Source organism: Clytia hemisphaerica, unplaced genomic scaffold (genome assembly GCF_902728285.1).
Source record: "Clytia hemisphaerica strain Z4C2 unplaced genomic scaffold, Clytia hemisphaerica genome assembly, whole genome shotgun sequence".
Taxonomy (NCBI): domain Eukaryota; kingdom Metazoa; phylum Cnidaria; class Hydrozoa; order Leptothecata; family Clytiidae; genus Clytia; species Clytia hemisphaerica.
In genome coordinates this window covers 920,713-992,801 of record NW_027104274.1, presented here as the reverse complement: position 1 = coordinate 992,801, position 72,089 = coordinate 920,713, and the positions used below count along the sequence as shown (strand labels likewise).

General features: G+C 36.0%; 5 protein-coding genes across 5 annotated transcripts; 1 reads left to right on the top strand and 4 right to left on the bottom strand.

Moving 5' to 3' along the window:
* Nucleotides 1-14,656: 14,656 nt before the first annotated feature.
* Nucleotides 14,657-17,227, top strand: LOC136816805 (uncharacterized). The gene is made up of 3 exons (XM_067073131.1): nt 14,657-14,852; nt 15,465-15,700; nt 16,928-17,227. Exons 1-3 carry the CDS (start codon nt 14,681-14,683, stop codon nt 17,225-17,227), a joined length of 708 nt encoding a protein of 235 aa, XP_066929232.1. The 5' UTR covers nt 14,657-14,680.
* Nucleotides 17,228-38,283: 21,056 nt separating this feature from the next.
* Nucleotides 38,284-40,263, bottom strand: LOC136816815 (dynein light chain Tctex-type 5-like). The gene is made up of 2 exons (XM_067073139.1): nt 40,097-40,263; nt 38,284-38,793 (listed from the first exon to the last, which is right to left on the bottom strand). The coding sequence occupies exons 1-2, from the start codon at nt 40,203-40,205 to the stop codon at nt 38,429-38,431; spliced, it is 474 nt and encodes a 157-aa protein (XP_066929240.1). The 5' UTR covers nt 40,206-40,263; the 3' UTR covers nt 38,284-38,428.
* A 274-nt stretch (nt 40,264-40,537) lies between these two features.
* Nucleotides 40,538-56,006, bottom strand: LOC136816776 (abasic site processing protein HMCES-like). Its single transcript, XM_067073098.1, has 8 exons — nt 55,843-56,006; nt 43,793-43,927; nt 43,152-43,376; nt 42,572-42,761; nt 42,248-42,325; nt 41,947-42,012; nt 41,516-41,622; nt 40,538-40,935 (listed from the first exon to the last, which is right to left on the bottom strand). Exons 1-8 carry the CDS (start codon nt 55,860-55,862, stop codon nt 40,818-40,820), a joined length of 939 nt encoding a protein of 312 aa, XP_066929199.1. The 5' UTR covers nt 55,863-56,006; the 3' UTR covers nt 40,538-40,817.
* A 2,011-nt stretch (nt 56,007-58,017) lies between these two features.
* LOC136816803 (uncharacterized) lies at nt 58,018-61,501 on the bottom strand. Its single transcript, XM_067073130.1, has 4 exons — nt 61,403-61,501; nt 60,726-60,807; nt 58,351-58,502; nt 58,018-58,147 (listed from the first exon to the last, which is right to left on the bottom strand). The coding sequence occupies exons 1-4, from the start codon at nt 61,462-61,464 to the stop codon at nt 58,018-58,020; spliced, it is 426 nt and encodes a 141-aa protein (XP_066929231.1). The 5' UTR covers nt 61,465-61,501.
* Nucleotides 61,502-62,077: 576 nt separating this feature from the next.
* LOC136816777 (CDAN1-interacting nuclease 1-like) lies at nt 62,078-71,772 on the bottom strand. Its single transcript, XM_067073099.1, has 2 exons — nt 71,717-71,772; nt 62,078-63,031 (listed from the first exon to the last, which is right to left on the bottom strand). Exon 2 carries the CDS (start codon nt 62,999-63,001, stop codon nt 62,126-62,128), a length of 876 nt encoding a protein of 291 aa, XP_066929200.1. The 5' UTR covers nt 63,002-63,031; nt 71,717-71,772; the 3' UTR covers nt 62,078-62,125.
* Nucleotides 71,773-72,089: the final 317 nt, after the last annotated feature.

Below are 72,089 nucleotides of genomic sequence, written 5' to 3'. Positions count from 1 at the left end.
GTACGAAGTAAACAACTGGTACTCTATTATAAAAAGGAATTTTCTTTCTGTAAACAATCCCCCTTTATTGTTGGAATATTGCAAATCGAGCTGACAATATATTGCAGACACCTTTTCAATATATTGTCGATATTCAGCAATATATCATCAATATATTGCCTGACAATATATTGTGTAGTGTATGTAGCCCTTAAGGGTAGATGAAATAAGAAAAATTTCGTCTTTTTACCCCAAGAAAGATCGAAATTTGGTCAAAATTGGTCAAATTTGTCCCGGTAAGGGTCGTAAAATTCACAAAATTTTCCTTTGTTTTCTCCTTTTTAGTCCCGGTAAGGGTCCGAGGGTCGAAAGTCGGGCGGCACCCCCCCCGTCAGCTCGCAACCCTAGTACCCCGGGGCACAGTGAATTATAAAGGCTAAAGTTATTTAAGTTAGGAAAAAGCCGCGTAAATTCCGTCATTATTGAAGCAAACGTTCAGAATTCCCAAAATAGTACTTGATTGATGCCTCTCTGCTTGACGCTCAGCAATTAAGAGAAGGGTCAAGGGTAAGTGGAGCAAACCAGGGAGAAAGAGTGGCGCCCTCCCCTATCTTCGGTTGACAGCTATCGAAAGAAAAGCCTTCGGGTTGCCTCCAACTGCGGTCGCAGACTTACTTACTAAGAGCGCCTTCGCCTTACTAAAAGCGATCTGACCTTCTTCTCTTAAATGGTGTCTGCGGTCCTAATTAGAGCAGGAGGGGTCCGAAAATGTTTCGAAAATTCATAAACGGATGAGAATGTTTATTCGGTAACTTGGAGAACCCAGTTTTTGGTCCTATCACAATGGTCTAATTTTGAGAGAACGCTATGTAGTCACTGTGATGGGAATTACTAAATACAGATAAATTTTCTCCCATTAGTTTCTTTGTAATTTTTGAAAATAAATTAACAACTTTCGAAGCAGAGATTTTCTTGATAAAAAAATTGTAAATCATAAAAGCTGAACCCAACCCTGTTTTAGGTAGAAGTTTATGCAACTTTCAACAGTAGCTATGGGAGCTTCGAAAACCACTTAGTTCTGGAATTCTGGCCCTTCACAGACTTCACAGATAGGAAGTTTGAAGTTTTCTGACGAGATTAAGATTAAAGATCGGGACCTTGGAGCTGAGAGAGCTAAACATTTCTGTAATAAAACTGCATGACCCTGTTATAAAGCTTACACCAACGTATAGTGTTGAAAAGAAATAGTTGCATAGGGCACTCTTTGGCATCCATAATTGGAATTTCCTTCTGACACACGATAGACCACTGAAAGTTGGGAAAACCTTTAAAAACTTGTATCTTTGTCTGATGACCTTGCAGCCTTCTCGGAAATCGTCAGGTCAAACCCTTATTTAAGAATTGAAGTGCTGAGGGCATTTAACTTCTTCATAACCATGAGAAACTGAAATTTAAGGATTTTTTCAAAGCCACGGTACGTCCATTTTAAATGCAATTTTTACCGCTTTGTCTAAGGCAAAAAAGGTCATATTTTGGTTTGTCTTTTAAGCGTGCCACTTTCTAAATTCAAGTCCTTGGTTAAAATTGAATCCAGCAGCTGAAAGAAGCATTTTATAAAATGGTCCCCCATTTAGCTGGACGGTACTGAAAGAGTTAATTCAGGCTAAAGATGATTTTTCACCGATTGGAGCTGCATCCCGATCATTCTTTAGCGTAGACTATCTGTTACTCGCCATTTGGACATCAATAAAGTTGGTCACGATATGATTCACAGTATCTAAAGGTATGTCAATATTCATGATATACTTCATTGCAAAGTCTTACATAATACGTCACTTCCAACCAATCAGCTGCGGTCAGTGGAAGGCATTGCAATGGTACATATCAAGAATTGAGAAAATTATAAGAAGACCAATGATGAAGCTTTTTTCTCCGTAAGATGAAAATCTGTGGAAGTTTGAAGCAGTTCTTTGGAAGTTTTAAATCAAAATGGATTGATTGTTAATAACGCTTTTGCTGGCTAATATTCTTAGTTCTGCAGAATGACCCCAGATATTTTATGTTTCTTCCAATGAATCACAATATTTGAATGAATGAAAAAGGATCTGGAAACACAAAAATCAAATAAGTAGAGATATTCCAGTCTAATTAGATTTAGATTTTACTGGTTAATTTTTCTTCGCCCAGTTATCGCCTGTATTCCTATCATCGAATTTCTGCCATTCGGACTATGATGTCACTACCCCTCTCCAGTGTAGAAACAGGACTCCGGAATTAAATAAACCATAATTTAGTTATCAAAGCCAGTCTCTTTTTTCAACCCATGGTTGCCTAAACTTCGTGTCTATCTTGAAACAACCCTTTACCGTTCGTATACGTTTTTTTATAAGAACATTCAAAATTTTTGAAAACTTCGGAAGGTCTAAACCTTTTGAGTTTTAAACCTAAAACTAAAATGCACTTAACATGTTCTTTTTATCCCCATTCTGTGGGTACTTTTGTCCATTTTCTTAGGAAACTGGGTATTTAGGAGTCCGCAAAACCTTACAATGTTCTTTTGAACATGATTTCAACTTATTTTGGCTATGGAAGCCTTATGTTCTCATGTAATTTGTTCTTATCATAAAGGTGTACCCGATTATCCCAGAAGAAAACAGCAGGGACATCCCTGAATAGTTAGTATGACCTTAGTCCAGGATTTGAAATATTCTACAGAATCGGTAAAACTGACTTGTTCCGTTTTGCTATTCAAAATGAAATCCAACTTCGCTTAATCTGAGATCAGATTGTGGTCGTTTTCTGCCCACCACGCTGAAGCTCTAAAGGAATGGGACAAGCTGGAGTTTTTACGAGCTCTTATTTGATTTGGTTGTTCGTTAAGATGTAATAAAAGAATCTTATTACTTTTTCTAAAGAACGCGTCATCTCTATCACTTTAAATGACGAATTAGTGAAGTATCTTGTAAAACTCCAAGGCATCTCAAAGGAATCAGTGAAAACAAGACAATCTGACGAATAAGCTATCTCGAATTTGTGAAGACCGCGCTCGCCCAATAGGACTGGGGATGACGGCAAAATTGCGTGATTGAGTTTAAAAATAGGGCACCGTATCAAAAATTTAGTTTCTGACTTGCCGGCGCACAACAAGATTTTTGTTGTAGAGTTTTCCGCTGGAGGACTATTTCCTCAGATGGTTAATTTTCAAGCATCATCAGAGGTTTTCCGTGCTCGTAAAAAATTATGACCAGCTGTTATCAGGTTAACTTCGCTTGAGCGCTAACCGGTTGATGGTTTTTAGATATTTAGGTCTTATGTTTTCAATCAAAAATTGATTTGGATTGCTTGTACTCCACCTGACATTATGTACGTTAGATGGACTCTTGAATTTTTTGGCAGCTTTCTAAGAGCGTTTTACATTTCACTGTCTGTCAATACCCAGAAAGTAGCAAAACCTCATGTTCAACCAACGTTCTGAAACTGTAGCTTGCTCCATATATCTGAAATCAAACAGTGGATTGATAATTACTGTACTTTTTAAAATTGAAAGCACAACCAGAGATCATCACGATGGCAGACCACAAAACTTGAAATTTTTGCTATCTTTTTCAAAGTTTTCATGGAATTTCATAGCACTTTTAGTAGATAGTACCTACAGCATTTATAGATAGTCGTCTGTCAACTTTGGTATTTATACAAACCATGTCAGCTATTAGTTCGAGAGCTGCCGGCCTTTTTATTAGGTCATAAGCCTCAGAATTTTAACCATCCTCGACGTGTTCGCCGTATCGAAAAATGTCAAAATAGTTTTGTCAAATCGAACACTAGCGGTATCTTTGATCTCCACGAGCCCAAAAAAGAGGTCGAAAAAGGGCTTAAATTTAGGTCATGAGCCTCATGGCTAAAATCTTACAGGTGATTATTACAACCCTTAAGGACAATGAAAAATGAAAATCTAACCAAAAAATCAGGTTTCTTGACCTGGGCAGATGCCGAAAAAGAGGTCAAAAAAGGGCCTAAATTTAGGTCATGAGCCTCATGGCGGGATTATTAATTAATTGACGGGAAATTTATGTCATTATTTGATGACGTCATCAGTTGCTCAAAATGGCCAAAATGAGGACTCATTTTAAGTTTTTCTTACTTTCACTTATTTTATATTTTCCATTCTCCTGAAATCTTTGAAATTATAAAGAACAGCTTGTTTGCATCGTTAGATACGGATACTTTACGGAACAGATCATAAATTATAAGTTTCAGAATTTCACGGGTTAGGATCTATGATCGTTAGAGCTTCTTATCATTTAGGTATCTGTAAATCTTAGTCGTACAATGAAACGTTTTATTATGATGTGCACAGTAATTTACCTACAAGTTACCGAAAGCTCAGCTAAAAATTAGACTTCAAAAATTGAAATATCAGAAGCCATTCCCTTAGGTCGCTTTTTTGTGATTCTCATAGCGCACACAATGCACTTCTTCTTTTTGCAAACAGAAACAACCAGAAAAATCTATTGCAGCAATTTTTGCACAAGGGTCCTTAAAACTCCATTGTTGGGCAGTTTTTTGCATAATTTTGCAAAAAATCAGATAAAACCAATGAGCCAATCCCGAGAAAAGCTTGTAACAGAAGAACGGACGAACGAACGGACGGATATGGGTTAATTTATAGGATCTTTAGGTAGGTTCAAAAATGGTGCTAGAAATGAACAAGTAAGAAGATGTTGATAACATCAACATTTATTGAGGCCTTCCCAGTTGGCACACAACGTTGTTTCAACGTTTATATCACGTTCACAACGTCCATATAACGTTAGATGAACATTGAAACAACGTTCGTTGTGTGCCAGCTGGGTTTAGGCTACCACAAAGTTGCAATATACTGCTCGGACATATCACACAATTCCACGTCCATTTAAATTTGAAAGAGAAAGTTAACTTTCTTGTAGTGTGACGTTTAGAAGTAGAATGTAGCTGAAATATTTGACGTCAAATAAAAAAATCATGCATATGAAAAGTTTTCATAATTCTAAACAACTTCAGTTTTGAAAAAAACCTCTCAGCGTATGCAGAAGTAATTCTCATCCTGAATTTACTTGTCAAAACTGTCAGTTATCGTAATAAAGTTAGTGAAAAGTGAAAAGTGAAAAATAAGCAACCAAAATGGTTACTTTTGTCGATCGAAATGGCGTGGAACTAACCGTCACTCCATCAAAGTTTGAACAATTAAAGAAGTGTGGCTTGCTTCCAGCCAATGCAGGTGGTCAACCATCAAAAGTTAAGTCAAACTTAGCAAAAAACAGCCATCATAAAAAGGTTAGCGAAAAGTTGGCGCCCAAAATGGTTACTTTTGTCGATCGAAATGGCATGGAATTAACCGTCACTCCATCAAAGTTTGAACAATTAAAGAAGTGTGGATTGCTTCCAGCCAACGCAGGCGGTCAACCATCAAAAGTTAAGTCAAACTTAGCAAAAAACAGCCATCATAAAAAAGTTATCGAAAAGTTGGCACCCAAAATGGTTACTTTTGTCGATCGAAACGGCGTGGAATTAACTGTCACTCCATCAAAGTTTGAACAACTAAAGAAGTGTGGATTGCTTCCAGCCAACGCAGGTCAACCATCAAAAGTTAAGTCAAACTTAGCAAAATACAGCCATCATAAAAAAGCTAGCGAAAAGTTGGCGCCCAAAATGGTTACTTTTGTCGATCCAAATGGCGTGGAATTAACCGTCACTCCATCAAAGTTTGAACAATTAAAGAAGTGTGGATTGCTTCCAGCCGACGCAGACCAATCATCGAAAGTTGAGTCAAACTTAGCAAAAGACAGCCATCATAAAAAAGTTATCGAAAAGTTGGCACCCAAAATGGTTACTTTTGTCGATCGAAATGGCGTTGAATTAACACTCACTCCATCAAAGTTACAGACTTTCTATCTCATCGCACCCAATGTGTTGTTGTTCGTGGGAAATCCTCCAAAAACTCAAACGTCATTTCAGGTGTCCCCCAAGGAACTGTCCTCGGGCCGCTGCTATTCTTAATCTATATAAATGACATGCCACTTGAAGTAAAATCGAAAATTGCGCTGTTTGCCGATGATGCATATCTTTACCGCTCAATACACACACAGGAAGACTGCGAAAAGCTTCAAAAAGACCTAGACGAATTGGTAAAATGGGAAAACAAATGGTCCATGGAGTTTCACCCAGACAAATGCTTTAACCTCAGAGTCACCAACAAACGAAAAATTCATGATAAAACCTATGAAATCCATGGTCAACAGCTCAAAACTGTTAACAAAGCTAAATATCTCGGTGTCGTAATCTCGAATAATCTCTCTTGGAAGAAATCACAATCGATCTTGCCACTTCCAAAGCAAATAACACCCGAATATTCTTTCAGAGGAACCTATCAATGGCAGACAAAGAAACACGTCTGAAGTGTTATAAAACCTTTATCAGACCAACGGTGGAATATGCAAACACTGTATGGGATCCAACTGATAACCAATCCCTTACCCAGAAAATCGAAATGACCCAGAGAAAATCTATCCGCTGGATCTGTAGGGAATGGAGTTCAGAAGTCAGCCCAAACGATCTAAGAAAATCACTTAAACTTGAAAACACTAGAACAAGAGAATCCAAATCGAAATTGAAAAATGCTATTTGATATTTTGTCAGGAAACAAATTCGTTGACAGCAGCCGCATCCACCCAGCTAGACAACGTTGTACAAATGTGAAATATCAGCCCATTCAGGGCAGGATTAAATGCTATTCAAACTCATTCTTTCCATCTACCATCAAAATATGGAACAAATTACCAATTAGAACTGCAAATTTGAAAACTGAAAAAGAATTCAAAAATTCTATTGATCATAGCTTAATATTCTAGTGTACACTTAAATCTGCGCCCGTTTTTCCACTGAGTCTATGCTCATACTTATGTTTTTTGCTACATTATCCTCTAGCGACCAGCTTGACTCTTGTTCACCTCGATTCTAGTATGTGCTCTCCTTCAGCTTAAACACCTTTCTCACGTGACCCTGCAAATAGTGCGTCCCCTATTAGTGTACTATTTTTAACACACTTTTTATTACTGTAATATTTTTGAACTTTTTAAATTTTTTTTCTGAATTTTAATCTAATAAATCTAATTTAAAATTGTATAAATTACTTATTTATTCTATATTTTTATATCTTTATCTTAGCTATTAAACCTTTTCATTTTTGTATTTTTACGTAGAATTTGCGAGATTAGGCATTTTTTGTCTTATGCAAATATAAAACTAGAACTAGAACTAGAACTGAACAATTAAAGAAGTGTGGATTGCTTCCAGCCAACGCTGGTCAACCATCAAAAGTTAAGTCAAACTTGGAAAAAAACAGCCATCATAAAAAAGTTAGCGAAAAGTTGGCGCCCAGAATGTTCAAAGAAAACAAGAGCGAAGATGAAAAAAGCCTTGGCATATCAAAAGAACGTTTAGCCTTTGCACAACAACTCATTAAGGAAGCCCAAGAGGCTCCGTTGCCCGAAGATGACGGTCAATGGTGAAATCTTCTCCGCATCAAAAACATAAATAAAAAACAACCAAAACTTACAAACTCCTGAAATTATTTTGCATTCAATTTAAATATAAATCTGTATAATCCAATTACATTGTGTATCATTTCAATTTCCACTCAATCTCTTTCAGCTCTCAGAAACGCCTATAACGCCTTTAAACCTATCGTCCCTCACATGACTAAAGGTCCAATCTCAAAATAAGTGTCTTGGAATATTGGAAATCTTGCAATTCTGATCTGCCTTTGAGATTGGCCTTTTTGTCATATGAAAATATTGACTATTCCTCTACATGAAAAAAGGACAATCTCAAAGATGACCACCACAGTAAAACTCTAAATTTTGTAAGGTATTAATTTTGAGATTGAACCTTTAGTCATGTGAGGGACGCTATGCCCTCTGAGTTCTAAGTGCTTGATTTTTAAACACATATCTTTGTGAAAGGAGCAAATGCGATATTGATATAAGATATAAAATTCTTCAGTTCGAACACTCACTAATGACTTCCACAGAATAAATACACGTTTTAATAAGAACATCCAAAATTTTTGAAGCCTCCAGATATTCTTAACGCTTTGATTTTTAATCCAAAAAGTGTTCCAACTAACTGTCAGTCTCTCCTGTGATTTGACGTCAAATCTTGTCTTGATCGTACTGACATGGGTATGTTTTTGAAAGTAAAGTGGCTGTATTTCATTTTAGTTTATTTTGCCTTTTGAAAATAAGCTAATTCTCTACCCCTCATTTCCCCTTGCAGTTTTGCCTATAGCGTCACTATTTTGGTCATAAAAGGTTTTCCCGGGCCTAATCCGCGTCCTCCCTCTCAAAAATATCTTGTAATATACTGTTCTTTGGAATAGACTAAAAACGGCTAGGTCGTAAAAAAGATGTCACAGGACCCCAGGCTTGGCCCCCCCCGACCATTTTGTCAGTTTTTTTGTCCATTTTCCTGGTAAGAAAATAGGTGTTTATTTAGGTCCCGCAAAGCCCTTAAAATGTTCTTAACTTGTTCTTAATATTTTTGGCCATCGAAGCCTTATGTTCTTATATAGTTTGTTCTAATATAAAAAGCAAAACGTGTATGGTCCTGCCAAAGAAATTGAAAAACCCGGCTTATGCTGTTTTTCGACAACAGTGAATCCTATTCTAGGGTCTTTAAATGTCGATACGTAAAGCTACTAAAACTATTATCTTATCGGGGGAAAAATCTTGAAAAAATAAAAACCCACAGGGATTCTGCCAAGGATCAAGTCAAAAAAATTCAACCAATGAAATCGGACCATTTTTTAAGTCTCCAGCCTGTCATGAGAATCATAATAAAACTTTAGAGGAAATATTATCTATTATGAATATTATGGAGTGATTTTCCTGTGGACGGTAATAGGGAATTTCCCCACAAACCGAAACTTTAGAGAACCCTGCCCTCTGTATGTATGTATGTATGAGTGTTTTATATTTCCTTGTCTGTCAATACCCAGATTGTAGCAACAATATTCAACTAACGTTCTTAACATCTATACAGTGTAACGTAAGAATGAATGTTAGAACAACGTTTTGTGTCGACTTTGGTACTTACCCGATCCATGTCAGCTCATATTTCCTTGTCTGTCATAACTTAACCTGATAACAGCTGGTCATAATTTTCTTACACGCACGGTAAACCTCTGAAAGCCCTTGAAAAAATTAACCATCTGAGGAAAATAGTCCTCCGACGGAAAATTCTACAACAAAAATCCTGTTGTGGGCCAGAAAGTCAAAAACTAAATCTTTCTGATACGGCGCCCTATTTCTAAACACAATCACGCAACTTTGTTGTTATCCCAGTCCTATTAACCCTTTAAGTGCCGATGTCGTATATATACGACATGGGCTATATAGGAGGGCGAAGCCCTCCTGTAATGCCCAGTTTGAGTTAGAAATCGTTATTTTTGGTCGAACTCGTAGGAATTAGATTGTCCTTTATGGTCAAGCAAAAAAAAATTCAAAAGTGAGTCTTTCCAGCGAAATTTTAAGCAAAAAAGTCAAAAAAATGCAAAAAATTGACAAAAATTCACTTTTTTGAGATTCTGACCGTTTTTTGACTATTTTTGGTCAACGAGTGATCCAAGAACCTCCAAATTTGGCCCTGTTTTACTTTATTCTGTCTTCTAGTGAATTGATTTGAAATTTTACCACTGGGCACCTTTTCATCAGTTCAGTCAGGTCCGCGCAGCGGGCCTGACTGCTTTAATTCCCTAACCTACACCCCCCCCCCTTGGCCGCCGCCCACCACGCCCTTCCTAAATCGGGCGGCGCCGAAGGCGCCCAAAAGAAAGAAGAGACTCTAAGCTATCCAACGAGCTATATACGAGCTTCTAATTCCTTCTAGATCAGGAGATATAAGCCCTTAAAGTTTGAACTAGCGATTTTTTAAAAAAAACTTAGAAAAAAGGACCCTGGCACTCAAAGGGTTAAACGAGCGTGGTCCTCACAAATTCAAGATAGCATATTCGTCAGGTTGTTTTGTTTTTTAGAGCTTTAGCGTAGTGAGCAGAAAACAATCACAATCTGATCTCAGGTTATCAAATTCCAGATCGAAACAAAACGTCATAATAATTTCACCGACGTCCTTAACATCCATATAACGTTAAAATGAATGTTAGAACAACGTTGTGTGTCGACTTGATATTTTCCCATTTTTGTGTTTACCTTTTAATAAAAAATCACTTATCCTTTCATATCTATTCTTACCACAATAAAATAAATAGATTCATTATTATGACGTATTATCAGCACTACACAAAAACGTGGGTTAAGCATCTTTTGTCAAGCACATACTTCATGGAAAAAGATATCAATGACATTGGCAAGAAACATATAAAATGTAAGTTTCAGTTTTCCCAGTAACAATTCCTTTACGTCTTTACCAGCTAATCAAAAAATATTTTGTCTTATGATTTTTTTTCTTTGACAAATGTGAATTGGATTGATTTAGGAGTGTGTTTTTAAGTATTGATTGTTTTCGTCGAAAGTATTTGGTATGATTTGGAAATTTGTTTTAAATCCTGAAAACACCCCCTTCGCACAGACCCGGTAGAATTTTATCACCTAGCAGGGGTAAAAATTGCAGACCAAAAATCGATGGAGATTGATATGTTTTTTATGGCTGGGGATTTGAATTCCGCTGTTTTTCTAGCCAGAAAGTTCAGTGAGGATGGAAAAAATAGCCCAATAAATATTTTGCTTATCTGATTATTTTCAGCGGGGACAAAAATTTGAGTATAATTGTCCACTGGGGACGATATTTTGACCAATTTTTCCAGTGGGAAGGGCTCCCAGTGGTCTGTGAGAAGGGGTGTCAGAAAACCTGTTTTTAAAACTATTGATGAATGACCTCCGGTGGTTTGGGACAAGCTGGAGTTTTTATAAGCTCTTATTTGATTTGGTTGGTCGTTAAGATGTAATAAAAGAATCTTTTTACTTTTTCTAAAGAACGCGTCATCTCTATCACTTTAAGTGACCAATTAGTGAAGTATCTTGTAAAAACTCCAGCTCATCCCAGTGGTTTACATGATAATGTGATCTACGAGTTCAAAATGATACTTGATTTACGAAATGTTTTTTTTGGTTTTGATGGTGTGATGAGAGAATATTTTCGACCAATAGTGTGATTAAAATTTCTTTTTAGTGTGATAGCGTGATCGAGGAGGGCTGCACTGGGGGAGGGGTAAGCTCGATAGAAGCAATAGCATATTTCTGAGTGGTTTCAGCATATATAAAGATACTTGGTTATACGGTATTTATAGGCTACTTCACCCCCTTCTCACAGCCCTATTGGGACCCCTTGTCACTGGAAAATCTGCCCAAAATATCACCTCCGGTGGAAAATTATCCTCAATTTTTTGTCCCCATTGAAACTAATCAAATACACCAATCCTTACTGCAAAATATTATCCTATTTTCCTCATCCCCACTAAATTTTCTGACTTCAAAACAAAAGAATTGAAACCCCAGCTATAAAAATTATTGGAATATCAATCCTCATCGAGTTTCAGTCCGATGTTTTTATCCCCACTGGCTGAAAAAATCCTACCGGGTCTGTTAGAAAAGGGTGTGTTGCTTTTTCCTGTGTATATGGACATTAATTTGGCTTCTAACTATCTGGAACGAGTTTATCTAAATTATTTTGGATTAAAAGTGGTTTTAAATGATTTACAAATTACTGTGCATTCTCATTATAAAACAGTTCGAATCTAAATGAGAAGTTTCCAGGGGTACCTAAGACGATAAATTCGGGTGGAGTAAGTAGTGGCGGAGGTGTTTACAGTGTTCCAAACTCTACCGCCACTTTTTCCGTAAACCACCCTGACGCCCTTATATGACGCCGATCATTGAGTTTAGAGCATTGAGTTTCAAGCCCGAAGGGCTAGAGGTCAATCTCTAACCTTTCTCAGGCAAGAAAAATTGAAGCCTTAAAATATGCGCCGTATTTTTGATGACAGATTGAATCTAGCAATTCCTTTGTTTTCGAGTGATATATTTTTCGAAATTAAGCGGTAAATTTTAGTTTCAATCTGTCATTTGTGTAAAAACCAGGCGGGTCGCTTAAGGCCGCGCAACTTTGGTAGGATTTGTTGGCTTCAAATCCTACCAAAGAGATTGACCTCTAGTCCTTCGGGCTTGAAACTCAATGGTTTAGAGCCCGAAGGGCTAGAGTAGAATCTCTAACCTTTCTCAGGCAAGAAAAAGTGAAGCCTTAAAAAATGTGACGTATTTTTGACGACAGATTGAATCTAGCAGTTCCTTTGGTTACGATTGTTATTTTTTCAAAATTTAGTGGTAAATTTTAGTTTCAATCTGTCATTTGTGTAAAAACCAGGCGAGCTGCTCAAGGCTACGCAACTTTGGTAGGATTTGTTGGCTTCAAATCCTACCAAGGAGATTTGATTCTAGCCCTTCGGGCTTATACTTCATTGATGCCGACTATACGCCCGACTATGCACTTATATATTTTCCTGCGGTTACTGACCCTCTAAAACGGACGATAGCATCGTCTAGGGATACCGTAAAACGACCATAATTTATTAATTATCACGTCTGGTTATGTCTCTTATGTTTTGGGTTTTAGACCCGATACATCTCTAACTCTTAAAATCTTTGAACCAAACTGACGAAATTCTTACATCAGTTATCAAAAAGGATCCATCAATGAAAGTATCACAGGTAGAGAGTCTCTCAGCCATAAAAGGTAAAATATCACAGAGAGTTTATGTTCTCCATTGCAGAGATTATCTCTATCTACTTTCAATGTAGGAACAACTGTGTCAGGGGGCTGGTTTATTGACAAAATATAAAATCTTCAAATGATATTTGAATTAGATTTTCAATGTTTAAAATATTTGACAAACAAAAATAAAGTACAAAAAAATTAAAATCAAAAAATAATAAAGTTCCTTGAAAAACAAAGCTATTAAACAAAACAATCAAAATATAATCACAACTGATTTTGTTTAAAAAGTTTTACGATAATTTTTATGATAATTTCTAATCAATGAATTAAAAATCCGTTAAATTATTCTAAACTCTAGACAACGGCGTAATGAGTTGTGATTGTCAATAACATTGTCAAGGGAATTTCTATGCTTTGTTATGACTCTCAAATGGCTTGTCTTGTTGAAGCTCATGGGATTTGTTAGTGATTGTGATAATGGTAGGTGATTAGGGTTGGATATCGTATTAAAAATTGGATTAAAAAGTTAAAATGTTTTACGTTTGTTGAAAGTGGTGACTTCTGATAGTTGATGTGGTGTGGCGTAAAGTTGTGGTTTCGCTGATGGTTTGACGAAATGAGCGTTTGAAAAATTGCATTTTTATGAAAATAGCAAATTTTTATGAAATTTTTACCATGAAAAGTTTTGGTTTTCAAAATTATGTTTCTAACCTAATGAAACGGTCTTTCAAACATGAATAGTTTTGGAAGTTTGAGTCTTTTTACATGAGCTTTATTTCACTGTATGTATCCTCGAGTTCAGCCGAAAATCTCCTGAATTCGTAAATCTACTTGTAATGCTTATATCGAAACAATTACTTTCGTTAAATGTTTTAAAAAATCGAGTTTTTTAAGTTTTAAAGTTAAGTATGGCTTTTAGTAGAGAACGTTTCTGATTTTTTGAAACTTTCATTTGTGTCCAAAGTTGTTTTTAAAAGGCTGATTTCTGTATCCACAAAGCTATATTTTCGAAGGATTAAATCTCAGAGAGATGGATTAATTTTGAAGCTTTAGGTTTTTTTGGTTTCAGTCACCCATTAAGTGAACTAGATTTCAAAAGTTTTTTTACGTCAATCGATCAACGAATTTAGAAAATTTCAAGTTTTCTGTAGCTTTTGATTATTGTGAGAGATGGTGACGTCATTCATTTGTAAAAGATAAGTTTTCGGTAGGAACGGTACATGATACTTACGCTCTACTGTACTTGTGACTTTCTTTCCAAAAGGTCGTTTAGCAGTGAAACCACAGATTTATAAAGTCCGAAGGGCTAGATGTCGTGTTTTAAGCCATAGCAGGGAAAAAAAATTGAATATCGCAAAAGATATTGTTGCTCTTGTTCTCGAAAGCCCGTGAAGCTTCTAATTGGTCAAGCGCTGAAATTTTATTGTAATGTCATGTAACCACGACACACTTTTGAGACAAAGCACAACATCTAGCCCTTCGGGCTTTATAAATCTATGAGTGAAACACGCCAAAATGACAGAGATTCGGATAGCGTTGCGTTATATATATTTGAATAGCACTTTGTCCAGTATTCTGATAGTACAGCAGTGCAGAATTAATTGACACGGCCATAAAACATGGCAACTTGAAGAGATAAGCGGGTTTAGTTAGAATACCTCATCCATTACGAACTGTTATTTTGCCAAGAAAGTCTTTCATTTAATTCAGTATTTGAAATCAATCATCATGATAGAACTTTTGAACTAAATGCACCATTGTATTATCCTGAAAGTTAAATACACTTTCATCGAGTTGGCACAAAAAGTGTTTCAATGTTTCTAATGTTGTTATACGCGTTAGATCAATGCTGAAAGAATATTTTGAACCAGTCCAGACTGATGCATGAATGTTCCGATAAATCTGTTTTCAGGGGATAACAAAACAATAATTCAAAATGGCGATGATTGCAGGTGATTTCAAGAGCTTCCTAACTATCAAAATCAAGCAGCGAGATGACAATTTATTTGATCAATATTCCCGAATCTTTATGGTGAAAGTCCTGTTGATCACATCAATGGTTTGTGGAATCTCTTGGTATAGTGACAAATTCAATTGCATCATACCTGGTAAGAGCAAAACTTAATATTTATACGCAGACACCCCTTGCTCACAGCCCTAGTGGAAGGTTTTCTTACAGTGAAATAAGTATTTCTTTCGAAATTCAATAGCTCAAAAATTGTAGGAGTGGTTTTGGAGTGCATTGAATTTCAATGAAAATAGAGAGCTAATTTATCAGTGAAATGGTAGGGTATTTTTCTAACCGGACACAAAGTTTTGACCAACTTTTAGACAGGGGTTCAACCAGGATTTTATTTGATTGTTATGCATGTGGACTTTCGGATAGTTAGTGGTAAGTACGTAAGCTCAAAATTAGGGGAAAACATCCGGGCTATTTTGGGTACTTCCGTATAGAAATATATTGCGTAATATCACGAGTTATAAACTTTTAAATTTTCACAGTGAAGTATCTATCCAAATATCATGGGTAATGCTTTAACTTTTAACTACAGTTCTCGCTCTCTAATTCGATCTTTAATTGGAATTGGATTCTCATCGAATAAGGGAGCGACATTTTTGAGACTTTCTTATTGACGATGGCTTTCATTTATCAAATAGTGAAGCCTATCGAATAGTAGAACGTCGAATTAGAGAGCTTCAACTGTATTCTTACTTTCTAGAAAAAATGATGGTTTCGGAAGACTTTCCAGCATTCGTCGGTGCAACATGCTGGATCCAAGGTGTTTATATCTACAAAGAACTTTACGGTCGGAATGACGACGTTGCATATTTTGGTATCACAAAAGATATTGATACAGATGGAATGTATAATGGTGAATTATGTAAAACGGAGAAAAAGTTGAATAAAGATTCGAACGAATACTGTGAACCAATGGAAAAGACATTCTATCAACAGGTAAGAATATGAGTGACTCACGCAAAAAGAGTTAAAGCTTTTGAAAAGCTTCACTTTGTTCGTATTTTAGTGGAGTGAAAAAGACTTATTACTTCGTACTTTATATTTGGTTCAGTGGCTTAAATACCGAGCTTTCAAAGTTGAATTTCCTTTTGAAAATGTCCGAAGAAAAACCTGAATTCTGAGGAACTACTTATCTCAAATCTCAGGCTCTTAGATTCCAGTATTTCAGTACGGTACATACATACCCTTCCTTCTTGGTGCAATCATAGTATAAGAAAGCCGCGGCTGGAATATGTACCGCATTGTCTTTTCAGTTAATTGCTGTTCCATCTCTGTCTCCGAGCTTTATAAGAACATCAAGATGCTCAGTTTATCATTGGTAGATAGTTTTTGAAATTTTTCTCTTATTTTCCTTCACAAAAAGTTTTTTTGTTGCTAGATATCTTTGAATCTGTACCCAATAGAACACTTGAACTAATTTTGGACATATTTTAGGGGTATTTTGTGGAAACAATAGTTTTTCGCTAAAATTGAAATCATAAGAACTATATTCAAGATGACAACTTTCCTGTCAGTTTAAATGATAAATTTTGAAGGTGCTGGCTTGAAATTTTCACAGTATTATCTTGATGTACTTTTTCATTGATTTCTAAAAAGATTTTACTGAAATATTGCGAAGGCATTTCGAGGCACCTCATTAATTTTTGAGTTCTTTCAGCCCAGCCATTTTGTGCTTGTTTAAATTTCTTAGTGTTGATTTTTCCTTTACAATGATTTTATAATGCAAGAGCATATCATTAATTTCTAAAACGCACTGAGAAGTAAGTATTAACGACAAACCAATAAAATATACCATTAAAGATGCTACATTACTGATTTCTTGATCAACAAATAGTCATCAAATACGACAGAGATAGAACAAGAGAAGTTCAGATGTTATCATTCCAGCCGCGGCTTTCTTATACTATGGTGCAATGTCTCTCATGCTATATACCGTACAAATAAAGAATCAAATGCTGCCTCCAACTTAAAATAAAAAGTTGAGTTTGTTGTCGTTATTGTATGCCCAAAATTACAATTTCATAATAATTCTACAACTTCAGTACCAATACATGCCGTTCCTTCTTGGTGCAATGGCTCTCATCTATGTATAGCGCCAAATATGAATGACACGCAAATTTTTGATTCTCAATTTTATTACTCTTATAATATTTTACAACTTAGTACCAATACATGCCGTTCCTTCTTGGTGCATTGGCTCTCATCTATTACATACCATACATGTTCCACAAAGTGGTCAACCATGACATTGTCAAATTGAAGAACCAAGTGGATAAGGAGAATCCAGATGCTTCTGCTATTTACCGCATCTTTTTCAAACAGCACAGAGGTACGTCATTTTCAACTTTCCCATCGCATGACCAACTACCNCATTCATGTCCAGTATTAAGGCATATTGGAATTCCACTCAAAATCCATCAAATTCCAAATCGAAGTGTCGCTTGCCATGGAACCCTGCTTTAACATATCTCTTTGCACAATATACTAGGGAGATAATATCTTTGATGAAATGAAAAAGAAAACAAGTTCCACGAACAGATTCAATTAATTGGATTTGGTGGAATTCCACAAATGGAGTCCATTGGATTTCAAGAGTTGTCATTTGAAACCATAAAAAGAGGGTAGGATCCATGGAAATGGGGATTTGGTGGAATTCCACAAATGGATTCAATTTATTGGATTTGGTGGAATTCCACAAATGGAGTCCATTGGATTTCAAGAGTTGTCATTTGAAAACCATAAGAAAGAGGGTACGATCCATGGAAATGGGGATTTGGTGGAATTCCACAAATGGATTCAATTAATTGGATTTGGGGGAATTCCACCAATGGAGTCCATTGGATTTCAAGAGTTGTCATTTGAAACCATAAAAAAGAGGGTACGATCCATGGAAATGGGGATTTGGTGGAATTCCACAAATGGATTCGATTAATTGGATTTGGTGGAATTCCACAAATGGAGTCCATTGGATTTCAAGAGTTGTCATTTGAAACCATAAGAAAGAGGGTAGGATGCTTGGAAATGGGGATTCGGTGGAATTCCACAAATGTATTCGATTAATTGGATTTGGTGGAATTCCACAAATGGAGTCCATTGGATTTCAAGAGTTGTCATTTGAAACAGTAAGAAAGAGGGTAGGATGCTTGGAAATGGGGATTTGGTGGAATTCCACAAATGGATTCAATTAATTGGATTTGGTGGAATTCCACAAATGGAGTCCATTGGATTTTAAGAGTTGTCATTTGAGAACGATAAAAGGAGGGTAGGATGCTTGGAAATGGGGATTTGGTGGAATTCCACAAATGGAGTCCATTGGATTTTAAGAGTTGTCATTTGAGAACGATAAAAAGAGGGTAGGATGCTTGGAAATGGGGATTTGGTGGAATTCCACAAATGGAGTCAATTGGATTTCAAGAGTTGTAATTTGAAAAGTATAAAGGATGTTACTGTTACTTTATAATAATCAAATAAAGCTGTTCTATAATAAACAAGGCATTGTGCGCAATATGAGCACATATTTTGTTATAAGCACTTATACCTTTCGGTTTTTGGTTTTTATAAAGTAAACAAAGGATGTCCGACATGATCAGCATTGTTTTTTTTCTTATAAGCACTTAGTTTATAAGAATTTAATTAATAACTTCTAATTGAAGGCCATATACCTTTCGGTTATTGGTTTTTATAAAGTAAACAAAGGATGTATGACATGATCAGCATTATTATTTTTCTTATAAGCACTTAGTTTATAAGAATTTAATTAATAACTTCTAATTGAAGGCCATATACCTTTCGGCTATTTGTTTTTATAAAGTAAACAAAGGATGTCCGACATGATCAGCATTGTTATTTTTCTTATAAGCACTTAGTTTATAAGAATCTAATTAATAACTTCTAATTGAAGGCCATATACCTTTCGGTTATTGGTTTTTATAAAGTAAACAAAGGATGTCCGACATGATCAGCATTGTTATTTTTCTTATAAGCACTTAGTTTATAGGAATCTAATTAATTACTTCTAATTGAAGGCCATATACCTTTCGGTTATTGGTTTTTATAAAGTAAACAAAGGATGTATGACATGATCAGCATTGTTATTTTTCTTATAAGCACTTAGTTTATAGGAATCTAATTAATAACTTCTAATTGAAGGCGATATACCTTTCGGATATTGGCTTTTATAAAGTAAACAAGGGATGACGAGCATTATCATTTTTCTTATAAGCAGTTCAATAGTGCCGTAGTACAAATTGTGCTGTTTTTTAGTTAGTCACATGTTTTTAGAAAATCACTCTTTTCTTTTGCGATTAAGAGCTATTACAATCGCCCCAAATGTTTCAAAGTTTCGCGCATATCCTATCTAACATTATATTAGCATGGGTCCACAAGTTTATTTGTAACGGCTCGTATTTCAATCACGTTTCTACGTGGAAACCTTTAACAAACCAAACTTTTTAATTTTTTTTTAACATGATCTAGAAGCCTTTGAGTCCAAACTAAGCTTCCTGTTGTTTGGGAATATACATTATTTGTTGCTTTTTTAATGTCCGTAAACAATTTGATGGCGGTATTTTCACGATTTACAATTTTTTTTAAAAAAAGGTTGGAGGTGAGACATCAAGTAAACTTTTTTAGGATTTGATTTTACGCATTCTCACTTCTTCTTCAAGACTTTTAGACGGCTTGTCACTGTGCCGGGTGTATACTCGGCGCCCTGGGCCCCGCAGGGTTGCTAGTAACGGCTCGTATTTCAAAAAGGTTTTACTTAAGTGGGAATTTCTAAAGTTAATTTAATGACATGGTGAAATTAAACAAACTATTTCGTTTAAAAATTATAACGAGAAATAGAATTTGAATATTTTGTAGCATTTAAAATGAATTGCCACTTCTTAAGAAAGACTTTTAGACAGGTTGGCACTGTGCCGGGTGTATACTCGGCGCCCTGGGCCCCGCAGGGTTGCTAGTAACGGCTCGTATTTCAAAAAGGTTTTACTTAAGTGGGAATTTCTAAAGTTAATTTAATGACATGGTGAAGTTAAACAAACTAATCATTTCGTTTAAAAATTATAACGAGAAATAGAATTTGAATATTTTGTAGCATTTAAAATGAATTGCCACTTCTTAAGAAAAACTTTTAGACAGGTTGGCACTGTGCCGGGTGTATACTCGGCGCCTTGGCCCCGCAGGGTTGCTAGTAACGGCTCGTATTTAAAAAGGTTTTACTTAAGTGGGAATTTCTAAAGTTAATTTAATGACATGGTGAAATTAAACAAACTATTTCGTTTAAAAATTATGACGTGAAATAGAATTTGAGTATTTTGTAGCATTTAAAATGAATTGCCACTTCTTAAGAAAAACTTTTAGACAGGTTGGCACTGTGCCGGGTGTATACTCGGCGCCCTGGGCCCCGCAGGGTTGCTAGTAACGGCTCGTATTTCAAAAAGGTTTTACTTAAGTGGGAATTTCTAAAGTTAATTTAATGACATGGTGAAATTAAACAAACTATTTCGTTTAAAAATTATAACGTGAAATAGAATTTGAGTATTTTGTAGCATTTAAAATGAATTGCCACTTCTTAAGAAAGACTTTTAGACAGGTTGGCACTGTGCCGGGTGTATACTCGGCGCCCTGGGCCCCGCAGGGTTGCTAGTAACGGCTCGTATTTCAAAAAGGTTTTACTTAAGTTGGAATTTCTAAAGTTAATTTAATGACATGGTGAAGTTAAACAAACTAATCATTTCGTTTAAAAATTATAACGAGAAATAGAATTTGAATATTTTGTAGCATTCTCGGGCAACTTAATGCAAGTCCCAAAAAAGCATTAATTTTTCCGCCCCAGTTCCAGTCCCTAAACCATAACAAACTATACATTTTTGAAAGCGTATTTGGATGTAGAATACCGTATTCGGTGTAACTTAAATTCTTTCTCAGCAGAATTTGAGTTTTTTTAAGAAAACGTGATTATGACGTCATTATTTATGACGTCATAATTTTAAAAAGTTGAATATCTCAAGAACTAATACTCAAAACTTTATGAAATTTGGACCAATGATAGAACTTGTCAAGAGGAGGAGAGAATTTTTTTTTAAATTTGAAAATTTGCTGATGTCAGCATTTTATCGCAAAAATTAGAATTTTTGCAATTTCTGCTGACATCATTAATTTTGGGTAATACTTTCAAAACTTTTTGAAACATCTCAATGTACTTTATTTATGGTCCAAATTTCATAAAGTTTTGATTTATATTTCTCGAGATATTCAACTTTTTGTATTTATGACGTCATCAATCATGACGTCATAATCAGGTTTTCCTCAGATATCTCTAATTATACTGAAAAAGAATTTAAGTTACACCGAAAACGGTATTCTACATCCAAATACGCTTCCAAAAATGTATAGTTTGTTATGGTTTAGGAACTGGAACTGGGGCGGAAAAATTAATGCAATTCTGGGACATGCATTAAGTTACCCGAGTTTAAAATGAATTGCCACTTCTTAAGAAAAACTTTTAGACAGGTTGGCACTCTGCCGGGTGTATACTCGGCGCCCTGGGCCCCGCATGGTTGCTAGTAACGGCCCGTATTTCAAAAAGGTTTTACTTAAGTTGGAACTTCTAAAGTTAATCAACAATCTAATGATCTCGTTTAAAAATTAAAATATATGGCCTTAGATGTCTGGCTGGTTGAGAATAAAAAAGACGTTTTTTGCTTTTTTTTATATTTTTCTGAACCAATCAGTAATAGACTTTGAGCTGTATTTCTTGAAATTTCTTTCACGTCGGTAAATATGTTCTAAGATTGAAGATTCGTTGATTTTGAGTGTTGATTTGTACATCAGATGCGCCGTTGGTAGATGGGGTAATATTTTTAGTTTCTAATTTTTATATTTACTCCAAATAAAAAACAGATTTATTGTTTATCCTAAGATTGAAAAAATATATTCTGAAAATGCAATACAAAGTTGTTTTTGTTCATTTTTATGAGCTGCTTTCTCCTTTGCGAAATTAGAGCTAATGTTGTCCGAAATACACTAATGTATGTAGAATAGTTTTAACCTATGATTCCAAAAACAACATTTATAAAAATTAGCATAAAATTTCAAAAATGCAGGGAACAGAATGGGTAAATAAGAAGAAGGGTATATAAGTATTTGAGTGGAGACTAAGCTTTTGTTGGTCGAAATATGCGTTAGTTGATGCTTCTGTGATTGTCTATAAACAATATTTATGGCGGTATTTTCGCATTTTTTATATTTTTTCAAAAAGCTCCCTGAATGAGACCTTTTCTAAAATCACTAAATAATATTTGATGTGAAAGCAATATCTTACAAGAATACAAGAATATATACAATCAGTTTTTATGATATGTCTCATTGAGTTTCAAGCCCGAAGGGCTAGAGGCGAATCTTTAACCCTTCTCAGGCAAGATAAATTGAAGCCACTTATTTCCAATCCAAAACGCGCATAGAACGCGCCGTAATCATGACCATGGATTGTATCTAGTGGAACTTTTGTTTTGGAGGACTACATTTTTCGAAACCTAGCGATGGATTTTAGTTTCATCCGGCGTTTGTGTAAAAACTACGCGCGGGCGTTTAGGATGGGAAATAAGTGGCTTCATTTCCCATCCAGAAGAGTCGCCTCTAGCCCTTCGGGCTAGAACTCAATGATATGTCTATAACTAGCCTGGATATCCAAACTGTAAATTATTTTCTTATTTTGCTGTTTCTGTTATTTACAGCTTCAGCTTGGTTTACCTAGATCCTTGTAAACCCATGGTCTGCAAATTTTTAAAGTTGCGTAATATTTGAATCGTCAAAGTACGCATGCGCTTCGTTCCGATATTGAAATGCAAATCGCTCTAGGTGAACCAGGCTGTAAACCAGAAACATAAAAAATATGAAAAAAGCTTACAGCCTGGATATACACGTTTTTTTAATAGGCATAACGCTTATAAGCATATCCAGGCTCAAATCTTGCAAAAACTTAAGCATTGGCTAAGCATATGCTGAGGCTCAGTTTACGAAATCTCAAAAGATTGAATTCAAAATCTACCAGAAATCAGTAGAAATAAAATCAGAGACAATTTGCTTGCGCAATGTTAGAGCATTTTTACTAAAATAATGGTAATATATTTGGGGTCGGAAAATATAAACCAACAGGGTAAAAGACGTACGTCATTACATAAGCATAGCATAAACATATTTGAGGCTCAAAAATAGAATATTGCTAAGCATAATGAGGCTGAGCAAATATACCTATGCTTATAAAAAAAACGTGTAGTCTATAAAATCTTTCTTTTCATAAACTTTAACTCCTCTTTAATTGAACTTTAGTAATTAATTTTTAATTTCTTTTTGTTATGTAGATGCAACATGTATAGTGTCAAAAAGATGTTTCAAATGAAAACTCTTCAAATCCAATTGACTCCATTTGTGGAATTCCACCAAATCCCAATTTCCATGCATCCTACCCTCTTTTTTATCGTTCTCAAATGACAACTCTTGAAATCCAATGGACTCCATTTGTGGAATTCCACCAAATCCCCATTTCCAAGCATCCTACCCTCTTTTTATCGTTCTCAAATGACAACTCTTAAAATCCAATGGACTTCATTTGTGGAATTCCACTAAATCCAATTAAGTGAATCCATTTGTGGAATTCCACCAAATCCCCATTTCCAAGCATCCTACCTTCTTTTTATCGTTCTCAAATGACAACTCTTCAAATCCAATTGACTCCATTTGTGGAATTCCACCAAATCCCCATTTCCAAGCACCCTACCCTCTTTTTATCGTTTTCAAATGACAACTCTTAAAATCCAATGGACTCCATTTGTGGAATTCCACCAAATCCCCATTTCCAAGCATCCTACTCTCTTTTTTATCGTTCTCAAATGACAACTCTTAAAATCCAATGGACTCCATTTGTGGAATTCCACCAAATCCCCATTTCCAAGCATCCTACCCTCTTTTTTATCGTTCTCAAATGACAACTCTTCAAATCCAATTGACTCCATTTGTGGAATTACACCAAATCCCCATTTCCAAGCATCCTACCCTCTTTTTATCGTTCTCAAATGACAACTCTTAAAATCCAATGGACTCCATTTGTGGAATTCCACCAAATCCCCATTTCCAAGCATCCTACCCTCTTTTTATCGTTCTCAAATGACAACTCTTCAAATCCAATGGACTCCATTTGTGGAATTCCACCAAATCCCCATTTCCAAGCATCCTACCCTCTTTTTATCGTTCTCAAATGACAACTCTTCAAATCCAATTGACTCCATTTGTGGAATTCACCAAATCCCCATTTCCAAGCATCCTACCCTCTTTTTATCGTTCTCAAATGACAACTCTTAAAATCCAATTGACTCCATTTGTGGAATTCCACCAAATCCCCATTTCCAAGCATCCTACCCTCTTTTTATCGTTTTCAAATGACAACTCTTAAAATCCAATGGACTCCATTTGTGGAATTCCACCAAATCCCCATTTCCAAGCATCCTACCCTCTTTTTTATCGTTCTCAAATGACAACTCTTAAATTCCAATGGACTCCATTTGTGGAATTCCACCAAATCCCCATTTCCAAGCATCCTACCCTCTTTTTTATCGTTCTCAAATGACAACTCTTGAAATCCAATTGACTCCATTTGTGGAATTCCACCAAATCCCCATTTCCAAGCATCCTACCCTCTTTTTTATCGTTCTCAAATGACAACTCTTCAAATCCAATGGACTCCATTTGTGGAATTCCACCAAATCCCCATTTCCAAGCATCCTACCCTCTTTTTTATCGTTCTCAAATGACAACTCTTAAAATCCAATGGACTCCATTTGTGGAATTCCACCAAATCCCCATTTCCAAGCATCCTACCCTCTTTTTTATCGTTCTCAAATGACAACTCTTCAAATCCAATGACTCCATTTGTGGAATTCCACCAAATCCCCATTTCCAAGCATCCTACCCTCTTTTTATCGTTCTCAAATGACAACTCTTAAAATCCAATGGACTCCATTTGTGGAATTCCACCAAATCCCCATTTCCAAGCATCCTACCCTCTTTTTATCGTTCTCAAATGACAACTCTTAAATCCAATGGACTCCATTTGTGGAATTCCACCAAATCCCCATTTCCAAGCATCCTACCCTCTTTTTTATCGTTCTCAAATGACAACTCTTCAAATCCAATGGACTCCATTTGTGGAATTCCACCAAATCCCCATTTCCAAGCATCCTACCCTCTTTTTATCGTTCTCAAATGACAACTCTTAAAATCCAATTGACTCCATTTGTGGAATTCCACCAAATCCCCATTTCCAAGCATCCTACCCTCTTTTTATCGTTTTCAAATGACAACTCTTAAAATCCAATGGACTCCATTTGTGGAATTCCACCAAATCCCCATTTCCAAGCATCCTACCCTCTTTTTTATCGTTCTCAAATGACAACTCTTAAATCCAATGGACTCCATTTGTGGAATTCCACCAAATCCCCATTTCCAAGCATCCTACCCTCTTTTTTATCGTTCTCAAATGACAACTCTTGAAATCCAATTGACTCCATTTGTGGAATTCCACCAAATCCCCATTTCCAAGCATCCTACCCTCTTTTTATCGTTCTCAAATGACAACTCTTCAAATCCAATTGACTCCATTTGTGGAATTCCACCAAATCCCCATTTCCAAGCATCCTACCCTCTTTTTTATCGTTCTCAAATGACAACTCTTAAAATCCAATGGACTCCATTTGTGGAATTCCACCAAAACCCCATTTCCAAGCATCCTACCCTCTTTTTATCGTTTTCAAATGACAACTCTTCAAATCCAATTGACTCCATTTGTGGAATTCCACTAAATCCAATTAAGTGAATCCATTTGTGGAATTCCACCAAATCCCCATTTCCAAGCATCCTACCTTCTTTTTATCGTTCTCAAATGACAACTCTTCAAATCCAATGGACTCCATTTGTGGAATTCCACCAAATCCCCATTTCCAAGCATCCTACCCTCTTTTTATCGTTTTCAAATGACAACTCTTAAAATCCAATGGACTCCATTTGTGGAATTCCACCAAATCCCCATTTCCAAGCATCCTACCCTCTTTTTATCGTTCTCAAATGACAACTCTTAAAATCCAATTGACTCCATTTGTGGAATTCCACCAAATCCCCATTTCCAAGCATCCTACCCTCTTTTTATCGTTCTCAAATGACAACTCTTAAAATCCAATGGACTCCATTTGTGGAATTCCACCAAATCCCCATTTCCAAGCATCCTACCCTCTTTTTATCGTTCTCAAATGACAACTCTTAAAATCCAATTGACTCCATTTGTGGAATTCCACCAAAACCCCATTTCCAAGCATCCTACCCTCTTTTTATCGTTTTCAAATGACAACTCTTCAAATCCAATGGACTCCATTTGTGGAATTCCACCAAATCCCCATTTCCAAGCATCCTACCCTCTTTTTTATCGTTCTCAAATGACAACTCTTCAAATCCAATGGACTCCATTTGTGGAATTCCACCAAATCCCCATTTCCAAGCATCCTACCCTCTTTTTATCGTTCTCAAATGACAACTCTTAAAATCCAATGGACTCCATTTGTGGAATTCCACCAAATCCCCATTTCCAAGCATCCTACCCTCTTTTTATCGTTCTCAAATGACAACTCTTAAAATCCAATGGACTCCATTTGTGGAATTCCACCAAATCCCCATTTCCAAGCATCCTACCCTCTTTTTTATCGTTCTCAAATGACAACTCTTCAAATCCAATTGACTCCATTTGTGGAATTCCACCAAATCCCCATTTCCAAGCATCCTACCCTCTTTTTTATCGTTCTCAAATGACAACTCTTCAAATCCAATGGACTCCATTTGTGGAATTCCACCAAATCCCCATTTCCAAGCATCCTACCCTCTTTTTATCGTTCTCAAATGACAACTCTTCAAATCCAATGGACTCCATTTGTGGAATTCCACCAAATCCCCATTTCCAAGCATCCTACCCTCTTTTTATCGTTCTCAAATGACAACTCTTCAAATCCAATGGACTCCATTTGTGGAATTCCACCAAATCCCCATTTCCAAGCATCCTACCCTCTTTTTTATCGTTCTCAAATGACAACTCTTCAAATCCAATGGACTCCATTTGTGGAATTCCACCAAATCCCCATTTCCAAGCATCCTACCCTCTTTTTATCGTTCTCAAATGACAACTCTTAAAATCCAATTGACTCCATTTGTGGAATTCCACCAAATCCCCATTTCCAAGCATCCTACCCTCTTTTTATCGTTCTCAAATGACAACTCTTAAAATCCAATGGACTCCATTTGTGGAATTCCACCAAATCCCCATTTCCAAGCATCCTACCCTCTTTTTATCGTTCTCAAATGACAACTCTTAAAATCCAATGGACTCCATTTGTGGAATTCCACCAAATCCCCATTTCCAAGCATCCTACCCTCTTTTTTATCGTTCTCAAATGACAACTCTTGAAATCCAATGGACTCCATTTGTGGAATTCCACCAAATCCCCATTTCCAAGCATCCTACCCTCTTTTTTATCGTTCTCAAATGACAACTCTTCAAATCCAATTGACTCCATTTGTGGAATTCCACCAAATCCCCATTTCCAAGCATCCTACCCTCTTTTTTATCGTTCTCAAATGACAACTCTCAAAATCCAATGGACTCCATTTGTGGAATTCCACCAAATCCCCATTTCCAAGCATCCTACCCTCTTTTTTATCGTTCTCAAATGACAACTCTTCAAATCCAATTGACTCCATTTGTGGAATTCCACTAAATCCAATTAAGTGAATCCATTTGTGGAATTCCACCAAATCCCCATTTCCAAGCATCCTACCTTCTTTTTATCGTTCTCAAATGACAACTCTTCAAATCCAATTGACTCCATTTGTGGAATTCCACCAAATCCCCATTTCCAAGCATCCTACCCTCTTTTTATCGTTTTCAAATGACAACTCTTAAAATCCAATGGACTCCATTTGTGGAATTCCACCAAATCCCCATTTCCAAGCATCCTACCCTCTTTTTTATCGTTCTCAAATGACAACTCTTAAAATCCAATGACTCCATTTGTGGAATTCCACCAAATCCCCATTTCCAAGCATCCTACCCTCTTTTTATCGTTCTCAAATGACAACTCTTAAAATCCAATGGACTCCATTTGTGGAATTCCACCAAATCCCCATTTCCAAGCATCCTACCCTCTTTTTATCGTTCTCAAATGACAACTCTTAAAATCCAATTGACTCCATTTGTGGAATTCCACCAAATCCCCATTTCCAAGCATCCTACCCTCTTTTTTATCGTTCTCAAATGACAACTCTTCAAATCCAATGGACTCCATTTGTGGAATTCCACCAAATCCCCATTTCCAAGCATCCTACCCTCTTTTTTATCGTTCTCAAATGACAACTCTTCAAATCCAATGGACTCCATTTGTGGAATTCCACCAAATCCCCATTTCCAAGCATCCTACCCTCTTTTTATCGTTCTCAAATGACAACTCTTAAAATCCAATGGACTCCATTTGTGGAATTCCACCAAATCCCCATTTCCAAGCATCCTACCCTCTTTTTTATCGTTCTCAAATGACAACTCTTAAAATCCAATGGACTCCATTTGTGGAATTCCACCAAATCCCCATTTCCAAGCATCCTACCCTCTTTTTTATCGTTCTCAAATGACAACTCTTCAAATCCAATGGACTCCATTTGTGGAATTCCACCAAATCCCCATTTCCAAGCATCCTACCCTCTTTTTATCGTTCTCAAATGACAACTCTTAAAATCCAATGGACTCCATTTGTGGAATTCCACCAAATCCCCATTTCCAAGCATCCTACCCTCTTTTTATCGTTTTCAAATGACAACTCTTAAAATCCAATGGACTCCATTTGTGGAATTCCACCAAATCCCCATTTCCAAGCATCCTACCCTTTTTTTATCGTTCTCAAATGACAACTCTTAAAATCCAATGGACTCCATTTGTGGAATTCCACCAAATCCCCATTTCCAAGCATCCTACCCTCTTTTTTATCGTTCTCAAATGACAACTCTTAAATCCAATGGACTCCATTTGTGGAATTCCACCAAATCCCCATTTCCAAGCATCCTACCCTCTTTTTTATCGTTCTCAAATGACAACTCTTCAAATCCAATGGACTCCATTTGTGGAATTCCACCAAATCCCCATTTCCAAGCATCCTACCCTCTTTTTTATCGTTCTCAAATGACAACTCTCAAAATCCAATGGACTCCATTTGTGGAATTCCACCAAATCCCCATTTCCAAGCATCCTACCCTCTTTTTATCGTTCTCAAATGACAACTCTTCAAATCCAATTGACTCCATTTGTGGAATTCCACTAAATCCAATTAAGTGAATCCATTTGTGGAATTCCACCAAATCCCCATTTCCAAGCATCCTACCTTCTTTTTATCGTTCTCAAATGACAACTCTTCAAATCCAATTGACTCCATTTGTGGAATTCCACCAAATCCCCATTTCCAAGCACCCTACCCTCTTTTTATCGTTTTCAAATGACAACTCTTAAAATCCAATGGACTCCATTTGTGGAATTCCACCAAATCCCCATTTCCAAGCATCCTACCCTCTTTTTTATCGTTCTCAAATGACAACTCTAAAATCCAATGACTCCATTTGTGGAATTCCACCAAAATCCCCATTTCCAAGCATCCTACCCTCTTTTTATCGTTCTCAAATGACAACTCTTCAAATCCAATGGACTCCATTTGTGGAATTCCACCAAATCCCCATTTCCAAGCATCCTACCCTCTTTTTATCGTTCTCAAATGACAACTCTTAAAATCCAATTGGACTCCATTTGTGGAATTCCACCAAATCCCCATTTCCAAGCATCCTACCCTCTTTTTTATCGTTCTCAAATGACAACTCTTCAAATCCAATGGACTCCATTTGTGGAATTCCACCAAATCCCCATTTCCAAGCATCCTACCCTCTTTTTTATCGTTCTCAAATGACAACTCTTCAAATCCAATGGACTCCATTTGTGGAATTCCACCAAATCCCCATTTCCAAGCATCCTACCCTCTTTTTATCGTTCTCAAATGACAACTCTTAAAATCCAATGGACTCCATTTGTGGAATTCCACCAAATCCCCATTTCCAAGCATCCTACCCTCTTTTTTATCGTTCTCAAATGACAACTCTTAAAATCCAATGGACTCCATTTGTGGAATTCCACCAAATCCCCATTTCCAAGCATCCTACCCTCTTTTTTATCGTTCTCAAATGACAACTCTTCAAATCCAATGACTCCATTTGTGGAATTCCACCAAATCCCCATTTCCAAGCATCCTACCCTCTTTTTATCGTTCTCAAATGACAACTCTTCAAATCCAATGGACTCCATTTGTGGAATTCCACCAAATCCCCATTTCCAAGCATCCTACCCTCTTTTTATCGTTCTCAAATGACAACTCTTCAAATCCAATGGACTCCATTTGTGGAATTCCACCAAATCCCCATTTCCAAGCATCCTACCCTCTTTTTTATCGTTCTCAAATGACAACTCTTCAAATCCAATGGACTCCATTTGTGGAATTCCACCAAATCCCCATTTCCAAGCATCCTACCCTCTTTTTATCGTTCTCAAATGACAACTCTTCAAATCCAATGGACTCCATTTGTGGAATTCCACCAAATCCCCATTTCCAAGCATCCTACCCTCTTTTTATCGTTCTCAAATGACAACTCTTCAAATCCAATGGACTCCATTTGTGGAATTCCACCAAATCCCCATTTCCAAGCATCCTACCCTCTTTTTATCGTTCTCAAATGACAACTCTTCAAATCCAATGGACTCCATTTGTGGAATTCTACCAAATCCCCATTTCCAAGCATCCTACCCTCTTTTTATCGTTCTCAAATGACAACTCTTCAAATCCAATGGACTCCATTTGTGGAATTCCACCAAATCCCCATTTCCAAGCATCCTACCCTCTTTTTCATCGTTCTCAAATGACAACTCTTCAAATCCAATGGATCCATTTGTGGAATTCCACCAAATCCCCATTTCCAAGCATCCTACCCTCTTTTTTATCGTTCTCAAATGACAACTCTTCAAATCCAATGGACTCCATTTGTGGAATTCTACCAAATCCCCATTTCCAAGCATCCTACCCTCTTTTTATCGTTCTCAAATGACAACTCTTCAAATCCAATGGACTCCATTTGTGGAATTCCACCAAATCCCCATTTCCAAGCATCCTACCCTCTTTTTATCGTTCTCAAATGACAACTCTTCAAATCCAATGGACTCCATTTGTGGAATTCCACCAAATCCCCATTTCCATTCCAAGCATCCTACCCTCTTTTTTATCGTTCTCAAATGACAACTCTTCAAATCCAATGGACTCCATTTGTGGAATTCCACCAAATCCCCATTTCCAAGCATCCTACCCTCTTTTTATCGTTCTCAAATGACAACTCTTCAAATCCAATGGACTCCATTTGTGGAATTCCACCAAATCCCCATTTCCAAGCATCCTACCCTCTTTTTTATCGTTCTCAAATGACAACTCTTCAAATCCAATGGACTCCATTTGTGGAATTCCACCAAATCCCCATTTCCAAGCATCCTACCCTCTTTTTCATCGTTCTCAAATGACAACTCTTCAAATCCAATGGAATCCATTTGTGGAATTCCACCAAATCCCCATTTCCAAGCATCCTACCCTCTTTTTTATCGTTCTCAAATGACAACTCTTCAAATCCAATGGACTCCATTTGTGGAATTCTACCAAATCCCCATTTCCAAGAATCCTACCCTCTTTTTATCGTTCTCAAATGACAACTCTTCAAATCCAATGGACTCCATTTGTGGAATTCCACCAAATCCCCATTTCCAAGCATCCTACCCTCTTTTTATCGTTCTCAAATGACAACTCTTCAAATCCAATGGACTCCATTTGTGGAATTCCACCAAATCCCCATTTCCAAGCATCCTAGCCTCTTTTTTCATCGTTCTCAAATGACAACTCTTAAAATCCAATGACTCCATTTGTGGAATTCCATCAAATCCCCATTTCCAAGCATCCTACCCTCTTTTTATCGTTCTCAAATGACAACTCTTCAAATCCAATGGACTCCATTTGTGGAATTCCACCAAATCCCCATTTCCAAGCATCCTACCCTCTTTTTATCGTTCTCAAATGACAACTCTTCAAATCCAATGGACTCCATTTGTGGAATTCCACCAAATCCCCGTTTCCAAGCATCCTACCCTCTTTTTTATCGTTCTCAAATGACAACTCTTCAAATCCAATGGACTCCATTTGTGGAATTCCACCAAATCCCCATTTCCAAGCATCCTACCCTCTTTTTCATCGTTCTCAAATGACAACTCTTCAAATCCAATGGAATCCATTTGTGGAATTCCACCAAATCCCCATTTCCAAGCATCCTACCCTCTTTTTTATCGTTCTCAAATGACAACTCTTCAAATCCAATGGACTCCATTTGTGGAATTCTACCAAATCCCCATTTCCAAGAATCCTACCCTCTTTTTATCGTTCTCAAATGACAACTCTTCAAATCCAATGGACTCCATTTGTGGAATTCCACCAAATCCCCATTTCCAAGCATCCTACCCTCTTTTTATCGTTCTCAAATGACAACTCTTCAAATCCAATGGACTCCATTTGTGGAATTCCACCAAATCCCCATTTCCAAGCATCCTAGCCCTCTTTTTCATCGTTCTCAAATGACAACTCTTCAATCCAATTGACTCCATTTGTGGAATTCCATCAAATCCCCATTTCCAAGCATCCTACCCTCTTTTTATCGTTCTCAAATGACAACTCTTCAAATCCAATGGACTCCATTTGTGGAATTCCACCAAATCCCCATTTCCAAGCATCCTACCCTCTTTTTATCGTTCTCAAATGACAACTCTTCAAATCCAATGGACTCCATTTGTGGAATTCCACCAAATCCCCATTTCCAAGCATCCTACCCTCTTTTTATCGTTCTCAAATGACAACTCTTCAAATCCAATGGACTCCATTTGTGGAATTCCACCAAATCCCCATTTCCAAGCATCCTACCCTCTTTTTATCGTTCTCAAATGACAACTCTTCAAATCCAATGGACTCCATTTGTGGAATTCCACCAAATCCCCATTTCCAAGCATCCTACCCTCTTTTTTATCGTTCTCAAATGACAACTCTTCAAATCCAATGGACTCCATTTGTGGAATTCCACCAAATCCCCATTTCCAAGCATCCTACCCTCTTTTTATCGTTCTCAAATGACAACTCTTCAAATCCAATGGACTCCATTTGTGGAATTCCACCAAATCCCCATTTCCAAGCATCCTACCCTCTTTTTCATCGTTCTCAAATGACAACTCTTCAAATCCAATGGACTCCATTTGTGGAATTCCACCAAATCCCCATTTCCAAGCATCCTACCCTCTTTTTATCGTTCTCAAATGACAACTCTTCAAATCCAATGGACTCCATTTGTGGAATTCCACCAAATCCCCATTTCCAAGCATCCTACCCTCTTTTTATCGTTCTCAAATGACAACTCTTCAAATCCAATGGACTCCATTTGTGGAATTCCACCAAATCCCCATTTCCAAGCATCCTACCCTCTTTTTTATCGTTCTCAAATGACAACTCTTCAAATCCAATGGACTCCATTTGTGGAATTCCACCAAATCCCCATTTCCAAGCATCCTACCCTCTTTTTATCGTTCTCAAATGACAACTCTTCAAATCCAATGGACTCCATTTGTGGAATTCCACCAAATCCCCATTTCCAAGCATCCTACCCTCTTTTTCATCGTTCTCAAATGACAACTCTTCAAATCCAATTGACTCCATTTGTGGAATTCCATCAAATCCCCATTTCCAAGCATCCTACCCTCTTTTTATCGTTCTCAAATGACAACTCTTCAAATCCAATGGACTCCATTTGTGGAATTCCACCAAATCCCCATTTCCAAGCATCCTACCCTATTTTTTATCGTTCTCAAATGACAACTCTTCAAATCCAATGGACTCCATTTGTGGAATTCCACCAAATCCCCATTTCCAAGCATCCTACCCTCTTTTTATCGTTCTCAAATGACAACTCTTCAAATCCAATGGACTCCATTTGTGGAATTCCACCAAATCCCCATTTCCAAGCATCCTACCCTCTTTTTTATCGTTCTCAAATGACAACTCTTCAAATCCAATGGACTCCATTTGTGGAATTCCACCAAATCCCCGTTTCCAAGCATCCTACCCTCTTTTTTATCGTTCTCAAATGACAACTCTTCAAATCCAATGGACTCCATTTGTGGAATTCCACCAAATCCCCATTTCCAAGCATCCTACCCTCTTTTTATCGTTCTCAAATGACAACTCTTCAAATCCAATGGACTCCATTTGTGGAATTCCACCAAATCCCCGTTTCCAAGCATCCTACCCTCTTTTTATCGTTCTCAAATGACAACTCTTCAAATCCAATGGACTCCATTTGTGGAATTCCACCAAATCCCCATTTCCAAGCATCCTACCCTCTTTTTATCGTTCTCAAATGACAACTCTTCAAATCCAATGGACTCCATTTGTGGAATTCCACCAAATCCCAATTTCCAAGCATCCTACCCTCTTTTTTATCGTTCTCAAATGACAACTCTTCAAATCCAATGGACTCCATTTGTGGAATTCCACCAAATCCCCGTTTCCAAGCATCCTACTTTCTTTTTTATCGTTCTCAAATGACAACTCTTCAAATCCAATGGACTCCATTTGTGGAATTCCACCAAATCCCCATTTCCAAGCATCCTACCCTCTTTTTATCGTTCTCAAATGACAACTCTTCAAATCCAATGGACTCCATTTGTGGAATTCCACCAAATCCCCGTTTCCAAGCATCCTACCCTCTTTTTTATCGTTCTCAAATGACAACTCTTCAAATCCAATGGACTCCATTTGTGGAATTCCACCAAATCCCATTTCCAAGCATCCTACCCTCTTTTTATCGTTCTCAAATGACAACTCTTCAAATCCAATGGACTCCATTTGTGGAATTCCACCAAATCCCCATTTCCAAGCATCCTACCCTCTTTTTATCGTTCTCAAATGACAACTCTTCAAATCCAATGGACTCCATTTGTGGAATTCTACCAAATCCCCATTTCCAAGAATCCTACCCTCTTTTTATCGTTCTCAAATGACAACTCTTCAAATCCAATGGACTCCATTTGTGGAATTCCACCAAATCCCCATTTCCAAGCATCCTACCCTCATTTTATCGTTCTCAAATGACAACTCTTCAAATCCAATGGACTCCATTTGTGGATTTCCACCAAATCCCCATTTCCAAGCATCCTAGCCTCTTTTTCATCGTTCTCAAATGACAACTCTTCAAATCCAATTGACTCCATTTGTGGAATTCCATCAAATCCCCATTTCCAAGCATCCTACCCTCTTTTTATCGTTCTCAAATGACAACTCTTCAAATCCAATGGACTCCATTTGTGGAATTCCACCAAATCCCCATTTCCAAGCATCCTACCCTCTTTTTATCGTTCTCAAATGACAACTCTTCAAATCCAATGGACTCCATTTGTGGAATTCCACCAAATCCCCGTTTCCAAGCATCCTACCCTCTTTTTTATCGTTCTCAAATGACAACTCTTCAAATCCAATGGACTCCATTTGTGGAATTCCACCAAATCCCCATTTCCAAGCATCCTACCCTCTTTTTATCGTTCTCAAATGACAACTCTTCAAATCCAATGGACTCCATTTGTGGAATTCCACCAAATCCCCATTTCCAAGCATCCTACCCTCTTTTTTATCGTTCTCAAATGACAACTCTTCAAATCCAATGGACTCCATTTGTGGAATTCATTATACGAACTTCAGTTCTTCTTCATTTATTAAGTCCCGTATAGGTTGTTTTTATCTCCCTTATACTTGTAATTTGATATACTATATCTTGCTTAAGTCTCCATTTCCAATAAGTGTTTCTTTTGGATGTCATTTGATGTCCATTTCCAATATGTCAGCGTACTGGACATAACTCTTAAATCCCCTTCTGTGCCAAATTTTTCGGCGCCGATTGTAGATCCTTTTTTAACCGATTGATGGGACCAGTGGCGTTGTGGGAAAATTTTTTTCTGCAGGGGCCAAAGTCAATTTTTTTTAAATGGCGCCCCCAATTTTCCAAAGTGGCACCAATCAGTAGCTGAACTCTTACTAATTTGTTTGCCTAGGCATAATGAGGAAGGAAATATTTAGTGGATAAGAGTAGATATATCTTTGATGAATGGAAAGGGGAAAAACAGGCCCCACCATGGTTGGGGCCGACTAGAAAATTTTTGAAAATCGACTGCCAGGATACCCTAAATCACTAAATAAAAATAGACAAATTTCATACTGGCTAGAGTGAAAAGAAACTTAAAGAAACAATGTGTAAATGCGAGCGAAGCGAGCGAAAAAATTGATGTTTCATGATTTCAATATTGTTGTCAGCAAATTGATATTGGGGCGCAGTTAGATTTTTATTTAAGGTGGGAGTCACATGAAAAATTGAGAAAGTTGATTTTTTACATTTTCCTGTATAACTTTTTAACTTGAAGAGGTTTTTAAATGAAATTTTCTACAGAGGTAACTTAACAATAGATGATTTCAAAAATGTAAAAAAAAGTCTAAAAATAGCCAAGACGGGGGTAAAATCAGCCAGGGGGTAATGTACTGTGAAAATATTGTGTCAACGTTTTAGAAAAATCTACAAAACCTATCACAAAAATTTTTTTTGCAGCTTGTTAATATTTGGATAAGGAGTGTTATGAATGGAATTTTTTTTTGAAATTTCATTCCAGGGGGTCTGGAAACTAAAAAATGCATTTTTTGAATTTAGTAATCAAAAAAGTATTTTTTCAAAAATGTAATCCATTCATAACACTCTAGACCATAAATTGAATTTCTCCTGAAAATTTCAAGTTCATAGCACTTGTCAATCCTGAGAAAACGTTGCCAAGGTGTGCGAAAACCCCCTGAAACCTATTTTGAGAAAACGGACCGCAAAGTCAGAAGTAGATATATATCTCTATTTCTCTGTAATAAATCGACCGTTTTACAAAATTCTTTCGCTGTTTGACTAAAATGGACTATAGTTCTACTTTATATAATTTAAAAAAGGCTTTGAAATATCAAAATAGTCCAGAAATTCCAAATTATCACTTTCACGTGATGTGCGCCAATCCCAAAATTTTGCGCCAAACTCCACGTCAACATTGATTTAAGTCAATTTAAATGTGTTTTCACAACAAAAACCATATTTTCAATGTAATAGATCATCCTAGTATATTTCTTCACTGATTCTGCCAGTTATAGGTTAATCTAAAGTTGATCTGTTGTGATACAAGAATCCACTTGGACATCTAGTCGTGCACGATTTCTTCGTGAATGTAAATAATCCAGCCAGAGGGCGGAGCCGGAGGGAGCGCCCCAGACCTTCAATAATTCATCACACACAATTGTTAAACCAGCCTCCAGGCTTTCAATTCCTTTAACACTTGGATCTTTAAATAGATACATCATTGAATATGCCTTTGGTCTTTGTCCTTCAATAAGTTTTCCGGTGTCGTCAAACTAAGTTCATATATCGAAAACGTTGAGTTTGAGAATCAAGTCTTTGGTTTCACCTAGCTCAAGCTTTCTTAGTTGAGAAGAATGACATTAAAGAGCTAAAAATGTCATCAGTCAATCCAACATTTCCAAATTAAAGCAGTTTTTCATAGTCAAAAACACTGCTGACAGCCTCCAAAATTTGTATGCTTTTAAAAATATCATTTCTTTGGTTACCATCTTTGATTACGTCATATTAGGAAATCCCGCGAAAAAAAGGCGGTATTGATTTAGACGCCCGAAAAGGGCGTAAAAAGATCTTTCGTTTGGTATGTCATGATCCTATGTTTAGATCAGCCATAAAGAAATCAGGCCCTAGCAACGGGTATGATTTTTCGTTGCTAAGGAAAATACTTTAGATCAGGGTCTAGAAAAATCCTTATATCTCAGGAAATATATATGCTACGACCTTAAAATTTTCAGAGTGTGTTCAGAAAGGGTATAGGGTCATTAAACGCGCAAAATCTCGAAATCGATCATTTTTTCACCAAATCTCAAAACTTCATGTGACTCCCACCTTAATAATGCTATATTGTACACAAAAAAACTTGTAAATTAGCTAGATTATAAAGAAGTTACCAATTAACTTTATTGCGAGCGAAGCGAGCGAGAAAAAAAATTGCAAGTAATTTAAAATTATCTCAGTAAAATTGGTCCTGGCGCAATTTCAGGAGTATAAAGTATGATTTCTAAGATTGGGGCGTTTAAAAAAATCTTTTTCGGCGCCTCTTGCTCTTCGGCGCCCCTTCAGAAAAGCTCCGCTGGGGGGGCATGGCCCCGCCCCCCCCCCCTGCCACAACGNCCATTGATGGGAGCTCTGAACCTTCAAAAGAGTACTGAAATTTCAATTACAACTATGTACAATTGAATAAGATTAAAATTATTTGATAAATATTAGATCAAAATGCTTAAATTCAAAAACAAATCTATTCCTAGCACTGGAAATTATCAGAATCTATTCGTAATAAAGTGCATATAATACAGCTTGTGCTTGCAATGTGGTATTAGTGAAAGTAGCATCCACCCAATTATCACGATTGGCGTCCCATAAGAAACGGCTTGCTTGTTTGACCCCTTGTCCTACATTTTGTGAACACGTGACAGTAACTACATATTTATATCGTTCCATTCTCAACTGCTTGACAGCGTCCTTGATGGCTGTACTTGCTTTCTTACACAATAGTCCACACTCGTAAGGGTCATACGCTTGACTACCAAATATATCTTCCAAGATCTGCTCAATCATGGGTTTAATATTGCTCACTTCACATTTTCTATCAGGTTCTATTTTGAAAGTGTTTTCGTAAACCATTCTTTGTGCTGGAATAAAAAACAGTTTACGTAAACAACTTTGTTTAGAAAAAGATCTCCCGCAACTTTCCAAAGGCCTCTAAAAATAATCCCACAAGAACCCTCAAAAATCTTAAAAATTCAAAATTTCATTAACTCGGACAACCTTTGGGTTTCCCGTGCGTGTACTGGGTGGTATACTCTTCCGTGCTTGATTGTAGGGGGTTGGTACTCTGGGTGAAGGCCCCTAGGAAAACGAAGGTGATTTCTTCTGAAAATTGCAAAGTGAGGGCTCGAAAACGGTGTAAGAGCCAATTTAAAGAGATTTCAAATCGTCACATATCTCGAATTTGCAAAATATTAGGCAAAAAGATTCGGAGGTTCGCTATTGTCCAGTAGGATTTTTAGTACGAGAGACTGGTGGATATTGCCTTGATTTTGTCTTAAAACGCCAAAAAATATATAAATTTCACAAAAACTTTTCATGTCTGGTCATTTTGGAAAACTCTACCGAAAATTCTGATTTCTTTGCTCTAAAAGAGTTGACAGTTAGAGAAAAATGCACTGTGTAGGGTACAAATTTCACCATTTTTTTGCTTAACTGATTGGGTGCGATTCTTAAAGCCAATTCTTTGGCACATCGGCACATACCTTAAGGGAACTTTTTTTGGCGAGAACTCCAGAAGTTATTTATGCAAAATACCAAAATTTTGGCGAATCAACGATTTTTTTAATTTTGGCGAGAACTTTTGGCGAATGACCTAAAAAATTAATTTGCTAAATTTGGCGAATTTCGAGTCCCGGGGGGAGGGGGGTACTACCCTTGTCAACCGACGGGGGTGCTCCGCTGAGGTTCGAAAAATGGACCCTACTATACGAGGGACCTGGAGGGACTCGATATTTCAAAATTTTTGCCAAAATTTGCGAAAAAAGTGACCCTGAATGCAGGGTCTGCTGAATGGGACTGAAATTCCAAAATTTTCTCAAATTTTCTACTTAAAATTCTCCAAATTTTCCAAAAAAGGCACCCTACGAGGGACTGATTTTTCTATTTTTGTGTTTTTGTGACCCTATACCTGGGACTCGTGGAGGTTGAAAAAGGTACCCTGACCAGCGGTACCTTAAGCAATCCCACTGCCTCCCCCCCTGGGTGCTCTGGACAAAAAAAACAGGATGGTCGAAGACAACTTAGTACTAAGAATTTTCTTAATTTTATTTTCGAGACAATTTTGTTTGATAAACTCTCTAAGAAAAGGAGAAGAAAAATAAGAAAATCCCATCCTTGCCTAATTAAGATTTTGTGGTGCAGTGGTTTAAAAGAAAAAGCAATTACCTCTTTTAGAAACGCTTGGAATTTCAGATAAACTGAGCGAGCTTGACCCTGGATCTTCAGCAGGAGTTTTGTTGACTTCAAACAAACTACTTCGTCGAGTCCCATCCATTTTTCCTGGTAGATGATAAAACTTCTTTGTTTTGTTTCCACTAAAAAACTTTCTCCCTATTTGGGTCTGAGTTTGTTTTTGATTTTTTTGTGTTCAAATGATTTTCTTATTTTTTGCACGCAAACAAACATTCGAATTTTCGGGCAATGCAATGTCTTCTATTTAAGGGTGTCCAGCATCAGCCAGAAGATACAGCCGTGAGAATAAAGTCGGTGATGCGGCATCACAACGCCGCGCTTCCCTACAAAATTTGCCAAATTACAACTGAAAAATTAAATCCCAAGAAAACATCTTTGTCAAATTTAATAACAACCCAATAGGTAAAACAGCAATTGAAGTTAATTTTTGATTTTTGTAAACGTGAAGTATGTGTATGTAACAAAATATTACAAAGCTAACTAAAATTATTTTCTCTCTGGTCTCTAATAGATGTTCTTGAAACTCACGGTACCCCCCCCCCTTTCTAATTCCAGACCCTGTCTATTAGAGAGACCTGAGAGTATATCGGAATGACCAGGATGTCTTATCTTTCAAATGATGGCTGTTTCTTTCTTCATTCATCAAGAACACAGAATAAAATCTCTCTGACGTCTGAGAGTCTTTTTCCGACGTTTATTTGGTCTTCTTGTGCGCACTTTCGCTTTCGTCTACACTTTTTCGTTTTTCGCCCTTTTTTAACCAGTTGGCCATAAGCATACCCGATTTCGCTTTCCTTGCCTTGATTTTTGCTCTATGGAAAAAAAATTAAATTACTACATGTTTTTTTTGTAAGCATAAAAATCCGAAAATAGCCTCAGAGATGCTTAGGTCGAAAGCTTAATAAGGCTGACAAAAATGCTCGAGGGATGCTTTTATCCAAAGAAAGAATTTAGGGCAAGACTGAAAAGTCTTAAAATTCCAGCCAAAAAAAGCCAAAATCAGGAAAAAATATTTTTCGTGGACTCAAGTAATGCTTGCCATATGCTTAATTTTCCCCATATCTGAGCCTAGATATGCTTACAACTACAAGTGCAATAACAATAACATGTATCTATCATAATTATCCCGTATCCTGGTAAATAGTTCCAAAAACTCTTCCAATAAAGGGCGTCGTAAATTTATGACGGACGATAAACATTGTTTTCAATGAAACTTCCATTAAGTTTACCGCCCAAAAAACGACAGTACAGTGAGACGTTGTTGATATATCGCATAAGGGAGCGTATGTAATAGAACGTCGAATAAGAAAGCGTCAATGTTAATTTGAAAACAAAGTAGGATCCCGTAGAAAGGATTGTGAAGGGCCGATAAATATGAGAAACGCGACTTACAGATCGATTTTCTTGATGCAATCACTGGTATCATTTCGCACATTGTTCACAACTTCTGATACAGGATACCATTCCAAACAATTGGTAGGTTTTAATAATTCCAACGCCTAAAGTAGAAGAAATCAATAACGTCTTGTTGCCATGAAGTAACAAAGTCAGTGTGGTGGAATATTATGAGGAACCAGTAGAAGAAAATGTTAATGCAAATCTATCATTTATCGTAACCTCCCTCTCACAGATCCGATCAGAACCCTCAAAATATTGTCCCCAGTGGAAGATTTTATTTTAACTTTTTATCTCGCAAAAAAACAAATACTATTTTTTCCATCCCCACTGAATTTTCCGACTTAAAAACAACCGGTTCCCAAGAATGCCTCACTCTCGGCAAAATTATACTATCAATTCCTTTTCAAAAGCGTTTATTTTTTCACCTTTTCGTCGGAGACGTTTGCCGCATCTAACCATCTCTCGACACTCTCTGGTGTTTCCAATATTGCCTAAAATGAAGTTAACATGATAAAAAATCAACGACATAATTTCCAAAAGTTTCTAGGAGTAAATACGTATCAGTAACACATTGGTATAAAGAGGTTGTAATCTTCCATAACTATAAGACCTTCATCATTTTCATTAAACACATTGCTGATGTAGATTTTCAGTTCAACATTTATTTCGCTAACAACGGGAGTTCTCAGACTGAGAGGTTCACAAAAGAAAACATGTGAAACTCACAGGCATTCGATGATGAAGCCATTTAATAGAAGATGAAGAATCAACAGTGATTATGGTGTACGTGTAAAGTTCCCCTTGCTAAACAAGAGAGATAAATTAGTATTTTAAAGTAGGGTTAGAAAGTAGTGTTGAGATAAGAATAAATGCCAAACACACTAAAAACAAAAAATGTTTGAAAAAGAAGAAATCGACAATTAACCAATACAAATTTTGAATATTAAAAATGGTCCTCGACTATGATAGTAGCTGTACTTTTTAATATGGCAACTAAAAATTAAGAATTTTGCTTGTTCGGTGGTGAAGCCAAAATGGAAGTTATTGTACCTCTTCGGAAACGTGTTTATCAAATAGTCCAGCCATTGTCAATAATTGTTTTCCACTTTTCTTCGTTTGACAACTTCCATCTTCTTCATTTTCGATTTCTTTGTTAAATTGCAGATGCGGAGTGATCGAATCTTTTAGTTGTATATAATAAGGCTGCTTGTTTCCATTCTCCGCGTGCCATTCATAGAACCTAAAATGTCACATATTTCATAAAAGGAGTATGAAAATGTTTTATTTTAAAATCGATGATAAAACAGTATCTTTCGCTTCTCAATCTTATGTTAAAGAAAGAAAAAAGCCCATTCCATCATTCCTTCCCAGTGCTCCAGTGAAACATTTTCGACCTTAGGTAGATTGCAAATGAGAAAACTTTATTCTTCACGGTTCAAAAGACTAATGAAAATCCAGAAATGAGGAAGATAGCTTATTGTGTCGACCGAGGTAGAAAATTGATTGTTCTCACAAGCAACGATTCTTTGGCCGATTTGTCCAGTGGGCGGTGTTCCAACTGGGCTTGTGACAATGAGTGTTACACTGGGTAATAAACAATGAAAAAAATGGATCAAGAAATGGAACTCACCCTTCAGCAAGCACTACACATCGTTGTCCATGTTCCAAAGCTTTGGCGAAAGATTTCTTTTCAGTGATGGTATCACACCGGCAGTTGATCATGTTAAAGTTGAATTTCTTGGGATCTCCTTTGTGCCATGAAGGGACCATTCCCCATTGCATGGGCATAATGATTCTTTCGCTTAGTTCTTCATTTGTTCCACTGTGTTGTAAACGGTTTTGCAACAAGATCGGTCTGTGAAAATATATAAAAAACATAGTGGTCAAATTTTTCAATAGGAAGAAAAAAAATTTAGCATGTTGCATTGCACCAGCGCGAAAAAAACTTTTCGTGTCCCCAAGCCTGAAGGGACAGCAAGGCAGATTGACCGACAGCATGTACCTCGTTTTCAAGGCAGCCCGAATGCATGTTGACAAAACGGAAAGACAAGTTTACATCCTTTTAGGATGAAAATTTCATTCAATTAATCTATGAAGATTTAAAAAAATTGCCAAAATAACGATTTTCAAAATGCACTGGGTACGAGGGTACGATTTTTTTGTTACTGCACGGTGTAAGGGTGTGGATAAAATTGATTATTGGCACCCCCTCCCTAGAGTGGCACTAGACGAATAATGATTATAGATATAATTATAATTTCTTTTACTCACGAGCAGGATTTTGGACCTTTATTATATGAGCCATTGTACGTTTTGGATCCGTTTCCTTTCCAAGTTGGCTTTTGTACTTCATTATTTCTCCCTCTGTACGAACAAGCATCCGCTATCTCCCCTGCAGATTTCGTTCTAAAAGAAAAGAGAGAAGAAACTGTTAAAAGCTTCCTGGATCTCAAACGAGAGAGAGAGAGAGAAATATTAATGAAACAAAAGTCTGTGCAGTTTTTTATAGGATTTGGGTTACATGCATGCTTATTATAAATAGTCAATCAGGTAGATAGCATTGATTGATTAGCTCTTTTTGAGGCCATTAAAAGACGGCATGATGGAATAGATTTCTTCAAGCTCGGCGAAACAACCGTTAAAGTGGGGAGGCTAAAGGCTTAAAATGCGAAAACATTTTCTAGGAATTTGAGAAAAAAATCTCATTTGCTTAAAAGTTGGGAGGCTGAAGTCTCCCCACTCTCCCTGCTTCCGCCGGACCTGTTCGTCATGTTGTATTCATTTCTAGTTCCATCATGGTTTCATATAATACTTGCATTCCTCTTAAAGGCTCTGGACATTTTTCGATTTTACACCAACTTAAATTGCATTTGCATTTTAAAAAGATTTTTTTATATGTCCTGTTAAACCTACCTTTTTAGAATTTAAAAATCGAAAAATTGAAATGAAAAAATTAAATGAAGAAGAAAACGAAGAGTTTTTCGAAGAAGAGTATTTCACCTTTCAAAGCCCTAATCTCGGTAAAAATCAAACATTTTGGAATCTATTTAGTATCTAAAAATACAATTTCGGAAAATATTTGTGGAAGTATCTTTCCTTTAAAATCTCCAAAAAACCTCATTTTTGGCAATTTTCTCCACTAAATTTCCATACGAAATTAGCTATAACTTGGGATGTAGCCAAATAGAAAATTTTTCCGAAAAAATATAAATAAAGAAATTATTTGTCATTAATTTAAAAAAAGTTTGAGACAATAAAATAATTTCCCCAAGGAGATTAGGCTTTTTTTGTGAAAAGTATATAAATAGCGTCGTTATGACGTTTTATTAAGGTCCATACCACACTTATTCCTTAATTACTCATGATGTAATTACTTAAATTCATTTTTTCAAAAACAGTTTGTTCTTAAACATGTCAAAGAAGCGAAAACATAAGGTTTAATCTTCAAATTCTGAAATTGATTTTTCACTATGACCAGAGCCCTTAAAAGAGGCCTAGTAGGATAACATCAATTTTTAATACAGAAAGATTGACACCGTACATATTTTTACAAAAAAAATTAATTCTATTTCTCACTCAATTCAATAAAATAACTTTTTCATATGGAGCATAATTCTCAAAATACAGTTTTTGAAGTAAGATTGACAAATTCATATTTCATTTTTTGTCCTCTTTTTCAAATTTTAAGCTACGAGAATTATGTCAACTAATCATTTTTGAAAAAGGCCATGATTTATGATTAGTGAATTGTGATTATTTCACATAAAAATAGCTACAAAGAATTTGGCACATTTTTTAATTCTTTTAAGCAATTCAAGAAAAAAATGATTGTAGAAAAACCAAATGGTAACATGCTGCTACATATTGCAATACTACTATTTATCGCAAAAGATGGGTTTCAAGCAGACACATTGAAAATATGCAAGAAAAGTTCGAGCTCATTGGCTTCAAATGTAAACGAAGTTTTTATCCCTGCAAAAGACAACAAAGTAAGTTGGTTGATCATTCTGTTTTCATCTTTCCATGTTTCCACTTTCCAGTTGTCACCTTTCAGAACGTTTACAGTACTTGTTTAGTTTACCTTTTTTCACAACCCCTTATAAGAAACCCTCCGTTATAATTTTTAAAAAAATTTTCAACTATCAGTTAAAAAAGAAGTACCTTGCCTTTGATCAAATTAGACTTTTAATTCTCTCAATGTTTTAGAAGAGGTACAATTTTCTATTCCACCGTTGGTTTTTTAAGACACCAGTGCTGATTTCTGAACATAAAGTACTCGAATAAATATTTTCTCACTCATTTCTAGACCTGTTCAGATAATTTGGCAGCTCAAATGGAAAACTTTGGACATTTTATTTCATTGTTACATAAGAATACTGATGACCAATTGGTGATTATAACTCAAAGAAATCACATGAAAAGAAGACACCAAAAATCTATTGAACAAGAGCAAACGAGCACAATAAATTACAGCTTCACTGGGACATTTAATGAGACTCTAATAAATACTATTCTAAATGATATAGAAAAGAACCTGAAGTCTGCAACCATTTTAACTGTGCTAGAAGATGCAGAATGGAAGCTGCTGATTGATTTCCTGACGAGAAACGAATATACAAAGTTTTTTTGGATCCGATTTGTATTAGAAACTGTTCCATTTCAAAAAAAGAATCTTGAAGGGCATTGCACCTACGAAATAACTTCTCCACATCATAACTTCTCGTTGTAAGCTCATGTAATATTTACTGAAAACCTCAAAGACATCTTTTTCTTAGGATCACTTTGGTATTTTGGTTTTTTTCTTATTAAGGACCTTTTTTCAATCAGACAGGAGACTAAACTATGATAGATCTTTGTTTTGAAATTATTAAAACTATATTCAAAGAGTAAAGTTTTTTGACTAATAACTAAATAATTTTCACATTATAGTCTTCAAGACGAGAAATCACTAGAGCTAGTAAAAGAAGCACGACAAAGATGCACCAAAAGAAATCGTAAAACATTAAAAGTGGTTGGGATTTTGTTACACGATAATATGTTTACCCTTCCTGTGCAAAAAAACCAACTGACTGGGGAATTAGTATGTGGTAAACGCCAATATTTGTGTCTCATCCCAAAAGATGGAGCAAAGAGTTGGGAGAAACACTGCTGTGCTGGTTTCCTGATTGATGTAGCTTTAGAAATGTTTCAAGAAGTTGGTTTTGACTGGGAATTGTATGCAGTTCCAGATTCAAAGTTTGGTGCATACAGCAATTGTACTGATGTTGAAAATCATTCAACTTGCCAATGGAATGGAGTGGTGCTCGAATTAAAAGAAGGTCGAGCTGATGTCGCTATAACAGGACTAACAATAACACATCCTAGACTTCAAGTTATTGATTTTACTGAAGAAATCTTCCTGACTAGACTTGGAATGGCACTTGGAAATCGACCGAAAAAGCTGAAGTTCCTTAACTGGAAATTCACAGAAAGCATCGATTCGAATTTAATGATTGCATTGGTTATAATTTTACCAGTTTTCTGCTATACTACCTATATGATGGAAAAGATAACCTCAAAGTTTGATGATTCGTCGACATCTAACTCATATACACTTGAAAACTCTTTCACTTATGGTGCAGGTTTAACATTCCAGCGTGATCTTGTTGGGAAAACACCCATTTATTGGTCTGCTCGACTGCTATCCATTTGTTATGCCGTTGCTTTAATGATAATTATGTCAACTTATACAGCAAATCTGACTGCTTCAACGGTACTGTCTGATAGATATGCTAATTTTAAAGGAATGTACGATGAAAAGGTCAGTTTAAAATTATTTGGAATTGAAATAATTTCCTTTCTATAGCTTGAAAACGAAATCTGTCCGTCCGTTTTTGAAGATAATCCCATCAAGCTTGTAGTCTGAAACTCATAAAGTAGCTGGAAAACAGCATAAAATTAGACAAGACAAACTTTCTATTTTCAGATAATTCAACCAACTGAGGGTTTCCGATATGGTTGTGCTGAGTCAACTTCCATAGAAACAATGCTACAAACACAACCATTGTGGAGGAAAGCATACAAAGATTTTGTATATTCTTATATTGTAAGTGGCGGCCCGATGGAGGGTATGGAAAAAGTTCTGACAGGGTAAGAGATAAAAAATAAAAAAGGCTTTTAATCTTCTTTCCAATAATGGGCTACATCTAACTGAGTAAGACTCAATATAATTTAACATGATTGAATACAAGTTTTGAATAACAAAATGTTGATGGCTCAGGGGGAGGGGTACGTGCCGTCCAACTATTGATGGCCCTTAGAGGGACCAAAACGGACCCTTAGATTAATTTTTGTGAGTTTAATGACTCTTATTTTGGATTATTTTACTAAATATTTAGGCTTTTGAGGGTCACAATATGGAATTTGCACTATAATAATATTACAACCCTTATAAGGCCTAAGTGTGTCTGGAATTGGATTTTTGTGATTTTTATGACCCTTATTAGGATTTTGAAGATCCAAAACACGGACCCTTAAGGGCGGCACATACGCTTACCCTCCTTTTGCCTAGGTACCCCCTCCCCCCAGTTTGATGGTTACCTGATTGCTGAGAATACAATAGCAATCTTGTTTTTTCTTTTCTTTCAAGTGAACTCGATGCGTTCATTGATGAATATTGGTGGTTAGCAAATATTCAAAAGACAAAAAACAAATTTTGTGAAGGTCTCATTTTACGAGCAGAAAAATTTGCTGTTCCTAATTCATTTGGTACAAGGAAGAATAGCAAGCTGACTTTGATATTGTCAAATGTCATTCGCCAGATGAAAGAAAGAGGAACAATTGAACAATTGAGTAACAAATGGTTTAAAACATGTGAAAAAACAGAAACAAAAGCATTTCGATTAGAGTTTGAATATTTTGGAGGTATGGTTGTTGTCTTGGGATTTGGATTCCTTGTTGTTGTATTCATACTATTCATAGAGACAGTTTATTTCAAATGGAGGAATAAAATCTCTGGCAAATTTGAGATTCAGATTCATTCCCTAGAAACGAGTTTCAGTGAAGTTTGAAACAATTTTAGATGGATAATTCAATGCATTAAATTTTGCTTGCCTTCTGTCAACAATTTTGTAAAATTTCAACATAAATCATTATAACATTACGTAAAAAGATAAATCAGAGTACTTTTTCTTTTTGAGAAAGAAGATGAAAATGAAAAAGAAATTTATCACTTGGTGTTAGGAACTTCATTTGTGGTACATTGGTACTTTGAATCAAGGAGCTCTGAGAAAACAGAAGGAATTTTTCGTTTTGCACATATAGAGCAGAAATTTTTGTTTTTTTAGCAAGTAGTTCTATTGTTAAAAAGTTTCATGGCACAACGCGCCACTCTCTTTTTTCTGTGGTAAAACGAAAGTTTGTTGTGATAAAACTGCATTAAAATGGTAGAGTAGAGCTGCAAGCGGAGCTGCGTAGTTCATTTGTTTTGAAATTTTGCTGCTTTGATTGGTCACTCATTTGATGGCTATGCAAGGTTCCCTCCACTGATGGTGATATGATAAGATGCGAGTTGCAAGTTACCAGTTGCATTCAGAACCACGAGTTGCCAGTTACTTTTCACGAGTTACGAGTTGCATATTAACAAAATAAAATCGTGAGTTGCAAGTTATGAGAGACACACAAAATTTGCGAGTTGCAAATTAAAAGTGCGAGTTTCAAATTAAAAGCGCGAGTTGCAAATCAAAAAGTGCAAGTTGCAAATCGAAAAGTCAGTATACTGTAAGGGTGAAAAACATTTCTATTGATAAAAGAAAAGATATTTCTTTAAATGATTATTGCTGCTCACTATTATACATAAAAAGAGCAAACATTTGGTGGAGAAAGAAAAAATGCACAAAAAGTATATGTACTTACATTGCATGAGTGTAACTGTAGAGAAAAGTGCTCCCGGTCGGGGGTAAGAGGTTTGGAGGCGTTGTTACTAAAAAGGGAAACACGGGGTAACACAGGGTAACAAGGTAACAGGCTGAGAATGGTGGCTCTGAGGGGTTGTTTCACCTACAGTACGCCATTGTGCCATTCTTACATTATATTGACATTTGTTTATTGTTTATATTTTTCAGAGTTAACTAGCATATTTACAAGAAGAGGTTTTATTATATAGCTGCATTCAATCAAGGACTTCGATTTGATCTTCCCGCTTAGTATTTTGTCGGTAATTATAAGATCACGTGCAAAACGTGTACAATCATGGTCGTAATATTTTAGAAAAAAGAGAAATTCCCACGAATTTTCAAAACCACAAAAGATTTGGTTGGAAGGGTGGAATTTTAACTCTGAGTTTTAACGCTAGACTTAAGTCTTAGGACCTTAGGATCCAAATGTTCAAAAATGGTCCAATAAGGCTGTGCCAAATTGAAATATCCGATTAAATTTAAAAGATGAAAACTTTGAAAAACGAGGAAATAAGCTTGTGTTTTTTTTAATTCTCAATAGATTTTGACCATGATTGTAGAACAGCTATTTGAAAGCTTTTAAAGCTTGAATAGGGTGTCAACTTCTATCCTTTTGTATTATCAGCATCGAGTTTAAAGTGATCAAACCTTTGCTGGGATTGATTAAAGAAGCTTTATATTTGACCATCATATCATTATTTCATAAAAATAAGTTATTTTATCAAAATAAGGACAGTAGAATAATTGATTAGAATTGTATCTCTAAAACTGCCCTTCCCATTGTTTGCCTCTTGACAATATTTATCTATTTATATATATTAGCTGGGTTTTCCATGCTTTGCTTTGGGTTTTAAGCTTTTTTGCGCTGTTGGGCCGACCCTAAAAAAAAAAAGTTTCCGGTTCACCGGCCGGGTGAAAATTTTTTTCGTCGTCACCCAGCCGCATTTTTTTTTCATAAGAGCCAAATAGATAACAGAGGAAACTTTCTTCTTAAAAACCTTTACTCATTTAAACTCCCAGCTGGCACACAACGTTGTTTCGACGTTTATATAACGTTAAAAAGACGTTATGGTTATGGGACGTTGAAACAATGTTGTGTGCCAGCTGGGCTGTTACATCGTTGCTTTATAACACTTGCACTCTTCAAAAAGGTTTGTTTGTTTAGCATGCTTTCTGGGTATTAAAGATCAAATAAATAGTGTTATGCATATTAAATGAGTGAAGAAAATATTTGTTTGTCTAGGAGGCTTTCTGAACGTTAAAGATCAAATAAATAATGTTATGCATATTAAATGAATTTATTAGAATGAAAGGTTTGTTGATTCTTAGAAAAAAAGATCACAAAGTAAACACAACTAATAAACTCATTCAACACAAAAAGGGGACAGAATGTGTGGCAATATACTTTCTTTGACACTAACAGCCAGAGAGATGAATTTTTTTCTTCCTAATTTTTTTAATTAGAAAGGACCAAAAAAAAATTTTTCCCGGCCGCCCGCAGGACTTTTTTTTTCGTCACCCGGTGGACCGGAAACGAAAATTTTTTTATGGTCGGCCTATTATTTAAGATAACAGGCTCAGACTTGTTTTTAATTTGCAACTCGCACTTTTAATTTGCAACTCGCACTTTTAATTTGCAGCTCGCACTTTTAATTTGCAACTCGCACTTTCAATTTGCAACTCGCGAATTTTGTGTGTTAAAATACAACTCGTAACTCGTAACTCGCAACTCGCATATGAAAAATTCTCCACTGATGCAAGTTACCTGACTTCACGGTACTCAGTTATCCATTTTCTTGTGCAGCTTTTCTCCCATAGTGCGGAAAGGGGTCTGATCCCCCCTTATTGAATGATCCCCCCCTTCTTGGCATCCCCCCAACCTTTAAAAATGCCTAAATCCCCCAAAGGTTTTGGGCTAAATTTTTTATGGTAAAAAGGGAAGGGAAACAGTAAAGAAAAATTAAGTCTGGCAAATATAATACCACTTTTTAGTGAAAATAAAGAACTTCCTTTCATGCAGACCAAATTTCATAACAGTGCTGGAAAATAATCTACAATATTTGTAAGCCCCCCGGGGGGGGGTACTAGGTTTGCAAGGTGACGGGTATGTCCGAGCCAAAAATTGAAAATCGACCCTTTGAGAGACAAAATTTTGGTGATTTTGGGACCCTTTGAGAGACTTTTTCCTAAATTTTGGTCCATTTTTTCCAAATCTTGGTTTGATTTTCACCAATTTTTGGTCAAAATTTTTGGAAATCGTGACCCTTTGAGAGAGAAATTTTTGATTTTCATGATTTTGGGACCCTTTCAGACACTAACTTTTGAATTTGTACCCCTTTGAGAGACTTTTGAGGAATGAGAAAAGGTACCCTTATGGCTCGCACATACCTGACACCTATTTTGCCTAAGTACCCCCCCCCCCCGGGAAGCCCCCCCCTTCTTAAACGATCACGATCCCCCCTCCTTGCTATCCCCCCTTTTTAATGAAAATTTCTGATCGCCCCCCCTTCTTCACTTTTTTGGAAGGTGTCATCCCCCCCTTAAGAAAGGGGGGGGGGTCCGAACTATGTCTCTCCCTTAAAAATGAGCTAGAAGACACAGTTTTTAGTATTGCATAGGTATACTCTTCATCCCCAGGCATTTTCTTGTTTGTCACAAAATAATGAAATTTCATAAAGATTGATGTTGAGTGACAGTACTTTAGAAAATAGCAGTTTAAAGTAGGGCAACAATCAAAATATTTATTTACAAAAAAATCCCGATTCCGAAAGTCGGTAAAATCGTCAGGTTTTTTTGGGCGCTGTTCGCAGGTTCGGATCTTTCCCATAATGGCGGGCACTGCCGAACAGAGCATGTCTTTGAATCATTATTTTTTGTTTACTTAACCCACATTGAGTCCCATTCTAAAGGGCCGCTTTAAGGTTAACACATGTGCGCACACATTTAGTTTGGCAAATTAAAGATGGCGGCATAAGATTCTGTTGATTGCCAACTTGATTCACCAGGATTTACTAGATCTTAAAAATGCGAAAATATTTACTACCAACCGACCGACTGACTGAATTTGAAGATGTTTTAGGACCCAAATGGAACATATTTTTTATTGTCTAGGGCGGCAATCACAAATATCTTTGTTTTGCGTCGCCCGAAGAATACACCGTTCAGGGGTTTTTCCAAGCACTAAGCAATGCCGCCTTGAGCCCCCCAGTGGGTCCAGGGCTAGCCCTGGTGGGGGTTCAGGGGGCAAAGCCCCCTAAAGCTGAGCATAATTTGGCCTTAACTGGCACTTTAAAACGGTTAAAAGTGAATGAATTTCTAGAATTTAGCGATGAACAAAATGAATGAATTACTGAAAAGTCCTCTCAACTCTTTTAACAAATTTAATAAAACTGTATAAAATGGTGTAACAAATGGTACAGAACTGCCCAAATGATAAAAAAACTCTACTAGAATTAGAAAAAAGTTACAAAAATAAAGAAGAAGTGGATGTATTTTTTATGTATTTTGCACTTTTAGCATTATAGAACTAAGTTCTTTACCTTCAAAAAAGTTTTTCAAAAGAAACTCAAAAGGTCTCACTATCCAGCTCTTAAGTGAGGAGGATGATGAACTCATTTCATCTTTTAAAAAAATAAAAAATAAAACAACAAATGATATATATCTAGAGCTAATTTTAGCAAAATGGGGGATAAAAGAAATGCCAAAAAAGGAAGTGGTGCCTCTAAACCAGAACACTACTTTACTTGAACGTACTAATGAAAAATATAGATATGTAGAAATGAAAAACGATAAGAAACTTTCAGATTAGAAAATAACTCAATTAAAAATCTTCTCCTTTATTGTAGATAAAGATGGAGGGTAGTATATAATAACTCAATTAAAAATATTCTTCTTTATTGTAGATATAGAAGGAGGGTAGTATATAAAACTCAATTAAAAGAATCAACTGCAGCTGTGATAACTGAATAACTTTTACTACAAGTTTTATTCATTTTATTCCTTTTAATGGGCTTAAATAAGGGGAAGAAAGAGTGAGAAAGTATTTTATTATGGTGAAATTTGATCTTTTACTTCTTTTCTGAAAATTTTCTTTCAAATTGAGTTTCTGAAACTCAATTTGAATTGAGTTTAATGCCTCCGTCTAACGGAGGCATTTGAGTGCTTGGAAAAACCACTGACCGTTTAACAGTGTCGACTGCGCACACGTATGAACAATTTTCCATTGTTTTGATTTTGGTAACCACGGGAAACTTCACTCTTCCCCGTAAAAAATGGTAGGTAAACATCCAGTTCTCATAAGAAAACCCAGCAGAGAAATGGTAGGTAAAGAACTCCTTTTAATCATAACTTCTTTTCCTTTACATGAATTTTTGTGAAATTTTCAGGAGAGATACATAAAATTGTCATTAATATCATGTTCAAATATCTAAAACATTCTCTTTAAACCAGGGGATGTCAATCGAACGTTTGATTGCCAATCGAACCAATCGAATTAATCGAATTTACTCGAATCCAATCGAATGATTGATTTTCGATTAGCCGAATTGATCGAACGCCAATCGAATTCTAATCGAAACCGAAAAACATGTGAAATTCGATTGGTTTCGATTGAGTTCGACGAGCTTTGATTAACGTTTGATCAACTTTGATTAACGTTTGATCAACTTCGATTAACGTTCGATCAACTTCGATTAACGTTCGATCAACTTCGATTAATGTTCGATCAACTTCGATTAACGTTCGATCAACTTCGATTAACGTTTGATCAACTTCGATTTAACTTTAAAAAGTTTAAATTTTGCGGGGCTAAATTTGGAAGATTTTTTGTAACACCACCATGAAATTCCCTTCCCGCCAAAAGAAGTTAGCGGAAGAATGTTTGCTTAATTCCTGGGGGTAATCAAACATAAATCGAATTGATCGAACATTATAATCGAAGCTGATATTGAAACTAATCGAACGTCAATCGAACACCAATCGAACGGTAATCGAATCCAATCAAAAAAAAGATGTGAAATTCGATTGGCGTTCGATCAATTCGGCTAATCGAAAATCAATCATTCGATTGGCTTTGATTAAGTTCGATTGATTTCGGTAATCAAATTTTTCGATTGACATCCCCTGGTTTAAAGGAAAGAAAAAAATGGCAATGTTTACATTTCTCTAACCTTCCACAGTACTAAAGTGAGCATTTTTACCTACCGCCTCTACGGTGGAGATGGCAAGACTGTTAAACGGTGTATTGAGTCGGTGAGTAGTCGGTAAATTTGTCGGACTTTTTCTGTCAATGACCTTTCCTTCGTTCAAAAATTTTATTATTTCCGATTTTTTGCGAGCGATTTCTAGCGCATGATCGCAGCATTTTGACTTTGTTTATCATTACATGCGCCATTTTGGGGTCGGAGGTCACAGTGTTTTCAAAGGACAATAATCTTAAACCACCCATTACACGCGGTTGTTTTGGCTGCTGGCAGTTTCCTCCAAGAATGCACTCCAAAAATGGATGGAAAAATGGAAACCCAAAATTTTTTACGATCGCCCGCCCGACCGACTCACTTTTTAGACCCAACGAGGACGCGAAATGAAGATATTTGTGATTGCCGCCTAGCCTGCCTCGGAAATAATTTTTCTTTTCCAGTGGTGGTCGGAAATTCCGATAAAAATCCATGTACTTTTGCAAAATGCATCTGAAATTCCACTCTTTTTTGCCTTTTTTAATTCAATTGCCTTGGAAATTCATACAACTTTAGTTTTTGCTGACTCTCCTTCTCCCATCATCCAGTCTGGAATTCATGCACAGTATATGCCGAATATATTCGGCGTGAGAATGTCCTCAATTGGGTGTAACCTTCTTGATCCTCAAAATATCTTCAGCGTGGCTGTTGCATGGATTCCACACTGGTCTCCCATTCGTTTTTAAGGCCCTCATTGTTGGAACCATTTTTGCCTGGATTTATCCACCAGTAGCTTTTCGAATTTCACCAAGAAACTTAAATCAAGACTGTTCGTCACTTAATAAAGTATTATTCCTTCTCTACACACCCAATTCAATTTATATACAGATTTAATTAAATCTGTTGTTGTTGTAATGTTATAATGTTATTGTTGTTTATTCATTATGACACATTGTAAACTTCCTTTTACTGTATGTATACATAGTATTTTCATTTCATGTCCTTTCGAGCTCGAAAGCCCTTAGGGTTATTTTTCGTTTAGGAGATTTTTAAATGCACATAAACCTGAAAAAAGAAAGATATATCATCATCAATACATTTTCTTCTCTCGCCTTGGAAATTTCGAATTTTGGTGAAAACTTTTGCCCTCAGAAATCCCACAGGTCCACAGGATGCAAGAAGGAAAATTTATGGACAAAATTGTTCAACTTACATTGCTGTTCTTCCACACATTGCTATTTGAAAAATAAAATTAACTGTTAAATGTGAGATGAGACTCGAAGAAATGATGTTGAAGAATATATATAAAACTCTTAAACTTGCTGTTCTCAACAATTAAACTTGCTGTTCTGAACAAAAAATTCGGGCATGCCTCTTCCTAAGTTTGTTTTGATCTCACGTAAAAAGTCACGAAGTAGTGTCAATTTCCCGCTTTCAGATATCGGGGAGATATCGGGAAAATTTTTAAAATCTCAACTGGAAAGTTTAGAGGATCCGGTTTTTAGATTTAGATATCGGAATTTTGCAAGACCGCATCTAACGATTTTGCAGTGGGAGGCCTGAATTTGCACCATCCCCTCTGATGACCCATTTTTATCTTCTGGCGGTGGACAAAGTTAATCAATTGTAAAAGGGGTTACGCACGATACGGACAAAATTAACAAGAGGTGGTGGGTGTGAGCTGGATAGGCTATCGATGTTGGCGCTCCCACCGGTATACAGTATACTACCTCCTGTTTTGTAGGAGTCTGCGATTAAGAATAACGATGCAAGTGCGAAAATTTGAACATTGACGTTTATCAAAGCAGGGACAGAATATTAAAAAGAAACAATAAGTTCAATTATTATGGGTCATAGTGTTTCATAGAAAAATAATTCGTATATTATATTGTACATACCAACACGAAACGTAGCAAACATGCAAAAACTGCAGAACTAATCTGACCAACGGGTATATTTTATTTCAAAACAACAAGGTTTAGCGAGGGATAAGTGATAAAGTAAAGCTGAAAACTCAATTTAGGTTACCTCCGTATTACTTTGAACACAAAAAGACCCCTCTTTTGAAACTATTTTTAGGAAAAAACACTGTAGGCCTGGAGGGGAGTATGATATGAAAGAAAAACTTAGATATAGGATGATAATTGTATTCTCTTAGCATTCGAACTGATTTTGACCCGTTTCTGCATCCCTTAGTCCTAAAATGACATATTTGTACAAAAATAATAATGGAAAGGCGAGGTAAGGTTCCCCTTCACTTTTTCAAAGTGAGTTTAGTTATAAATATTTTCTTAAATTTCTTTGGAACGTCCCTTCTAAAATCCATAAAGCATTTATTAAATGCCCGAGGTGTCTATTCGAAGTAATACGGTATCTTTTCAAAAGAAAGTGAACAGCGTCCATTTGGTATGACCCTTGGTAAAATGATCTCTCCAACTGTTTCAACAATATTTCACAACGCAATAAACGTCACAATTCCATTCGCTTAGAAAATCATGTAAAGCTTTCAATCGTCCAAGTCTAATCCAAATCTCTCATACAGCCTCTTGGTAGTCGTTCTCTCTTTTTCCGCTGAAAGATAAATCAGAAATGAAAAATCAAACCGTTTAGAGTGATGAAAAGATAAGTAGGCCAACAACTTACTCGTTTTGAAGATGTCGTTCAATTAAGGCCCTTAATTTTCGCACATACTGAAAAACCTTTTTGATTTCTTACTATCACCCTTAAACAGGCCCAGTAAAGAAATTTGTTGCTAAAGTATTGTTGATGTGGTCATTCTTAGTAAAAGCCTTGTCACGAGCAAGATAGGAGTTGGTTAACCTTGCCCCCGGTGTATCCTGGGTATTATCACTTTACTGATGATTATACATATTAACTGAAACGGTCAGTAATAAAATTTAAAAAGCCAAAATACTAGGAGGGATGTGGTCAAAGAGTTGGCATAATCTTTCATTTTTACTGTATTACATCAAGTGAAAATGAACTTTTTTTTACCGATTTTTCCGATGAGCATTTGGGCGACATCTTTGATCTCATTGTATTGGTGTAATTTATCGACGTACATCGGTAACTCGTCTTCGTCGTAACTAAAGAAAAAGAAGCCAAATCAGATGACTTGATGTAATAGATGTAATACAATCAGGGATATGTACAAACTAGCCTTAGCCTATCATCGGTCAAAATATTAATAGTCTCGTCTTTTTTTAGTTTTACGCGAACATGAATTGGCTAATATGTGTAGAATATGCGTGCCGAATTTTGACTTTCTTTAAGCGCTTGTTTTAAAATGTCCAAGTTGACCATATCAGATATTAAGTTTAGAATTCAATTATCGGTTCTATAGCCGATCTCAAAAGAAACTCATTTGAGATTATTCATAACTCTTTCATCAGAGTTGAAATGATCGAATCTTTTGATAGAAATTCTTCTTTGAGATAAGGAAATTAACTTCAAGAAGAAACAACGACGCGACTATTTTCAGTTTTCCTTCAATCACATTTCCTTTGTTCGATATAAGGCTAAAGAACATATTCTTTACTGTTATAGACCAAATTCAACCACAATGGACTGACCGTGAAACTGGAAATCTTTAAAAAAGATTATTCGCTCCTGCCCATCGGCACTTAGCCAAAGTCTCTTGAAAGGATTTTTCGCTTCAAAAGAAGTCTTTTTGAAACTTGGAAGGTTTTCAATAAAAAAGTAGGTCGATAAAGTGGTATACCTTTTCCTCAACTCCTCAATTTCTTGATCGAGTTGTTGACATTTTTGGTGCATTTGAACAACTTCGTTTGCTAACGTCACTTTATCGTCAGGTTGTTGCGTGTTTAATTTACATGGGATCTGTTGTTTTACTTTCTCAGATGTCTCTTCTTTCTAAAGTGATAGTTGGAAACTTATGAAATAAATGTAATCAAGTTATCTTTAACCTGAGCAGCAGTAAAGACACAGCGTAAACTTAAACGAATAAGACTCGTTAGATGAATGGTCGTTCTATCATGTAGAATTTGGATTTTCTTTAGGATACGCAAGCAAAAAAATATAATTCAAAACCTTGAGATTCACCACAGTACCACAAATTTTGGTAAAGCCCGAATGATTAGATTGCGTGATTTTAGGCTTTTCCAAGCAAAAAAAAGTAAATATCGCAAAAAATATCGCTGCTATCGTTTTCGTAAACTCACGAAGCTTCTGATTGGTCAAGCACTAAAATTCTATTAATATCACGTGACCTAGGTAGGACTTCCTATCGAACCAAGGCAAACTTTTCAACCAAAGCACTCTATCTGGCCCTTCGGTCTTTACAGAAATCTGTGCACAGTACTTGAATATCCGAGGACCACTCACTCTTTTTTAAACAGAAAAATGACAAATAAACAAGCAAGCTGCTAATTGCACCTATTTGACGATTGGACGATTATTAAAACAAATAAGCAACATGCTGAATGGACCTACCTGTTGATCAAAATCAGATAAAAATAGGACAAATAGCAAGACAAGAGAGTAAGAAAGTGTAGTGAGCAGCTTGAATAGATTACCATGAGTATCACAGCTCATATTAATATCGACCTGTGAAGTATTAAAGTGGTATGACTTATAATCGTAGATACTGGAGTGAATAAATATTTTATTGTGATTTCCAAATTGACGATAAAAGGTGATTTTCCCCCAAAGTCCGAAAAAACCCATGTTAGGCATTGGCCCAAATTTACCCAAAGAATTATTTTTTCGAAAATCGGGCTCCATCAGAAATGAAATACAGTAAAACCTCTAATTAACGGACACTCTAAAAGGCGGACACCTCTGATTAGCGGACAATTTCATTTTCCCCGGCCGTTTCCTAGTCAAATCCTCATAAAAAAGTTTCTAAAAGGCGGACACTCAATTAGCGGACCCTCTGATTAGCGGACAAATTTTTTCGCACGAAATGGCCAAAACCCCTATTTTAGCTCTCCAATTAGCGGACATTGAATATCAAACGGGTCACATACGTCCAAAATCGTATTAAAATGTTTCAAGCACTTATTAGTCTTATTATTCAAATTATTTCTACAAATTTCCAGTTTTCCCTTGACCCATTCAACGAACTTAGGTGGGCCAAAGAAATCATAAATCAGTGGTACTTCAATCAAGTCCGTACCCACCACCTCGATTTAATCTCTTGCCAGGCACTCGAGCTCTGTTTTAATAACCCTTCTCTTGTTCTTCTATGGCCTAGTGTCTGCAGATAAGTGCTTTAGACCCAAATTTTGTATTTTTGACACCCTGGGATGGCTTAATTTCAAAATTGGAGCTCCGAGATCAAAAGTTTCTAAAAGGCGGACACTTCTAATTAGCGGACACTAACCCCTTTCCCCGATGGTGTCCGCTAATTAGAGGTTCCACTGTATCACCATTTTATATCACTATGCCAAAAATAAGAGAAAATACCAAGCCAATCACGAGAAATGCTCATTTTCCCTAAATATGACAAAAGGGAATTTCCCAAATTAAGAAAATCTGATTTTTACGACCAAAAAAAAGTTTCCAGAAAAAAAGGCTTGAGCCACTTTTTAGAGAAACTTGCTTTCTATCTTTGTCCAAAAAATCAGAAAAAACTTAGGCACATTTTGGACCAAATTTGCCCAAAAATATTATTTTTCGAAAATTGGGCTCAGATTTTAAATATTACCATTTTACATCAAAGTGTTAAAAATCAGAAAAAAATATTAATCTAATCGCAAGAAATAAACTTTTTTCTCTAAAAATGACATAAGGGAATTCCCCAAATAATAAAATCCGATTTTTACGGCCAAAAATAATTTTCCGAAAAAAACTTTTTCAGCCAGGTTTTAGAGAACCTTGTCCTCCATCTTCATGCATAAAATCAGAAAAGACTAATGAAGCAATTTCACGTTCGTTTCAAAACCCCATTTTTAGGCACTTTTTGGCCCAAATTTGCCCAAAAATTTTTTCGAAAATCGGGCCCCGTCACTTTTTGGGAATCACCATTTTGCATCACTGTACAAAAAATCAAAAAATTAACTAATGAGCCGATCCTGAGAAAAGCTTGTAAGAAACGAACGGACAGGTTCAAAAAATAGATAAAAGTGGACTTACATTGGTGACAGAATCATTTTTTGTATTTGAAGATGCAGCAGGTGATTTAAAGGGTGCGAAACATCCTGAACTACTTCTTCGCCTGTAAAATAAAGAAGAACATAACAATGATTATTGCAATTTGTGCAGCTCCTCGAAAATGGTTGATTTTCTAACAAAAGGAGAAACGAAAATATCGACAAAAACCAACAAAAACAACCATCCGAAGAAGCTAAGCAAAACCAATGCACTCTCGCATCCTGCTCAGATGACGATGACCAAAACTACCGCATGGTACACTATGAGTGCATGAATGATTATGCGATGCATTACTGCTTTCTAATAATCCATGAGGAGTTCAAATGTAATTTTGCAAACTTGGCCTACATGAAAATTTAACTGTCAATATTACTGTAAGCAATACGCGTTTTTTATAAGAACAAACTATATAAGAACATAAAGCTTCGATGGCCAAAATATTAAGAACAAGTCAAGAACATTTTAAGGCTTCGCAGACCCAATTTCTTAGGAAAATGGACAAAAATACTCAAAAATTAGCGAAAATAAGAAAATGTTAACATTTTTAGACTTAAAACTCAAAAAGTTAAGAGCATCTGAAGGCTTCAAAAACTTTGGATGTTCTTATAAAAAAAACGTGTACGAAAAATGTTATCACTGGTAAATGTGAAATAAATTACCCTTTTTGATAAGGTGTCGATAAACTTCTTCTGAGAGTCTTTGATTTTGGAGTTGTACTCATTATTTCATTTCTAATTTTCACATCTTTTTAAAATAAACTGAAAAGAAATTATGATGAAAATATAAACAATTTTGACGCATTTAGAAAACGTGAAAAATGAAATTTACAAACGCAGTGCAGGGTAGAGTGGGTCATTCCCATACCGTAAGGCGCTAATTTAAGCGAAGACTAATTTTGGTTAACAGCAAAAATTCTAACAAAATTTATATTTGACGAGGGAGAATTTGACGAAAATTAGGGATTACCACTGGTTACCATTGGAAATCAAGACAATACTTTCTGACGAGAAAGCAATTCTGGCGATTTTTGGTTAAACTAAAATCTACCAAAATAATTTTCCTTAAGGTTGTACTCTTGAATATATAATTTCTACAAAAAAATAATTTAAATTGACTCTTTAAAGAAGCCTACACTCTTACAACTGAAAATTCCAGTTTTGATGAATCTAATCTCAAAATTGTTTACACAATAATTTATTTCAAAAGCGATCCAGGGGGCTATAATGGTAGGAAAGGTGAACAAGAAATCGAATAGGTAAAACTTTTCTCAGGGTAGGGAGGGCTTTCTCGAGGGAATGAAATAGGAAAGGTTGGAATAAAGAGTCTAAGGGAGGTAAGTTGGAAGTCACTTTGTGTATCCATGCGTAGTATTTTCGTTGATGTTAAAAAGAAGCAATACTGAAATTCTCATAATCATCATCTAACAAGGATTCCAATGTCATTAAATTAGTTGGAAATTCATCCTTTAACATGACACCTCTCTCCAGGTTAATATCCAATTCATCTATAAAACCAAACCAATAAATAACTAATCCAGGACCAAAGCGGTTGGTATAACTCCAAAATTGATTCTCTAAATACCCAGAATGTGATTCATGGTCACCGAAAAGTGCTTTGCTCTCAATCCAATGTATAACATGAGTATCAACTAGAATGGGTAAAACAAGTTTGAAATCTGGTGTCTTGTCATAACCCTTTTTACGTAAAACATCTTCATGGTAATATGAAATATCTTGCTTTTTTAAACAGTCGTGTAAGACTTGTTCGTACTTCAGACCAATCTCATGTTTTAGTGATTCGATAATTGGTCCACACAATTGGTCATTTTTTATGCATATTCCAATTTCACGTGAAAGTATTTTATCAGGGATTTCTTCTGATTTTTTCATACATTGGGTAATGAAAGCTTTTGTAACTTTTAAGTTTGGGTTCTCTTTAAAAACTTCCTCTAAAATAATCCTGGCAATCAATGTAGGTGGAAAATCAACGTTTTCGGCTAACCGACAAATAAAACCTTCTTGATCCTTATTAGCAATGGAAATATGATATTGTTGTGTGTATTTAGCAATAGTGGTCTTTCTATGATGTTTTGGAAAATCTTTTTTAGTTTTCCTCTGGTAAATTTGGGAATATATACTTGAAAACGTTCCCAAAGAAAGAGAAGGAAACTTTAGCTTCAAACATTCTACACACTCATCGCGTCTTTTTTTCAGTTTGAATATTTCACTCACAATTTCTTCATAAGTTAAATTTTTCATTGGTGAATTGAGTACACTCCACAACAAAAACTAAAAAACAAAAATAAATGAAATGATAAATGATTTCAAATGAAATTCAAAATTAAAATTTAAATATAACGTCACATCGATAATACCTTTAAGTGTATATATGAACCTTTCATGGGTATTAAAAAATTTTCCCGTATACTTAATTTCGCGAGTTTTTAGGCAAAATTTTGCGGAATTTAGTACTGTTTAAAATTTCTCAAAAACACAACATTCAAAACTAAATGTACGCAAGGAATTCCAATAGCTGGCAATCGTGTAATTTAGTATTTAAAGGAATTCCAGCACAAAAAATGGAACTTTGTCAGGGAAGAGCTATCATGAAAAGCATTTGGAAAATTCAAATCAAAGTTGTTAATCAGTGATTCTATCCCAAGATATGACATCCAAAGTTCCAAATTCAAGACATCTGCACTCTGTGGAGCCATATAAAAATGAGAAAATTTGAATTTGGAAAAATTCTGTTCATACCAGCTAGTCATCAAACTGAAAATAATTGAGAACAGGCTAGAAGGATACCTGTAGTTGAACTAAATAATTTTAGTATGTTTGACCACTAGGCACAAGACATTTAGAGGATGTATACCATAAAAAGTCATTTCATTTTTGATCCACTACTCTAATCTTTAGCTAATGTAGATTTAAGGATACCAGAAAGTTTGAAACCAAACTTGACTTGAATTTTTGCTTTTCATTATAGCTGTTCATGGATTAAAAGTTTCATTTTTTATGCAAGAACCCCTTTACGAATCACGTTTTTCTGAAAATATTTTGTGTTTTGCGAAAATTTAGTATTCGTAAAAATAGATACACTTAATAATGCAGTTTAATCGATTTGAATTTTGATTGTTTTCTGTTTAAAAACTGATGAAACTTTTATGTCGAGCTATAAAACTTTCACACCAGTCAAATCCGCATTATCATTATCTCATTTTTAGTTGGTAATTAAAGGTAAAGAAATATTGGTGAAGAATCGAGTTGATATATTACTACTATCTAACTTTTAAAAAATATACGAAAATTCTACCACGATTTGCATATTGGGGAGATGTAAAAACAGATTTTATAACATTCTCAACTTTTTCAAAGATGTATTAAATGTGGAATAGCTTTTCACAGCTTTAGACAGACGATCCCAGACAAGAGAGCCAAAAAAACTTGACTGTGTAAGTGGGACGTAACATAAGTTGTCTAAGTTTATTAGGCCCAGAGTTTAATTGTAACAAAAAGCTCAGCTAAAAAGGATGAATGTTCTTTCTTAAGGGTCTTAGTAATTAATTTATGTTCAAAAGTTTTCCTCTACCAGTAGATAAAATCTTTATGGACCTTGGTGTAGCTTTTGGTTATTTCAATTGGCTTTAGATCCTGTAAAATCATTTTTAGTAATCTCTGCTTGGCTGAGATAAGAAAAGGTTTTTAGGAGGGCTGCTTAAATGATGATGATCAATAACATTCTTTTACTGTTTAAACTGATTCTGACCCGTTTCAACATCCCTATATTGTCCTATATTGAGATGGTTGTACTCAAATAAAAATAATAATTCACTTTATTATTAAAGTGACCTTAGTTATAAATTATTTAATATAAATTTTTGAAAATTGCAGCATAATACTTTTCCAAATTTAGTACAGTGTATTTATTTAGATGAAGGAATCAGAATCAGAAATATTTACTTATTTGCAAATGATCCAGGTATGAAAAAGTAAAGGAACAATGATTTAAAAATGAATACTTATCACAGATGAGCCATGCCACTATTGCAATGCTATAATCTCTTCACTTATCCTTACTTAACTCAGTGAAATAACAGAAATTACTAATATAATCTAAATACTAATTGCTATACATTTTTTACTACAAAAGTTAGTGTTTATGATTCTAACCCTGATGAACAATACAATGTATTCCTTGAGAAATGCATTGGTGTTATCACCAAAAGCAACATTCCTTTACGAAAACCCATAAAGAAAACAATTATTCCACGCGATCGTCGAATTCTTATGCGAAAAAGAAAGAAACTGAAGAAAAGACAGCTCAACAAGAACACAAAGTCAATATTGATTGATATCGAACTAAAATTACAAAGCAGCTATGCCAACGAAAGGTACAACCAAGAACTAGATGCAATCTCCAAAATCAAAGTGAACCCCAAATTCTTCTACTCTTACGCAAAAAGATTTTCTAAAACCAAACCTAAAGTGGGACCATTATTAGATCCCATCACAAATAAGCTAACAGACAATAACCTTCAGATGGTTATACTTCAAGATCAATATAAATCTGTATTCACACCACCAAAATCACAATATGAAAATCCTGATCTCAATCCTTCGCAAGTTACGGAGAAACTTGATTATTTTGACCTCACAGAGGACGACTTTATCAGAGAGATACAAACCCTCTCTTCAAACTCAGCTGCTGGCCCAGATGGCTTTCCAGCTATATTTCTACTCAAAAACAAATCACAGCTTGCAAAACCACTCAGATTGATATGGCAGAACATTCTTGACAAAGGATTCACTCCAAAGATACTGAAAACAAGTTACATCACCCCTATTCTCAAAAAAGGAAATCAAGGATTGGCTGAAAACTATCGCCCTGTTGCTCTTACATCACACGTCACTAAAGTTTTTGAAAAGATTGTAAGAAAAGATTTGCAAGACCATCTGGAAAGAAACAACCTCTACAACAGCAACCAACATGGATTTAGGTCAGGAAGATCCTGCTTAAGCCAACTGCTTGCTCACACTGAACGTCTAATCCACTATATTGAAAATGGCTACAATGTAGATGTCATCTATCTTGATTTCAGTAAAGCATTTGACCGTGTTGATCACTTGATACTGCTACAGAAACTTGAAAGAAATGGCATTTGTGGAAAACTTCTATCCTGGATAAAGTCATTTCTTACAGGGAGAACACAGAGAGTCTCTGTCAACACAACGCTATCCAAAAATGCAGATATCATATCCGGGGTGCCTCAGGGTTCTGTGCTAGGTCCCCTTCTGTTTCTTGTAATGATACAGGATATTGATGAAGATATATACAACGCTGTCCTGTCTTCATTTGCAGATGACACCAGGCTGATGAAAGCACTGGCCAGTCAAAATGATGTCCAACTTCTCCAAAACGATCTCAACTCAGTATACAAATGGTCAGAGATCAATAATATGCAATATGGAAAAAATGAAGAGCTGAAACCCTATTCAGTTTATTATTCTGATACTCGAGATCAAATTGAAACAAAAAGCCAAGTCAAAGACCTTGGAGTTACTCTAGATGTAGATACGAGCTACAATCAACACATCAAAAACCAAATCAACAAAGTGAAATCTATCAGCTCTTGGATATTTCGTACTTTCAAGACAAGGGACAAAGATGTCATGTTAACCCTTTGGAAGTCATTTGCCATTCCACACCTTGACTACTGCTCTCAACTATGGTCTCCATCAAAGAGATGTCTCATTCAAGAACTAGAGCTGCTACAAAAATCATTCCTGAACAGTATCCACTTAAACTATTGGGAAAAATTGAACCAACTGAAAATCTACAGTCTTGAAAGAAGAAGAGACAGGTACAGAATCATTTACACGTGGTGCATACTAGAAGACATTGCCCCCAATTTCAACTACAATGACGAGGCAGGCGGCATGCATTCTTACACAAATCAGAGACTGGGTAGAAAATGCAATTTGAAAGCTATAAATGTCAAACATAAAAATATCTGGAGAAGTTGTCTCTCACAAGAAGGACCAAGGCTCTTCAATGCTCTGCCAAAATCCCTTAGAAACCTCACAAACTGTACCAAACAAACTTTTAAACAGCATCTTGACCAATTCCTCAGAGAGCTGACTCTAACAGTACAACAGTAATAGTCAATCATCGGATTCAACGAATTGGATGAGTACCATAAAGTACATAATCAATAACGAAGTATCACAAAGTAAGTAGTGTCAAAAACATTACATAAGACTCCGGATTTTTGGAGTGTCATTACGTAATGTTTTTGCCACAAGTTTTTTGAGTCAAAATGGTATCTTATTTTATTTATTCATAGAATTATATTTCACAGGTCTATCGACCTCTACGAAATAATTTTAGATTTATAAATTGTCTAATTCTTCATCTGTCGTCCAGTCGTCAGAAGATATGGACAGAAGAGAAGACGTTGTTTTGGTCTTTGTCCTAGGTTTTCGAACTAGGCGAAGGTTTGTTCTAGGGCTTCCTCTTACATGCCAAACGAAATCGTCATTTCTTGAATTCATTTTTTTCGCCTTTTGGCACATATCTTTAATAATTTTTCTTTCGTTGATGGTGAAGTCGTCTGTGATGCTAAAGCCACCAATTTCATTGAATCGTTTCAGCTTATGCAGATTTTGCATTATCCGTTCTTTTTCCTCTATACTTTTTAAGATCAACTTGATTGGACGCCAATGTAGCCCTTTTCGGTTTTGTCCAATGCGATGATGGTGGGACGGTTTGATATCTTGAACGCCAATGTTACCTAGTATACCTTCAATATCTATTTTGTCTTGTTCCTGTTGTTCCTCTTTGTTGTCTACCTCTAATTCCACCATTCCATGTATAATAATATTTCGTTTTCTTGATTCGATGTCTCTTTCTTCATTCTTGTTTTCTTGTTGGTGTTCTCTCACTGCTGATTTGAAATTATCCTTGTGTTTCTTAGTTATTTCAGCGTATGTTTTTTCTGATGTTTTCTCTATGTAATTCGTCGTTTGCTTTATTTCTTCTTTTATAATCTGCTTGGTTTTTATTTCAAAGTCAGCCATCTTATTGGTTAAGATGTTTTCGATATCGTTCTTAAGGCTGCGGTTCTTGGCTAGCTGGTTTTTGAGCTTTTTAATGACGTCGTCCTTCTTCTCAATCTCCCTCTGCATCATATGATACGAGTTCTCACCTATTTTACTCATTAGAGATCGTGTTATCCGCACGCAATTCTGACATAGATATTGTTCGTTATAAGTGTTGGCAAAAATTTGCAGCTGATAAAGTGGTAATTGTGTGCACTCGTAGTGTACCATGCGGTGGCATTTTCGGCATTTTAGACGGTTTTGGTAATCATCATCTGAGCAGGAGGTGGGAGTGCATGTTTGGTTTTGTTTAGCTTCTTCAAATGGTTGTTTTTCTTGCTTTTTGTCGGTTTTTTCGTTCATGTTTTTGATTTTGCTAAATTTCAACCATTTTTGAAGAACTACACAAAATGCGTGTTGACTAACTGACGTCAAATAAAAACTGAGTAAGCACTAATTAGCACTAATCACGATTTCATATTGAATTATTAAAAACTCCAGCATTATAACAATGGCACATCAATGCATAATTATTATAATTGTAGACAATTTTTGATTACGATTATTGGTTTTTGATAAACCTTTTGCTAATCACTACGTCATGTTGAATGATTAAAAACTCCAGCATCAAACAATCATATTGATATAGATGAAATTAGTGCACAATTATGATGATTATGTATCAATGTGTCATGTTTTAATGATTGAGTTTAATTATCAAACATGGCATTGTGATTAGCAAAGAATTTGGATATGTGTTCCGAAATATGCATTTTATTTGTTACTTGAAGGATAAAAATCAAAACGATTAGGTATGATGCCTAAATGCCAAACCTATGCCAAATGCCTTAGAAAGTCAAAAGCCTCAAGCATTTCTACATGATTTTGCGCAACTTTTTGGACAATGTGATTTCTCACTTAAAATTCTAATCTTCAAGAAGTCTTCCCTTTTCTGCAAAGCAAATTTATGAGTGAAACAGTTTTGCTACAGTTCAATCTGTAAACGCATCTTTAACTTCAACCCAAGCAAAAATAGCAAAAATTTGCTTCATAAATCCCATCACTAAAACAAAGATTTTGTCAAAACTACCTTGAATGGTATGGCTTTAAGCCTAAAACAATTTTTAGTTCTGGAAGCTACTGTAAGTTGGTCTAATATCAACATCCCTCCTCTGATTTTGACACCTTTCTGAGGGCTGGGATTAAAATATGCCGTTTCGTTCTTTGATAGTTTCGTTCTTTGATAGTTAGGGTGAGGGTTTGAAATATGTTGTTCTTTGATAGTTAGGGTTAGGGTTAAATTAGTGTTAAATTGTCTGGAAACGTTAGATAGTTAGGGTTTAGGCCATCTGGGGTTTAGGGTTTGAAATATGTCGTTCTTTGATAGTTAGAGTTAAAGTTTGAGTATTTATACCGTAACTACTAATATGGTAGATTAATGGATTTTTACATATCTACACATATGGTAGATTTACCGTGAGATTGGGTAACTTGCATCAGTGGAGGCTAACATGCATAGCCCTCAAATGAAAGACCTGGCTGGTCATTAAAATACAAAGTTAAATCAAAACAAAAATGGTAGAGTAGAGCTGCGAGCGGAGCTGCGTAGTTGTATTTTAATGACCAGCCAGGTCTTTTATTTGAGGGCTATGCATGTTAGCCTCCACTGATGCAAGTTACCCAATCTCACGATACAATATCTACACATATAGTAGATTTACGGATTCTAATATCTACACATATGGTAGATTTACGGATGTTTACATATCTACACATATGGTAGAAATATGTGCGAGATTGGCCTGATTTGTTTTGCTAACTCCACCAAGTTTATCAATCATACTTTCTGTCATAACATGTCACGATAACTTTCACTGATCAGTGCGTCACAAACAGCCATACAAACAAAACTCAACATTCTCACAAAAGTTGTCTTTTTGATTTCCCAAACATTCGTCTCAAGCGTTCCCTTCCACAATAATTTATGTAATTGCAATTGCGGTCAGTCCACAGTCGGCTTCAACATATACACGTGTTTTTATTTACGTGACCGAAGTGCCTACTAAAACAATCCGGGGGTAAATAGAGAAGCAACACAGCAGATTATTCGTAAGTATCTTTTGGCATTGACAATCAAATACAATATATTATACTATATTTTCTTAATTCAAAAATCAAAAATTCATTTTTCATTCGCGAAAAATAAAAATAAAAGAATAATGAATTAATATTACATACTAAGACGCCCCCGTCTTTTACTCTCATTTAATTTCAAATCTCGGCACGTGCAAAACGCCCGTCCGCCCAATATCCACCCAATCAGCTTAAATTCACTTTAATTGTCCTTTGACATTCAAAAAATAGTACTTAAAAATTATGAATTTATAATAATTACAAAAAACAAAAAGTTTGATACTTCATTAGTGAATTATATTCAATAAATTCCTGGTTTCAATTTTCAGTGGGCGTTCTTCTAGGGCTTCGTTTATCGCGCAATTTTTGCGTCACACAAACTTTCTCGGCCGCTCGTAATAATTATTCATTGCCAAATTTGGTTCTCCATTGTCGAGTCAGGATCGATGGTGACGTCACCTAAGCATAAAAAAGAAAGGATTTCGTCAGTTTTATGCAAATATTAATTTGCGAGATATTCTATTCGCCGCGCGAGCGCACTTTTCGTAGACTAGTCGGAGTACTTTCTTTTACTCGCGGGATTGATGGTAACTTTTCATCTTCGTTATTTTTAAAATGAAGCACAACCGAAAAAAAACGAAACTTCAGAAAGTTGCGTATTTCCAGTGAGTAAACGACTCTGACAATTAACAAAATTGATGATGATGATTTTTTTTCGGTCAGGCCAATGTCTCGTATTGGGGGTTCTAGTCTTGAGCCCAAAGCCTACGCAGGGTTGCAGCGTTTGGGTAAACGAGACAAAAGTCTAAAAAAGCTGGTGTTTTGACGCGCTTCCGTGCTCTCGAAATATCGCGGTTTGAGACGCACTGCTGATAGCGCGCCCTTTTTAACTTTTTGTTTTCATTCAAAATGACCAGACGCTGATCGGAGAATTAGAGAACGCCCCCGCCTAACCGCCTATCGCTCGCTGGGATTAACAAATAACGAGTACGTAACTTGCTGCGCGAATATCGTCAAACGCTCCATATCATTTTATCACTAATTTGTTCTTCTTCATTCCATCCAGACATTCATGTGTGTTCACTACGGATTTCCATTTAAAAGCCTACTCGGTGCGAAAGAGAAATTGTGTATTTTTTAATACGTCGCTCATTAACTCAAATCAAATGACTTTGGAGGTTCGGTGAAATGGTGGCCGAATTGCCGTCCCATGTTTTGTCCAGGTAGTCCTAAATGGGGAGCAGTTGACGGTTAGGTTATGCAAGTTACCCGACTTACTTCACGGTAATACAATAGACCTTTTTTCAAAGAGGACGTCCTGTTGAATAATTATGTAGTCCAGCCATAAAAACAATGATAGAGCCATGCATAATTACTGTATCATGCATATTGTAATAATTATGCATGGTTTTATCATTTTTTTTTTGCTGGACTACATAATTATTCAACAGGGTGGCCTCTTTGAAAAAAGGTCTATATAGGTAGCTAATTCTGGTTTTCCCCAGTTTCCTATTTATAAAAAGGTTTTCAAAAATTTTCAGGCTTTGAGAGTCACTTTAATCTATAAAAACTACTAAACTTAGAAAATTCATCTGTGCATCTGGTCTGCGCTAGAGCTGCTAGCTAGCTAAACATTTTTATGGGTGTAAAGGAGCAACTAGATTTGACGTCGAACAGTGTTGATTTTACAAGATGACCAAATAGCCCTACGTATATATACTTTAGAAAAACAAAACATCATACCTAAAAACCCCAGTCAACCATCGAAACTTTTTTCCCAAAACTGAAAAAGCAAAAAACTGAATTTTTATTACACTGGTCTAAAAAAAAGGCTACCATATTTGTTGACATTTTTTCCCGCGCAAAGAAAAGTATATGCAAAGCTTGAATTGGTCTCCGTCGTATATAATTTCAGAATTAATTAAAAAGACTGGTCGAAATTTTGATTGAGTTCTCTTTCATTTCACAGAGGTATACTATTTATTTTAATTCATGCTGTTGATATAGGATTAAATTTTTATTAAACCCTGACAAAGGAAAACTTTCATACTAACTTGATTCAAAAGTCACTATGGGGGAGCGCGACATCACAATTAGAAACGAAAGCTCTGCTATT

Excerpts from the sequence above, each read along its gene's own strand:
- LOC136816777 (XM_067073099.1), bottom strand. The coding sequence starts at position 63,001 with ATGAAAAATTTAACTTATGAAGAAATTGTGAGTGAAATATTCAAACTG.
- LOC136816803 (XM_067073130.1), bottom strand. The coding sequence starts at position 61,464 with ATGAGTACAACTCCAAAATCAAAGACTCTCAGAAGAAGTTTATCGACA. Across the intron at positions 60,808-61,402 it reads TCGACACCTTATCAAAAAGG|GCGAAGAAGTAGTTCAGGAT; the intron begins GTAATTTATTTC and ends TTTATTTTACAG. Across the intron at positions 58,148-58,350 it reads ATTGAGGAGTTGAGGAAAAG|CCTTATATCGAACAAAGGAA; the intron begins GTATACCACTTT and ends TATGTTCTTTAG.
- LOC136816815 (XM_067073139.1), bottom strand. The coding sequence starts at position 40,205 with ATGGATGGGACTCGACGAAGTAGTTTGTTTGAAGTCAACAAAACTCCT. Across the intron at positions 38,794-40,096 it reads TCCAAGCGTTTCTAAAAGAG|CACAAAGAATGGTTTACGAA; the intron begins GTAATTGCTTTT and ends TTTTTATTCCAG.
- LOC136816776 (XM_067073098.1), bottom strand. The coding sequence starts at position 55,862 with ATGTGTGGAAGAACAGCAAT. Across the intron at positions 43,377-43,792 it reads AAAGGTCCAAAATCCTGCTC|ACCGATCTTGTTGCAAAACC; the intron begins GTGAGTAAAAGA and ends ATATTTTCACAG. Across the intron at positions 40,936-41,515 it reads TGCATCAAGAAAATCGATCT|AGCAAAAATCAAGGCAAGGA; the intron begins GTAAGTCGCGTT and ends TTTTTTCCATAG.